We start from the raw sequence: 55091 nt of genomic DNA on the forward strand, positions 1-55091 counted from the left end.
CCCCTTCTTCTGTCTCTAAAGTTTAGAAGTGGAATTCTAGTAATCTTTTTTTTTTTTCCCTAGGGGATTAATTTTGAAATGTTTACAGGCCAAAACATTGAAGCTTGTGGCTGCCTGTCACCTTTCCCAAATCCTGAGTATTTTTAGATGCCTGTCTCTGGAATGTATATCTGATTTAAGTCTCGAATTGATTTTAGTGAACTCTGAGCATAGCAGTCATTGGAGTTAATTTAGCAATAAGCATGTGGGTAAGTGTGGGAAGACCTTGTAGTGCTGCTTTTCTTTTCTAGTTACATCAGTCTAATATCTGCTATTCCCCCTCCTTTCAAGTCTCCTTAAAACATCACCATCTCTAGAGCAGGACACATATCCAAAAGTGACAGTCTCAGGGTATCTGTAACAGTTTAGCGGGAGCCTCTTGGTTTCAGTAGGCGGCTTGTCTCACAAGTTAGGGCATGAACCATGCAGCTTAGTCTTTTGCAGAGGAAGATCTCCATTGCTCCATAGCCTTTAAAATGACAGAGGGGGCTCAGTCTATCTAGACTCTGAGGTGGTCAGGAGGAGGAAGCACCTTTACCCACCTGCACAAGCTGCTCCTTCAGATGCACTGTTGAGATGGATGGTTAATGGTACAGTTTGAATTGGTGGGTTGGAGAGCTAGGGATGGGGGGAAAGTCAGGGTGCTGATCAAGTCCCTGTACTATGTGTGTGAAGTTGTCCAGCCCACCTGTGGAATGACTAATCCAGATGAAATTACAGTGCTGGGGTCCCTGCCATGTTGCATGTCATCACGCCTAAGCCTGAGCTGTGGCTTTGCACTTTCAAAATGCACACTAGGGCAAAGCAACTATGGATCTTCTTTGGCAATGTCTGGAGAAAAAAAAATTATGTCTGACTTTGTTGGGTTGGTGCTTAGCTATGCAGGACATGGACTCACTTCCTTTTCCTACTGCCTGCCTTCACTAGAAATTCTCCTGCACACTGTTTAACAACTCTTTTGCAAGCTTGCAGCTCTGTGGTCTTGTCTTTCTGCTCCTGACAAAGGGAGGTGAGCCCTTCTCAGGACGGGATGGTTCCCGTGTGGCTGAAGACAGGGCTGAGGCATGCTGGGCTTCGCTGATGTAACAGGCTCCCTGCAATTTTCATTCAGATCTGGTTGGCTGTGAGCTGGCAGAGAGCCTCAGCCTCAGATACGCCTCCACCTCAGATGAGGTCATCCCTGGCTTTTTTTTTTTTTTTTTTTTTTTTCCTCACGCTTCAGAAATCTGTTGTGTATGAACGTTTAAGGTCAGAGTGCTTATTTCCACACTGCTGCAAATCTCTGGGAGCAGGAATTCCCTTGTCTCTCTCCCAGCTGCACTCTTTCCCAGCACCATCACAGACTCTGCTCTCCCTTTAAAGAGAGAGGAGGAGCAAAAGGAAGATGAATTTACCGCAGTGCATTTTATAGTTGATTCTCGCATCCAGGTCATAGAGGAGTGTTTGCTGGCAAGACATTGCAGAGCTTCACGGTCCTAACACGAGTGTAAAGTAGCTCCAGGAAGAAACTCCAGACCCTGCTGCTGCCAGAAGTGAAACTACTCGCCCTGCCCAGTCGCTTGGTCCCTTCCCCGCCCTCCCACCGTGTGCCATGCAGCGATGCATCCAGCCAGCAGGGGACGGGGTAGGTTCCCGCGGCTGTCAGTCAGTAGGAGCTGCCCGGTTCGGGACGAGCTGATCGCGAAATAAGGACTGGCCCTACGGAGAGCAGAGCACAGAGAGCTGGAGTGTCCAGCCCTGGCCCCGTACCCTGCCTGGAAGCATCGTCTGCTCGGCATCTTCCTCCCTCCAGCCCCCGTCCGGTCAATCCCGCCGCATCTTCGAACTTCGGTGCCGACGCTAGGTCTGCCTGCGCGTCGTGGGCAGGATGGGGGTTGCGGCATCCCCTCTCTGCCCCGGGGGCAGCCAGCCCCCTCCTCCTCTTTCTCCCACCGCCGAGCCCCGCGCTGGAATCCCTTTGGCACAGCCTCTTCACCATGTCCTGCCAGCGGCGGAGAACCCTCAACCGCGTGCCTGAGCGGGACCGGCCCCAGCACCGCGGACAGAGCCCGGCTCCGGTCGGACCGGCCCCAGCACCGCGGACAGAGCCCGGCTCCGGTCGGACCGGCCCCAGCACCGCGGACAGATCCCGGCTCCGGTCGGACCGGCCCCAGCACCGCGGACAGAGCCCGGCTCCGGTCGGACCGGCCCCAGCACCGCGGACAGAGCCCGGCTCCGGTCGGACCGGCCCCAGCACCGCGGACAGAGCCCGGCTCCGGTCGGACCGGCCCCAGCACCGCGGACAGAGCCCGGCTCCGGTCGGACCGGCCCCAGCACCGCGGACAGAGCCCGGCTCCGGTCGGACCGGCCCCAGCACAGCGGACAGAGCCCGGCTCCGGTCGGACCGGCCCCAGCACAGCGGACAGAGCCCGGCTCCGGTCGGACCGGCCCCAGCACCGCGGACAGAGCCCGGGGTGTCTCCGGGCTCTGCCAGAGGGAGGGAGGGAGAAAGCTCGGCGTCCGCTCCAGCCCCGCTCGGTGCCTTGGTGGTCCGGGTTCCTGCGTACTGCTGGCAGCCCGCTGCGGTAGCGGCACTCAGCTCTGCCGAGAAATTTCCCCGCACGCACTGCCACCCACCTTGCTTCCCACGGCGCCAGAAGAGGGCTTGTATTCGGGCTCAGAATCTGGCTTCTGTGGATAGGGATTTAAGAGCTTGGACGATGCCTGGTTACAGTGGTGTATCAGTCTACAGACCCCGAGGTGCACTACAGAGTTAAAAAGAAACCTTGGATCTGTCGCGGCGTGGAGGGCTAAAATAAACCCTATACAACCAGCAAACCCAATCCAGGCCTTCCTGCCTCACTGCAACCAACTTTACACACACACACCCAGCCGTGAGAATTTCCTCCTTCCTTCAGTGACTGTAGGATGAGGCATTTTTTTCTATCTGGCTCAGGGTAAAAGCATACCCTGGGGGTATCAACACACATCTGGCAGGGACTGAAAGGTTTTAATCCAGCCTCCACTGCAATCAACAATGGCAAATGAACCGGTGATTCTGAATGTTTATGACATGGTGAGTATGAAATACTATTGACTGGGGGGCAGTGGGGCTGGGTGGGAGTTCATGCTTGGAGGGCAGGCACTGTACAAAGAGGAGCCAAGCACAGATCCCTAGAGAGGCTGATTCCCTCCCTCTCCCTCTCTTCCCTGGGCCAAACTCCTTATCCAAGCCTATCATCCTCTCATGTCAGTGTCAGAGATGATGCTAACCCTGCTATTTTTTTTTCCTTAGTGTTTAGCATATTCATCTGATTTACAGGTATTGTGCCAGATTTTCTACAGGTTTTTTCAGGAGCAGCACTGAGTGTGAGGAGAGGACTTTTTAATTTCCAGTGCCCCACTTAAGGAAGAAAATGTGATCACCTCTGTATGTGTTAGAGATAATTTTCCTTTAATTTTAAGTGAACAAGCATTACCAGGCTGTGGGGCTGAGGTCAGGATTTCATCTAAGGAGGAGAAACAGCTGTAGAGTTGCAAGTAAGAACATAATTTCTGATAATCTGGATCAATTCCTCATATGCATAAGATTGTAGTTAATAATGTTCTCTCAAGGTTAATTGCAGCAACAGGAGTAAGAAATTGTCTGGTGAAGTTTCAGCACAGAAAGGGTCATGGGCACATGCTGCTCAGCAATATTTCCTGAAAGTTCACAGGGTAACAAGTGGTTTTCCTTGACCTCTTCTTGCAAGGGGGAATATGAGTGGGTTTTTTCTGTGCTAGCAAATCAAAAGGTCCAAATCTTGGCACAAACCCCCAAAAGAGAAGGTGGCTTGGCACAACCTATTTGCTTGCTGGTCTGACAGAAGCTTAGGAGAATCCTGTTCACATGAGGAGTGTTTTGATGATTATGTATCTCACCTTTGTTTTTTGATTACCAACTAATGATTTTTAAAAAGTAGTTTTCAGATCTTCTACAAATTTAACAAACCTTTCTGGGGAAAATATGGCCTTACAAGTCCCAGGTGCTGACTGAGCTCTAAATATCCAGCTCAGACCTTTACAATTACAGCATACTTTTGCCAGGCAGTGACAACTTTTACCAGGAAGCCCACAGAACAGTGTGGGTTTCCCTGCTGGGGAAATCCAGAAAACAGACACCAAAGAGATTAGGAGTGGGTTGCTGTAAAAGTCAAATGTCTTTTTATCACAAGAATCAAGGGATCTTCTGTGAACTAAAGCAGGTGGGTTGTTTTCTGAGGGAAGAGTGAGTGGTAAAAGGTTATTTAGGTAGGACTGTATCTGCATTGGTGAGCAGTCCAAAAAGCACAAGTACAGTGGACTGAAACTGCCTCTTCCAGAGCTATTATTGGTCAAATTGAGCAAGTCAGTGTAAAATCCTTCCCAAGACTTTGGTCTTGAGTGTTTATTGGTCACTTGCTTAGCAGCTTGAACTGTGAACTCTCTGAAGAAGTTCTTCAACCAACAGGTTTGGTAGCCCAATTAGATGGTAGCTGGTGCCCGATAGCAGGGGACTCACATTGGAAATGCACTTGCAAGAGTTTATCATTAATCCTTTGAGGAAAATAAAGGAGTTGTGTTGTCCTTTTATAATATCCACTGACTTCCTTGCAATTTTTTCAGTTTGTTCTGCAGCAGACTATGGCCTAAGCTTTCCTCTCTCAGCCCCTGTTGATCCATCCCAAACCAGTGAATGTTTCACCACTGAGCTGAAGAGATCCAAATACTGGATGGATATGGTCTTTACCTTTTTATGTTTGATTGATTGTCAACAAAGATGAAGCCTTAAGTAACTAAGGCAGAAGGAGCTTGCTGTTCATGGTCACTGTGTTCTGAGATGGACACCCAGACACAGTGAACAGAATTGAGGTCACCAGTTTACTTCAGACTGAGTAGTTTTTGCTGCTTAGCTAACCATGGAAATCTTCATGTGTAAGTACTAACTCCATGGGTTAACCAGTCTGTACACAGAAACCAATCTATTTTCATACAGCATCTGTTTGACTACCACTGAGTCACCTGTAGCTCAAGTCCTACCTTATGACTATTGCAGCTATATGCTTTTCCATTGCTGCTATGATTTTAACACCATGAAGCCTGGAATGCAGCCATGCAAAATCTGCACTTTGTTACACTGTGGTGGGGAATTGCGGGGGAACTGGGAAATGAGCACATTTGCTTGAATGACTGTTGGAAAACTAGCCTCAGTGGAAAAAACCCAACAACAACAACAACAAAAAGACAGCTGGGAACAACAATTAACTGGATGTGAAGTTCTGCTTTCCTGACAAAGAACAAGACCCCCGTATGGCAACTGGAAGCACTTACGCTGCAGGAAAACTTATCCCTGGGGCAGACAGTTCAATTATGGGCTTTGTGCAGCTATGAATATCCACTCTGTGTAGTCTTGTGTATTCAAAGATTATAGCCATTTATCCTTTTACCCATTGGATATGAAGCAGGCTTCTTTAGGAAAAAAGTGCTGCTATTTAATGAGGTGTTTTGCAGGAATTGCTGAAGCAGGTCAGATCTATTTGTAGGCTTGTTTTCTTCAGCATAAAGTAATGGAGCAAAAATCACTGGCTATTCCATCATCAAAACCAACCTTTCTTCACCCTCAGCACACAGGGTGGTTATACCCCATCTCATGCCAAAGAGCTTGTACATACCTGGACACTTGCAAAACAGACAGGGCAGGTGGACTTTCCTGCTCAAATAGAACAATTTAAAGAGTAGATATGCAGGATACTGAACTCTGATTTAATGTGTAAGTGTGAACACAGAATAACAACATGGATCATGGGTTTGGTTACTGATGAATATCTTTGCCAGTCTGAATTCAGCTCTTGCATCGACTTAATCTAAGCCATCTGCTGGTTGGAGACCTGCAAGAAATAACTAGGTCTATAAAATCTGTGACAGAGTTTGCTCAGATTAGTCAGTTATGACTTTGCCTTCAGAGGACAAATCAAATTTCCTTTCATAACTTGCAGTTCTCTTCCCTCCAGTCTGCCTCAATAAGCTATTTATCATGGAACAGATCTTACTTAGACCACAGGCACAGGGTTGACTTTTTTTAGTCAGAATATTAGCCTGTTCCCTCATCACTTTAAGTTTTTGTGGCTTAAATTGGAATAGTTTATTTAGTTACTGTACATTAATAAATGTTGCCTACTTCAATCAGGCAGAAGAGTAACTGTAATTATTTCCTGAGTTTAAATCTTTAACTAGCTAAACATATTCCACTAAAAATAGTTTGCTTGGAACAGATTCAAGTTTGGGGGCTCTCATATTTTCAGCTTATTTCATAGCACATTCATGCTATCATATTAGAGGCAAAGATACTCATATCACTATTGTTCCTCTTTTATTACAGCTGAGGTTGTCCTGAATTTCCCCTGTCTTTGCAGTTGATAACATACAAAAGTATTTTGATCTACTGGCATTTTTGCTTACTCCTTCTGCTGGGGAAAATGAGTCCCTGAGATGTGCTGCAGAGGAGAATGAAGGGCCTGGTCAGCAGGGAGCCAGGGAGCAGTGATGTAGGGTCTGTTTGAATGAGAGGGGGGCTCTCTTACTCAGCCTTGTCCCACAGTTATTCCATTGATTCCACTGACAATACTTGTCATTCCCTTTGGAGAGGGAAATGCCATTCAGGTCACTGTAGATGGACTGAAGAAAGGAAGATGCTTTGTGCCTCTGTCTTCAGTACATAAGGAGTCTTTGAGTCTATAATAGAAACAGCAACAGGATTGCAAGCAAAGGGCTTCATTCTGTGAAGTGATTGTTTTGAAGCACTGACTAGATTGTGAAGCATATTATCTGTCTGGAGGAAAGAATAAGTCTAGTTAATCAAAAATGTGAATATGTTTTGCTTACTGTAGGTGTAAGTCTCAGATGCTCTTAGCTCACTTAGTCAGAAGAGTGAAAAATCCTAGTGCAGGTGGTGGCCCCATCTCTGCACTGCTTGTTAGTTGTTTGTGAGCTGCTGTGTGTGGAGAAGCACAGCATCACCTGACTCTATTTGGTATTCCAGGAAGCCACAAGGAGAGGAAGGGGAATTTTTTGTCAAGTAAGTTGATAGCTGTGAAATTTCTTGCTGTAATGAACTGAATGATTGCTCTAAATCAATAGTAGAATTTGTGGTCCTGAAAGATTAAGTATTGGACAGTCACTAGGATTTTTTTCCCTCCTCCATATATTGACCACACATTTATTTTTTTGTGTTTAACAAATAAAGAACAAAAAGAAAATATTGCCTTTGGGGGATTTTAATTGAATTTTGGCATCTTCTAATATATATAAAAATATAATTAAATGCTTAGATTTTCCTTCAGATATTGGTGAGTCATCTCTGGTCAAAATTATTAGTCAAATCTGAATCATATCAGTTCTCCAAAACACACTTTTCATCCAAAGGTTTGCCTTGTTCTTGGAAGGCCATGGCAGGTGTACCCTATTCTTATTTGTTCTGTGACCACTCACAAAACTTTTAAGAATTCCCTCTTCTATGAATAAGAAATGCCTAGGAAAAATCTGGGGTGTTGTAATCTTCTTCACAGGCTTGTTGTGGAGGTACGTGTAAAGATTTTGTGTTTAGCATTTTACTCTATCACTGACTCTTCATTTACTCAGTTTTTTATTAATTCTTCTGTCTTCAAACCATATCAAGCACAGGGTACTGGATAACAAAGCAGAATGTTGAGCTAACAGGGACCTGGAAATGGGTACAGCGTATCCCACAGGAGTGCTAAATGCTCTTTTTTTCTAGTAGTCAGACATAGTGCTGCTCAAAGGTGGTAGTGTGAGAGATCAGGCAACCCTCAGGTGCTTGTTTTATGCATCTTCCTGGAGCTTTGAGTTGGCTTTCTGTGCTGGTATTTTGTTTGGTTTGATTGGGTTTGTTTGTTTGGTAGGACTGTGTTTAGATTATTCAACCATGCATAAGGTGCATAATAGGTTCAGGGTTCATAATCACTCTTGTCATACTATGATACTTTCTGTTATGGGCCCAAAAACTCTCTGGGAAGGCTCTTGGTTAAAGGTCAGAGAGCCTAAATAGACCACTGCTGAGAATGAGGGAGGAAAGCAGAAAAAGTTGCTCTCTCGCTGGATAACAGCAGAGTCCTAAGCCCAAGATATGAGAGGTGTGTCCAGACTGCTTCAGTTTTCTTGGCTACAACAATTCCCAGTGCAAATGCTCGTGACTTTGAAAAAAAAAAATTTTAAAAAAGGTGTTATGGCAAATTTGATGGCAGTACATTAGAGGTTTCAAATAAATCAGACTGAGCAGCCTGGCAGTCTGTGCAGGTGAGGAAAACTAGGATTTGGTTCTGCTTCTCTTTTCCTTTTCTCTTTTCCTTGGGCCTGCATAAATTTCATTTGAGTGACAACAGGCTGACCTCAGATAGGGTGGTAGAGTGGGATTGCTCCCTTGCCCTGCCTGAATGCAGGAGCAGAGGGACAAGAAAAGCAGCTTGGTGATGCTGAGCGCTGTGTTGTAGTCAGTGCTTGCTTCAAGCCTGTGAGAAGATGACAAAATGTAACTAGACATCCCTCCCCTCTGGTGTCTTTGGAGAGAGGAAATCAATTGAAGGAAGAAAAGATTAAAAAAAACTATTACACTGAGCTGCAGCTGAGTTCTTTCCTTCAAGAAGAAGGAATCCAAACCTGTTGTCTGATTTAAATAAATTAAGGAGAAAAAAAGGAAGTGGCATGGCCCAAGTTAATAATTCCAGCAATGAAGTGTGCCCATTTATGTATAATAAGTGAATTTTTGTTGTCTTAGCAACAGCCTGGAGATGTGCTATCCATCGGGGGAGCAGTCTGTTTGGATGTTGTCAGGGTGACAAGCTGGCTACCTGTCCCTGTTACTGCAGATCTTCTCCAGCACTGCAGGCCTGTCACTGGCTACTGTATGCTTATGCATGAGGTGCCTGAAGAGCTGTCTCTGACTGCACACAGGGCACTGCTCTCTCCAGCCCCAGCATTTATCCCATCAGCAAGCTCACTGAGCCGGTGCTCTGCTGCCCAGTGGACTGACTTGAACTGACTCATCCAGGGCAACACGGGAGTTGTCACTTCTGCTAGTCCTGCTTGCCTTAGGAAAACTGCTCCACAACATGCTGCCCTTTACATAAGCAAATGTAAGAAACCTAAGGAGAACATAGGAAAGGTAAAAACAGTGTTAAAAAGGGTGTGAACTCTGCTTCTGGAGCAAATGCCTCATGGATCCTGTCATTAGCCCACATCAGTGCTCTTGAGTTGGTTCCTGCAGGTGACAGTCTGACATTGTGTCTCTATAGCACTCATTTCAAGGCAGCCTGAACTCTTGTGGGGTCAGGAGACTCCCGTGCAGGATTTCACGTGTAAGCCCAGGGGCTTTAGGTACGGAAGATGCAGAGTTACTTTTGCTGTTACTGTTAAAGCTGTTCTTTAACCCCATCTACAGGCAAAGTCCCAATCCCCTGGCCTGGCTCTGAGCAGCTCTGAGAGAAATGATTGTTTCCTCTTCAAACCATATGGAAGTTGGTTTCCAGTGATTTTTCTCTGGTGCTTTTTGGGCTTTCCCCTTACAGAAAGGCAGATTCCTTTTAGAACATGACACTTCTGTCAGCAAGATTTAGCTTCTGGCTCGCTAGGCTGTCAAGGTTCCTAATTTTACTTGGCTATTCCTTAAAATAAACAAATAAGCCCCCAAACCAAACAAACCCTTCTCACTATTGATGAAAGCTGGTGTGTTGACAGTACTGGAGACTGTCTTTCTCCTAACTAATAAATTTATGCTAGCAGTAGGAAAGCAGACCCTTCTGGCTCTTGAACCTCATCCCTAGTGTATAGGTTGAACTGCTCTGGTGTCGTGGCTCAGCTGGTCATCCAGCTTCCTACTTGGGCAGCCCACAGGGACTAAGTCATACATGCAGTGGGAGCTTCTGTAGGGGAGAGCTGAGCATTAGTGAGCTACTAAGCTGGAACAGCTGTCAGATCCATTTCCAAGTGTGGTGATCAGCAGGTATAGGGTTGTGCATTAGTGAAATGAACTGAATTTAAATGGGTGTCTGAGGGCTGAAAGCTATGTTAGTGACCTGAGCTGCCCTTATTCTAAATCTCTGTTTGTCTCAGTCCCTCTTGTTCCTGCCAAGATGACGTAGCTGGAGCTTGGGGGGGGGGGGGGGGGGGGGAGGGCAGAGACCAATCAATAGAAAAAAAATCTATATTTCTGCTGGGGAAGAAAAAATCCAAAATTGTCAAGTCTAATGACTCTTTCTTTAACAAGTGAACTCGAACTGTTAGGAAAGAAAAAAATAAATATTTGCTACTATTCTAGGCAAACAGTGGATGTTTTTGACTATGAAGGATTCAGAGCAGAGAAAGCTCCTCACTTCAGAGTTTTATCTGTCAGCATGTGAATCTGTGAGACTTCTCAACTCAGAGGAAAATATGAGGCTGTATCCTAAGATTGGAAAATTATTTTAATTGGTAACTTAATAATCTTTAAATGTCTGGAAAAGCAATGATAAGGGAAGAAGAAAATCTGAGAGAAATAAATGATCTCTGATAGGTGGGAATGCTGATCTACAGAAGCAAGTGTCTGATGCTAGAAATGCTGAAAGCATTTCAGCCTGTTTAGTGCCTTCATTGTGTGTATCAACATATGAGTTGAATGCCATGTGATTCCTGATAGATCCACATCTCTGGGAAAGGGAGGACCTGGCACAATGTAAGCTCTGTTGATTACATGGTTTGCTGAACCTTTAACCTTGGATCTGTTACTTTGCTTTCCATATGGTCATACTTAAACCCACAAGGAACTATCGACCCTTTTGCTGTTCTCTTCAATATCTGCTAGTGAGTGACTTATACAGGATCCTGATGCAAGAAAATAAGCTTCCTAGGTGCTGATTGCTGCCTTGGGGTGCTGATTGCTGCCTTGGGCTTTGGAGTGTATGAGAAGCCCAATGTAGCCTTCCAGAGTGAATTACAGGCTTTGCCATGGGTTAGCTTTCCCTAGGTGCACAGTGTTCTCCTAGACATCTGTTCTTGGCTCATCTGTTTGGGATTACTTGGAGCTGATGAATTTATAATTGCCCTGTATTTGTCATCTCCCCCAGCTCTGGACTAGCCTGGTGAATGTGAGAAGTGACAGAAGGAGAGGAGCAAGAGGGATTAATCTGATAAGTCATAACTTCTGTCATTAATCTCTACTTTTGGACAGCATCTGGGGCAAAAGCCTCAGCTATCTGCTCTAGTTCCATAAGAAGAGGCCTAGGTTGTGGGTATTTTCAGGCAGGGCTTTGTTGCTTTCTTAGCAAATCACTTATCTAGAAAACAGAAGGCTCTACCTTGCAAAGCTTCGATTGGAAGAATGTTTTAGGATATTTGGCTGACCTCTGGATTTCTCTCAGGAAAGGTTTTTTTCCCTCATTGATCCTCTTTCATAGCTATCAACTTTGAAGAGATGTCTTGACTATTTCAGGGCATTTGGGATGGCATGACACACCCAGAGGTTTTGTCATGAGTGCTGCTTATGTGCTGGGGCAGTAACAGTACTAGTACTAGTTCTGCATTTGGCTCCTACCATTTAGTGTGCTGATGCATCTTGGGTGACAGAGACCAGGTTAAAATCCCTGGGGGTCTCAAATACAACTGCCTCTTCACACAGGTCTGCCAGAGAAGCAGAGAGCAGGAAACTCTGGATTTGCTTGTTCTGGGTCTCTTGTGTGAAAATATTTCTTTATTGTTTGAAATGCTTACTTAGCAGAAGAGTGCATATTTCCAGTGAATCCTAGCTCTTCCAGGAGGTTGTCCAGGCTGGAGCCAAGCTATAGTGCTTCTCACACTTGTTCTATGGCCCACTGAGCATGTATTTTATATGAAAGGAATCTCTTCCCTACTTTATACAATTCTAAAACTGTTTCACCACAAAGGAATGAGAAAGCTGGACTCCAGATATGCTATGATAGATCAGCCAGGCTGCTTCTCTCTGAGGCAGGTGGAGAGTCAAATTCCTTCTGCCAGGCTGAGGTTGTTAGAAAGTTGGTTTGTACCCTCCTGGACCAATGTGTGGGCTCCTGGTTATTAGGTACAAGCAGAAAGCACTTGCTCCTCCTAGGAATTAAGAGGTCAACCTTGCTTTTCCCTCATTCTACTGGTTTGTTTTCAATGAGGACATTTTTAGACAGATGTCAGGCTTTGTTGTGCTGAGAGGATCTTTTCTGCCTTTCTTCCTAGCCTGCAGATTCAGTTACTTCGGGAGCTTTTTTTCTGAGTCTGTCCCAGCACTAGGAATTCAAGGGCTCTATACCTTTAGAGCAACCATCTGATGGAGACATTGTGGAAAGGGGGGAAGACAGTGCTGAAGGTTTCCAAATCTTTGGAGGCCAAAGCTAAAAACGTATGTCCCAAACTGAAATCCACCCACCATCTGTCTCTAGCTCTAATATTCATTGTTCTTGATTGCAGTACCATTTGCTGTACTTTTATTCACTCTAATTTTTATGGCTGCTTGTTATCCAAGACAGCTGGCTATCTTCTCTTTGGCAATTCTTTGGACCTATTTTCTATTGCTGGAGCACTGTGCCCTGTGTGCTGGCTATTGCAAGAATACTGGGGGACAGGGCATTGAGGAATTGTACTGGATTGAAACAGAATGGATGAATTGCAGTGTAAGCCAAGGAGAAAGAGGAGCAAATTAAATGGATCCAGTTCAAGCTCAGGTGTTCTTGGGACCAGAAGAAAGGAAATACTATAAATCCTTTTTTTTCTCTTATGTGTCTCATAAACAAGAGCCGTGACTTCTGCAGAGCAAAAGCCTCAGGAAGGATGAAAAAAATGCAAACTGTATGGATCCCTAAAAATTTCAGTTGTTTTTATTGTCTGGGTCAATATTTTGGGTAAAATTCTGTCTCCTCCCCTGGGCAGAGTGCTGCTGACAGGGAGATGCTCTACATCATGGTAGCCAGAGGCCTTGGCAAACAGGCAGGACACCCCTGGGGGGGCAAGGGAGGACAGACAGGAGCTCCTCCCAGCACTGTGTTAATTAGATTGGTTATACATCCCCCTGACTGCAAAACATGTACTCTTCTGTCCCTTTTATTCAGGCAGAGCTAATAGGAAGGAATATGTCACCAGAGGGCTGATTTGGGGGGTAAAAAAGAATGGGCATGGGGAGGAAGAGATTGTTTTGTACACATCTGTTTTTCAATTTTTAACTGCATGGGAACAACTAAAACTTTTTCAATACTCTTTGAAGCACCCTCTACTCTTGAAAGAAAAGCAAGGAAGCAGGAAGCAAGCTGGAGTAAAGGTGATATTCTACAGCTCACACGTCCATCTGTGCCTTTTCAAGTGCTGTTTGTAATAGGGCATGTTATTGAAATGCTTCAAGGATTCCTTTTGTAATGTGTAATTACTCTGGGATATGCAGTTTGGTGCCTATTGCAGCTGCTCTTCTGACTAATTTTAATGAGGTTAAAGCCATTTGTGGATCAAAGAAATTTATGCAGATGAAATTTTAAAGCTAGTGTGAAGAACAATTTAATAGTCTCTAACACATCAGGTACTTAAAAATCCTGTACTTGGTACCTCTGAACTTGGATTTTACCTCTCATACCCAGAGGACTTTGAAGCATGTTTCTAACTGTCTGTTACCTCTCCTGAGATTTCAGAGGTGTCTCATTAAAGCTGGTGTTCAAGCCTATTAAATACATGAATGCTTCTAATGATGCATCTCATTTAGGCGAGCTGACACCAGGAACTGGCAGGAATCATTGCTGCCCTGATCCCCTGGTGCCTGGGAGAGTGAAAGCCACCTGGAGAAGTGCAGGGTAGTACCTTCTGTTGGAAGATACTAGCAAAGTATCTTGAAAAGGCTGCTGACTTCCAGGGGCGCACCAACCTTGTCACCCTACCAGCTCCCCTCCCTCCTGAAAAGTGCAGCCTCTGCTCCAGGAAATTGCAGATGGGAAGCATCTGTCCTTGAGCTCTCAGTCTCTCCAGCCAGTTAATTATTAATCATCACAATATCCCTCGTGTCAAGCATCTGAACTGCCCATGAAGCATGGAGAACTGTTTTATCAGTCAAGTCAGAAAGTTTAAGTGTTCTGCTACTCATTATTGTAAAGCTGTTGTTCTGTCAAAGAATTTAAGCAGCCAGAAGTGATAGTTATCTCATCTGAGCCCACACCAGATGACCTGGAACTAGCAGGGGCAACAAATGTGCAAACTGGGAAAACACAAGAGAAAGTTAAGCTTCTTTCATGGGTCTGGCAACAGAACTGGTGCTGTACCATTGCATGGGATGGGAACTGTAATGCTACTGCAGCTACAGGTATATTGCCCATTATGAACACCTACCTACTAGGAACATACCTCAGTGTTTAGCTCTCTGAAAGATACCTGCTGGGCTGTTAAATCCTGGGTGGCACAACTAATTTTCTGTGACTGTTGGCTGGCTGTTGTGCCTCTCTGTGGTATGCTGCTGCTTGCCATTGCTTAGAATCAGAGAGACACTTGAGGTTGTATGGAGCTCTAGGACTTACCTGTGCTCTGATTCAGCTTCTGTGCTATTCTAAAAGAGAGACTGAGAAGAGACAGACCAAATAATAGGTATGAAAGAAGAAAATCACTGAACTCGTCTCAAGGCACTTCTTACTATTGGGAATATTCAGACATGAGAATCTGACACCCAGCTCCTTCTAGCTGAGACAATTCTAGTGGAAATGGAATGGCACCAGCAGTTCATTTCTGGTTGAGGCAATATTCCACTTTCCTGCTACCATTTAAAATCCTACTGTGGGAAGCCTTGGATGTTGCAGGTAAGTGAACCCATTAAGACAGGATGATACACATGGCTTAAATTGTGCTCTTTAGGATCCCTAGGATATCATTAGCTCCTCAGGTACCTCTGTGTTCTCCTCTGCCCTTCCTTCTATGCCAGGGTGCCTTCATGCAGAGTGAAAGAAATTTTAGTGGATCTGATGGCATGCTTTTTTGTCTGAGTAAATTGATGATAGAGTATCAATAATTAGCACAGCAAGGGTCCAACTCACTATTCCTTCATTCTTTCCTAAGATACTATGTAGAAGACCAACTCTTATTTACATGTAATAATAGATGGTGATTTTTTTTTCTCCTCCTTTCAATTCCAACATAACATTGTGTTCAATGACACCACAATGTTTTGTGGAAAGTACAAGTGCTTTGAACATGAGGGAATCAAAAAGCTCTAAACAGATTGTTTCATGCTGCCAACAAAGCATGTCCTTGGACTCTGGCCGAGAACAACCAAACCTTCATTTTGAATAAAGCACTGGATGTTGAGAGAGAGAAATACCCAAACTTTAGTCCTAGTTCCCATCTCAACTGAATAAAGCACTGGATGTTGAGAGAGAGAAATACCCAAACTTTAGTCCTAGTTCCCATCTCAACTGCATTTCTAGCAAGCCACTTTAATCTCTTTGCCTTGAGTCATCTCACCTGTAAGATACCCTGTTGATGGGATGCTTAGGTGTTTAAAGCTCTGACTGCTTTTTGGCACCTGGGATGTGGCTCTCTGGGGGGGAAATGATTCCCATAGGGATGGGAGGCAGCAGCAGGATTTCTGGGTGGTGAGCTGAGGGGCAGCAGCCCTGCATCCTGCTGGCTGCCTGACCTGTGTCTGGGTGAGCACATGCCCTCCTGCTCCATCCCTCCTGACTGCCCTGGCAACCCTTCCTGGCCTTCCTGTCAGTCAATCCAATCCCTTCTCACCAGAGCCTGCCTGGTGAGGATGGGGGATTTTCTGAAGCAGTCACCCACCACACCTGCTGCTGGTCTTGGCCTTTACTACCCTCTGACCACAGACAGCAGATGAAGTATTTAGAGACAGCTGCTATTTCTGTCATTAGCATCCAGACTTCCTGGGAGAAAACTGCTGAAATCTGTGACAGCTGAAATCTGAGTCAGAGGAAGCTTCTTACTTCAGCATGTACAAAAGCAATGGGAAAGTGGGGGAGGGAAAAACAGAGCTCAATTTGCTATTCATTTAGTTCTGTCAGGAAAGCCCAGGCAAATCAAGATGATGGTGTGCGAATTGCAGTCATGCAGGTTGCTGCATGGTGGATGTTGTTCAAGGGATTGAAGATGCAGAAGAGGTGGGTAAGAAAACAATGCAGCATGAGAGGGCTGTGTGCTGTGCTTTGCGGGATACATTAGCTCCTCCTGAGCAGTTCTGTGCTCTGGACCTTGCTGATGGTACTTGACAATTTCAAGTAAATGTATGCCCCTGCTGTGCTGCTGTTGCAGTGGGTGGAACAGGATACCCCAGGGATCTGCTTAGCCTTTTCCACTCCAGGGCATGATCCTTTCTTAGTCTTCTCCAGGGCACTTGCCATTATTTCCCTGGAGAAGGAAAAGGCTGTTATTCCCCATCTGCAGCTGAGGCACTAGCTTGCAGTGAGGCTGGCCTGTCTGGTGATAGGACATGAGGAAGGGAATGAAGCTGTGTCAGGGGAAGTTCAGACTGGACATTAGGAAAAAGGTTTTCACTGAGAGGATGATTGGCCACTGGAAGAGGCTCCTCAGGGAAGTGGTCACAGCACCAGCCTTGCATGGTTCCAGGAGCATCTAGACAACATTTTTAGTCATTATAGTTTAGTTTTAGATAGTCCTGAGAGAAGCGAGGAGTTGAACTTCATGATCCTTATGGGTTTCCTCCAGTTGGAGATATTCTGTGACTGTGATTGGGTAACTTGTTGCACAGTCCCTTGGATTTTGATGTGCAGTTAGGATTGTGAGACTATTCTTATTCTTTCCAGATGTAGCTGCTGAAAATGGTCTGATTTCTTTTTAAGGACTGTGATAGATATTTCAAAGCAAAGTGTTTTACTGTGGCTTCCCAGTTTACCTGTGCTCTCCTTTGATGGAGTTCAGATAGCTTCCTGCACTGAAGGGAACTGTGGGTCAGAAGCACTCTTCCAGCACTCAGTCTTTTCAAAATGAAAGCGCAGGCCTGTTGTTATCGTGATTTCCCATTTGAAAGAAAACTCCCAGGATTTAATGCCATACTGTGATGCCAACAGGATCAGAGATGGTTCTTTCCAAACCGATTAATTTACAGAGCATCTCTGTATATAATACAATTCAAGAAGCTCTCTGAAAAGGTGTTACTTAGTAAACAGGGGTAAATGAGCCAGAGCATGAGCAATTAGTGCTCCCTGTGACTCTGTGTAAGCTTTGGACTGAGATAGGAGGAGATAAAGCAGAAACAGTCACTCCCAGTTCTGGCCAATGACTTGGCAACAGGATTACATTAATGTTAATCCATCAAAATTTATCCTCTGCCTTAGAAATAAAAACAATTGCTCTAGACAAGCCTGAAGTCTTTATGCTAACCTGATTACACAGGGTATAATTTAATTTCATGGCCAGTAGATTTGAAAATATTCTTGTTGGACTTGGTACTGGACAAAATAAAATGCTACCTAGGATTTTGGGAGGATAAGAACATGGGGGTTACAGGAGGTGATGTGGTTAAGCACTGCATGCACATATGTGCTCTGGGGACAGCTTGACAGGCTGCAGGGTTTTGGAAAGAACTAGTCTAGCAAAGGAGCAAGGGGGGTAGAAAGCATCTGCCAGTAAATAGATGGATAAAGTTGTTTCATGCTGCTTTTAAGGAGCACCAATCATCTTTATAACTTTGACAGGTGGCAGTGGGGCAGGAGGGGAGGAAGCGATTCAGAGAATTGTGTGGGTGGTGAAGAAATTAATCCTAATGAATTGGAAGAGCAAATCCACAGTGGGCAGAAAGCTTTGGATTTCTGCCCTGCTGGATATGAGTAAATAGAAGAGAATCCCTTTTGCACGCAAGAGCTAATTGGGCAATTACAGTGTAATCTCAAAACTTTGCTTAAATTGTATTCTGACTACCAGAGTGTGAGGCAGATTCTCTCCCACAGGTTCACAAGCCTTGCCCAGTCTTTCAGACAGGTGAAAGCCCATCTTTGAAACACTTCCCCTCCTTGTATTTCCAAGATTTCCTTTCCATATTTTTATTCTTATTCACAGAAAAGAGCACACAGACATAAGAATGGCCAGACTGTTTCAGACCAAGGATCCATCTAATGCAATTTCATTATTCTTCCCTCAATGCTTGCTTGTGGCCACAACTGGGAGATGGAGCAGCACAAGCATATATGACACCGCCTTCTAAGACATTCACCTGATTTTAGCTCTGGGGCTTCTCTGAGCTTGACCTCTGCTTCTTTACCAAGCCTCCACAGCTCTCTCTTCCATTCAGTTTTCCAGAGTAGATGTAACCTTCTGTGTCAACAGCCCTTGCTGGTAGCTTGCAGGTGTATTACTTAGTGGTGAAAAGCTAAGTCCTCTTCTGATTTCCTCCCTCCTACTACTTCTACAAAAATAAAAGTGAGACGTTCCAGCATGGGAATCTCACCAGTTTTATTTTGGTGGAAATAAGAAAACTCTGATGGAAAAATTGAATTAATTTTTTCTGCAACTGTGGGTGTCAGGTTTGAGTTCTCCTTTTACAGCTTTGCTATCACTTGGCCCTAAAGACTTCTCTTCTGACCTTCTGAGGAAGGACTGAAGAAATTAATGTTACTGGAGAGGCCATCCTTCTATTTTTTATGTCTGTCTAGAAGCTAGAAGTGAAAATGTTTTCATCTATTCCTGAAAGGACAGGGTCCTGTGACAATTTGAGTGAGGAAAGACCAGTAAGAGTGCTGCCTGCAGCGCTCTCTGCTGGACACTCAGGATCTCCCATCCCTAACCTGGGTGTTCATGATGTCTAAATCTTTATTGTGACTGCACTTGAACTAAGATTTGAGTGCCACAATGCCAAGCAGTTCCACGTGCCAAAGAAACAGAGCACCTGAGTGCTTCCAAAATCTTGGCTATTCTTAAGTCTTTAAAACTCAAGACTGATTCCTGTTTACTTGAAGCATCTTCCAAAGTCTCACTTGTGACATGAACCCTGTTATTCTCCATCCCATCTCTCTGCTGAACCTAGCTGGCATTCTTTCTCTCAGGAGTATTTTTCTTTAGGACTGGCACCAGTGCAGCAATTCAGCACCAGGCTGGTCTTGCTCACATCCATTCTGTAGTGCCATCTGATCAAACAGATGAGGAGCACGTGCCTTGCTAGGATTGAGCTGGAAGGGAAAGCAAAGAAGGTATTTGCAAACATGGGTGCACAAACCCCACGGTATTAGTGCTCAAGTGAGGTAGAAACCATGGCCACACAATTAACACAAAATAGAAATGAAGTTCATGTCAGAGTAGGTGGTCTTTTTTTTACAAAGATGGAGGAAAAAACGTGCATTGCTGGCTATTTTTCTCTATCCAGCACTGTTTTCATACTTGGTTACCTGGACATTGCTGCTGCAGGGTAGCAAACCAAGCAGTGTGTTTATTCTTGTTGTTTAGCACTTACAAATGCACTTTGGAGGATAAAGTAAGTTGGGAGTTAAAAAATTTGCATCTTCTGTAGTTTACTTGCTGAAGGGGGCTGTCTTCTGAGTAGGCTAATTATTGCCACAGAAAGCAAAGGCATTCCTAGGGATTCAGCAGCACACTTGTTCAAGTCACCATGTTCTGAAAGAGGAGGATTAGGAGAAAATTGTTTCTATAAGGAATTTTGCCAAGGACCAATCTGCAGTGCTGCACCTTTGGTGCAATACTGGGTTTGTTTCTAGGCTCGATTACTAAAATAGCATATGTGAAAGGAGACTGAATGTTGGATTTGTGCACAGTCTTGGACATGTTTGCATATTGCTAGCCAGCCACCTGATGGAAAGCAGAGGGTTAAACCACTGCTGTTCTCTAAGGCTTCGTTGTGCACATACAGACTGTATTTCTGTTTGCAGATGTGGTGCATGAGCAAATATGTCCTGTTTGCATGTGAAGTTTTCTCAGTGTTCTCCTGTGGAAGGAGGTAATACTCTCCTGCTTACAATATGCTGGTGTTTGCCTTGTCCTGCTGTTGATGATTCATTTGTGATACCAACAATGAGCCTCAGCCATTAACTGGGATTCCATCCTATTTCACAAAGACACTTTGTAAATAGGAGCCAGAGAAAGAGTTCTGGCTCCAAAGAGATGATGAGCTATTTCCCCTCTAGATCTGATAGGAAGCATGCGAAGAGAGATTGGTTTCTGAACTCCATCTGGTGACACTAGCCCCTCCTGAGATCTCCCAAGCAGTCTTTTGGTCACAAGGCCCAGTTTTATATGATCTTGAGGATTTTATCCCTTTGTGGTCTGTTCCAGTAAGAGAAGCTAAACAAGATTATTGTGGTGTTAAAGGGAATCACAGTAAAATTAATTACAAGAATGCTACTGAACTCATACTTCATAGAACAAATGGAACTTTCACATAAGATGAAATACATCAGGCTGGGCTGCTGATCGTATTTGCTTGATGAATCTGTTTACCTCTCCCATGCATCCATCTAACTTGGGAGAAGGCAAATATATGGAGTGGGAACTGAATGGTCTCAGAGAATCCATTCATCACCTGCATGACTTTCATTGCTAGAGTGTCCAGATCACTTCCCTACTAGATAGGAATAGAAATCTTTTTTTTTCTCTTGGTTTACTGGATAATTAGCTTAATTTATGGCTTTATGACCATTTGTATTCCTTAGCTGGCATGAGTGAACTTATAGAAAAGCAGCTCAAGGGAATAGAAATCCATGTGATACAGAAATGTGCTGTACAATACCCTTAATAACTTATGCAAGTCATGTCTGTATCAAAGCTGAGACCATTTGAATGGGGTTTTGCCCTTGTTCTGCACTATGGATCACTCTGGAAAGAGGGTGATGACTTTTTTAGGTCTCTGGTTCTCTGAGAAGAATTTCTGGGTCAGTATGGAATATGAATTATGTATAGTGTCCTATTATGAGCATGTGCTCTTCTTTTAGACAGTAATCAAAATGGGGGCGTGCTTGGAGTGTGCTCCTTTGCCTCCAGATACAAGTTGCAATCTGCTTTTGAGAAAGTTGACAATGGTCGACCTCCTAAGGCCAAATAAGACTTTGTTTTTCTACAATAGATATCGAGGCATCTAGAAGGGCCCAGATATCTTGGAATACTTTCTTCTTAGAAGGGCCAGTCTATGGATGCAGCTTAATCTGAGGGCAGAGACCTTAGATATTAGAGGATGTTGTGAGCTAGGTGAGGCATCACAGTGCTTTTGTCTTTCTCCTGCATCAGCCTGGCCACAGTTCAGATTAAATGTCCACTCTGCATGCAGGAGAAACATTTGGCAGCTCTCCAAGGGATCTGGCAGACAACACCATTTGCACTCCATGATACAAATATACAACCCTTTCTCTTTTCACTGAAGCAAACAGGAGCCAAGGTGTAGTTGCAGTATCTAATGGATTTTTATAGAAATAAATACTAATGGGGGTGGTGAGGAGGAGACAGAGGGAGGAATATTCCCAGAGAAACTTGTTACATAAGGCAAATTCTCCTCTTTGGTCTTGTTAAAGTATTTCCTTATCTTACCTTTTCTCCTTCAATTCCTGATTTTACTGGGTACATTTCAGATGTGGAGATACTGTAAGAAGCAAGTCTGTGAAGGAAGCAGTCGTCTGAATATCTTGGTTCATATCAGATCTGTTTCTAGATGTATGCAACATACAGCAGACTAGCACAGAAGATTTGCTTTGATAGAAGTGTAAAATCACTATTGTGCCCAGAAGAAAGGGAATATTTAGGGCAGCCTGAATACTAGTCCAACACATGCTGTGCTGTTTATGAGGTGGGGGTAAGGAGGAGAAAGAAAGGACAACCTAATGTTTTCCAAAGAAGCTTCACTGTCAGGTTTGTGCCTCTCCCTGTGCAATGGTGTGTGTGAGTTGGGAGAAGCAAGTTCAGAGGCTGTCCCTTTGAAGGGACAAACACCTGCATTTTAACCTGAAGTGGTTTGCACACAAAACAGTATCTTCATAGTGCCAGATGCTGTTGCCTCATTGCCACACAGCGCTGCTAGCAGCCATTTCTGTCTTTCAGCAAGGGATGTCTTTTAAATGCATTTGGAGCTGCACATCCGGGGCTGCTCATTAAATAAAGACAGGGGGAATTCTTGGGGGGGGGGGGAACCCCACAAAACCCAAATCTCCTGTAGCCCCCACCCAAACCAAAGCAGAGCACATTACATCAGAGTTGTTAAGACACTCCCACAGCTTTTTAATTTGTTCCCAGCCACAGTGGCATGCTGCACATATTAATCATTCTGTCGTATCCTCATATGGGGAGAGCAAAAGCATCCCTAAAACACTTTGTCAGCATCCAATAGGTAAATGCCAACAATAAGAAATTTCCTCATTTCCTAAGCTATTCATGTTTACTATCTCCGGTAATTTTAAATAGTGTTGCAATCACTCAGCATAGAAGCCCTTGGGTCACGGGTTATATATTAGTTCAGACCATTTTCTGTCTGAACTTCCCTGATTGGTGTTTCTGTATCAGTTTTGTGCCTTGCAGACAATAATTATTCCAACAACCTATTTTGGCACTGAGCTAGACTGTACAGTTACCCCTTCTTGAGACAGTTCCCTTCTCAATGGAATGTTCCTTGCTTTACTGTTTTATTTTTTTTTTTCCTTCTTCAGACCAGCAGGAATGGATTTTGAGGGAAGATGTGTTTGAATTTCCATAGCACAGCAGCATTTTATCATTGCTATATTCAGGTTCCTTGTTTTCTGTTTTATCTCTTAAATTCTAATCTGGAGCTATCACTGCAATGCGATTCCTCAGTAGCTGTGCTGGAAGAGCAGAGAGAGAGAGTATACAATTATGGCAAAAATGCACATCTATCCATTTACTTGTATGAAGTGCAGAGAGATGAGACACTGTGTGACATTGGCACTGTATTTGAAGAGTTGTATCCAAGGCAGGACAAACACTGCAGGGTAAAAGGACAGGTTGTTAGCTGCAGGAATCTGAATTTCCCAGTATTTTTCTAAGCTAAGCTGGTTAGGCACTCTGCCAGACAGGCAAGGGCCCTGGAACTTCTCCAGGAAAAAACCTCAGCTCACATTGTAAAAGGGTTTCCCCTATCTATGGTGCAGAACAGATTCTCTTCTCAGAAGCTTGGAGACAAATATTGATTTTTTTCTTTTGCAATAGCAAACTATTGTTAGTGGCACGCAGTCAATTTCTCTCATGGACACTATGAGGTATTTTGAATGTGTGCCACCAAAGCCAGCATGGAGTATAGATTGCTTAGTGCAAGCAGGCCCTACCCTGCTCTTTTCTGATCTGCTCTTGGCTCACAGGAAAGGCACAACTGGTTTTGGCAAGTGATTGGGAAGGAGACCGAGTGAGAATTTACATGTCTATACAACATATAATTTTTGATTCTACACAATCCTTGCACTAAGAGAAAATCTGAGGAATCTTACATTCTTTTTTTCACTTTCTTGTAAGGATTCAGATTCACCTGTGGGTAGGTTTAACTCCTGGATATGAGGTGCTAATGCTGCCATGAGGAATCCCCAGGGTGAGTTCTACTTTGTGGATCGTCATCCTTACTGGGGATTCTCTTTACCTGAGTATGGAGCTCCCACTGTAGTGGAATGGGAAGGTCTTCCATTCAGATTGCTGATAATGATGGTGTTAAACACGTCAGGGTAAATGGGAACTGGAAGAAGTTTTGAATGTCAATGTAGTATCATACTGATGAAATTTCAGTTCTGACCTGGTCCATAGTAAATCTGTGGTATGTCCATAGCAGAGCTGGCAATCCCTCTCAAATTCTTGTTTAGCATCCTAGCTATGGAAACAGCATGGTGAAGGGTCTTTGAAACTATACTGTAGCTTGAAAGAGATTAGTGTTTTGCATGTTCTCATTAGAAACCCAAGAAGAGATTGCAAGAAATCTGCCTCAGGTGGTCAGGCATGGACTATTGGTGTGCCTGGGTTAACCAAAAAGTAGATATTTGTGTTTGCCCAGGCAGGGACACTCCAAAGGAGGGCAAGTTAGTAAGGAAAAATCAGTGCCATATTAGCATTTTGCTATCATGGAAGAGAAATTCAGGAACCGGAGCAGAGATCTAGACAAGCCTTTGGAAGAAAAGTCTTCGCTGCTGGTTTATTTGGTGGCATGAGTCTCTCACTCTTCTGCTGGGCAGTTTACATGTGCATGCATCACTTTGATGGAGAAGCTATGGCCGGTGATTAGGGGGTTCATCTTGGATTTGAAAGACTGAAGTTCAAATTTCTGCTAATAATCTGTCAGAGCAGATATGAACTGTGGTTTTCAGCACAGTTTTTGAGGGATCTGCTACAGCTCTTTTCAATCAGCTGTTCTGTGGGGTCCCAGGGTGCATGGTACCTGCAGCCCAATACTCCTAACAAAGCAGATGCTTTGGCCTGGGCAGGACTGATGAGTCAGCTGGAGTGTGTTTGCAAAGGATGCACTGAATGTCTGTTTTCTCTCTCAGGATGGGATTAGCTTCTTCTTTGGAGAGAAACACTGCTATGGGTCCACAGAAGACAGCAAAGGATCCTCACCAACAAAGAAATAGAGATGTTAACGTTTCTTGGTCTGAGCAAGGCCACAGCATTACTCCACATCTGAAAAATCATTTACCAGCCCTATTTGTTATTCCAGTTCTCAGTTACATCCTTTCTGCAAGAGGAAGGACAGAGAGCCCTAAGGCTGTACCTACCAGATATGTCAGGGTCAGTCCAGTTCCAGAGCCAAACATCTGCACTGTGCTTCTGACAGCTCCTGATGAGCTCCTGTCCAAGCTGTTGGGTATTTATCTCCCCTGCATTTTTTTCCAGCTCATCTGAATCCTCTTTGATGGGAACTCTATTTATTGACAGTCTGGGCTGAGGGCTCACAATGCAGATAGGTGTGTTGTGTCTGAAATACACTAGGCCAAGAATGTTAGCAGCCTTCTTGACATTAGCAGAGCAAAACAGTTCAGACCATTCAATACTCTGTCTTGCACAGGCACACTAAGGCTTTCTCAGTATCTGGTTTTGAGTCATACAAATGTTTTCTTGTTTTTTTTTTTGCTGCCAGGAATCTTCTAAGCACTTAGTCAAAGTCTCTCTTTTTTTAAAAAAAAACTAAGTATGTTGCTCCTACTTGAATCTTTTGTATCATTCTTAAGCAGTATTCTCCCATAATTCATGTCAGCCTTTCAAATGTTTGAAGACTTGTCATTTGCAGTCAGTGCTTTGCCAAGCTATTAGTGCTTCTAAATTAATTCTTATATGTCAGTCTTGCCACTTCCCTGATCATTTTGCTGCTGTTCTTTTCCAATACCTCTCAATTTGTCATTGTGAATGCATCTAAGGCAAAGGTATTATTAAGTTTCTAACACGTGTGAATTTCTCAGGCACATTACATGAGTGAATATATTTCAGTGTAATCCTGCCAGTGGACATGCTTTTTTTCTGGCTTCATATGCTTGAGATGAAGAGTTTCATAAAAGTTGTCCAAACTAAGGGGATACAGCCTGTAAAGGGGTGTGCAATAGCATGGACAATCCTTCTTGAGGGCTGCTTATAAGATTACTGTGTGGGACAGGCTCTTGGAACTGGCACATGCTCCAGAAACCCCCCCTGAGTGACTTCTGCTTGAAGTCCCCAGTCCCACCCTGGTTCACTGAGCTGACTCCTTCAGGCACAGTCAGTAATGAAGTTTAGGGAAACAGGTGGAGGTTGGAAAAATGGCATTTTGCTTCTTGTATGCTGTAAACAGGCTGCTATAAATACCATGTTTGCTACACAGACAGCCGAGATGGGCCATTAGTGTGACTGGTGTGACAAACCCTTGACCTGCTGGGCTGGCTTTGTGTGAATCTACAAACAGAAGAGACAGGGATGGTCATTCTGCAGGGACAGAAAATAGTTGTTTATTTTAGCCAGCAAGTTGCCCTATGTCTGTTTATGAGGCAGGTTCTCACTCAAGCACTGAAGCATGAGTTGGATGAGTGCTGGCTCTCCTCAACAAGAGAGCTGTATTTTTTGCAGAGCACATGGGGTGAGCTGCCTCGGAATAGCAGCTTCAGATGTGCATGCCTTGAGGCCAAGGATGCACAGCAGCCAACTTGTAAACACCTCACAGATGTAGCTGCAGGAAGGAAGCTCTACTTAGGACAACACCTGCCAGCAGCGTAACAGGGTAGAAAGTCTAAACAGTAATGGAGAAAGCAGAAAATTGTAAGAGACTTCAAGTAATACCAGTATACTGAGCTAGAACTGTGCCTACCATTTATAGGATGAGGCTGTAAGTGGAAATGCTGGAGGTATCCCATTGTCACAGCTAAATCTTGCTTGTGACTTTTAATTAAAATATTCTGAATACACACAAAAGTTAACTTGTGAAACGCTTACTGTTTCATTTCCACAGCATGACTAATATTTTCTGTCCTCATATTCTTCCCCTAAAATTGCATTGCGTCACAACATTGAAGCATAAGTAGATTTCCAATCTCTCTCAGCAGCAGCATCAGTTTTTAATCCACACACAGCATTTTAGAAGCCTCTGAAATAAGCTCTTTATGCTTCTTGATTGTAAAGGTTTTATTGTTGGCTCATGCATCAGGCAATTCAGATACATATTATAATAATGTCTGAAAAGCCACAGTAAACGCTGAAGAAATTCTTCCTGAGGAGACAGCCAAGGAATGTATTTAGCCCAACCTGAGAAGAAAAGTTCCTTTGCAGAGCAGAACTTGGCTGAAATAGAAGACCTGCTGAGACAGAGCTGGCTGCTGCAGACCCACAGAGGCTTGTCCTCCTATTCCTCACAGGGCTGCAGTTGAGCATCCTGCCTTGGGTCTCCTCTCCTAGGATCTGTGGGTTTGCATGAGGGAATGTATTTAGCAGTATCAGGTTTAAGTATCAGGCTGTTGTTTCCCAGGAAATTCCTGTTCTATTGGAGTGTATTAACCTGAAGGGCGGAGAAGTATCTTTAGCAGAAGCTTCTTTCATTCCAAATGCAGCAGAGCAGAGGCAGTTGCATGCCAAAGGATGCCTTGTCTTTTTCTTTTTTCTGTGACTCTGCTCCTCAGATGTCTGTTCTTCAGCCAATCCAAGTATGAAGTGGGGTTCTTGAGTGGGGTCCTTGTGTATCCCTGCCTTATCAGATCTACAACAAGCTCTCTTCCTGCACTGAAGCTGCAGAGTTCTCAGTATTTGAGAATGCTCTCCTGGAAGAAAATCTGTAGTTCCTGAGCTTTAATCAGTTCTGCCAGTCGGGTTATTTGCAAGCAGGGCAGTGGCTACACCCTGGGAATTGTTTTTCGTGATCCTTGAAAGTAATTGCTTATTGCAACAGGAGGCTGTGCCTGTTTGTAAACACAGACCTCCTCACTGCAGCATTTTGTTTGTTTAACACTGTCTGGAATTGTAGCTGAAAGTTAACAAACCTGACTAAAGCAGGTGCTTTTGGCTGATTGGATTTGGAGTGACCTCATGGGCTTTCACACCCATGTCCATGACATGCAGATTGATGGCTTTTCCAACAGTGAGGAGGACCTGACACAGGAGATGATTCTCCAGCTGGAAGAGCCATGTTCTGTGTGTGCTGGAGGGAGGACCCACCCAGGCAGCTTTTCCCAGGTGTGAAGTAGCAAAGACAGGTCTGTGTCATCACTCCTCAATACTCTGTTAAGCTTTATTTAGTTGCTGTTCTGCCCACATGTATTTAAACCTTTTTCGATTTAATCTGTATTCACAGTAGTATTAGGAAAATAGCATTTTAGACTTGATGAATACACAAGCCTTGGACTCCTGGAGAATGGAGTTTAAGAGACATGGGTCACACTGAAATGAGTTTGAGTCTCACCCAATTGCAAAAGAAAACTTGCTAAAGTAGCCATGCTGTAAAATTTGACGTCATCCCACGATAGTGAGTTTTTATCACTAGAGTTCCAGGGCAGAAGGGGTGAACAGCAGAAAGACTGGGACATACTGCAGGACCGTGTGTGTGCCTGGGGCCGTGGAACAGAAGTGAGCACTGCTGCAATATGACTCAAGAGCCCTGGATCTGCAGGAAGCCCCCTGTTCTGCATGTCTGTAGTTGAAGTAAAGCTTCCTTCACCCCTGCAAGCATTACATGGGGAATAATCCATGATCTTTTATGGACTATTTCCTTCCACCTCTGTGGGCCCAAGATTCTGGATCTTGATTTAGAGAGATGAATTGAGGAAACAAACTCTTCTAAAGCTGCTGGCTGGATGCTGTAAACAGCTGGGATTTTACTGGCTGGTTTCCTGTAATGCTGTTCTCTAGCTTTCCCCTCCAGTTTTATCTTTTGTGCTCTCAAATTTCTGGATCAATGCATCTCAGGACATAATGCTGAGGTATTACTTTGATGTTCCCTAGCTGGTCTCCTGCATCAATCTGATGTTGCTTTTAAAAGACTGCCTTTTGTGCTGAGATTTAACATTGCAGAACATTCTCTTGGTGTTTGAGATACAGCTGAGCAGTGTATTTGTTAGTGCAGTCCTTTTATGAGGCTGCTTAGGTAACTTGACTGCAACAGCAACCACTGCCCTGGGTGTTCTCCACTTGGATTTGTTGAGCCAAGGGTCTCTTCAGCAAGCCAGATCCCCCATCCTATAAAGAGGAGACATCCCTGTAAAGGGCCAAGTACAGCATGTGACTTGGCCCTCAAGAAGGAAAGGATTAAAATCAAGCTTAGGTGGTAGGGCTGCCAGTCTCTTATGGGACCTGTGTTGACACGAGTCCCTTAACATGCTCCTTGCTCCCTAGCAATGTCCAAATATGATCTTTAACTGTATTTTTTCTTTTCTCCTAGAAGCAAAGCTCTGCCAGTGAACTCATAGGGAAAAGAAAGTAATCCTTCTGAATTATATTGCAGATGATGCTTTGAGAAGAGGTAGGGACGAGTTAGTTACTTTTTCATCATCTGCACCCATCCCTGGTAAAGGCATCTCAGTCACAGTAGTGAGTGCTCATACCTGGACATCAAAACACCAGATGAAGTCAGAGGCAAGCTCTCTCTAGCCTGGAATGCTGGCTTAGACATTGCTTGTGTGTGACACCTGGTGAGGAGTAGAGCTCTTGGCAGGGATCTCTGACACTGGGTACTCTGAGTTTGCAGCTATTTATTGAAATCAGAACTGATTAACAACTGGTGGGTTTCTTTCCTATATGTTCATACAGGTCATAATGAAGGAAGGCTTAGCATTTTTTCAGCAGTGGATGGATCTGGTGGAGTGGAATATCCAGTCAGTGTTGTGGTGATAAATGGAATACTGTGTGTTGGCTGCTCAGAGAAAGTATCGAGTGCTCAGAATATCCATGATACTCATGGAAGAGGTCTTGTCTCCAGCATCTGGGGAGCTGTTTAGGTAAATTGCTGAGCACATTGATGCAGGAAAGATTTTGGTGACAGACCATAGAAAGTAATTAAGTAGGTTTGAAGTAGGGAAGAGAAAGTAAGTGACAGAAACTTCAATGTTATAGTTCAGTATTAGTTGATGGTGCAAGTCAGTGGTAACATGGATGGGCCACTTCCATCTGGACACTCATGCTTCTGGCACGAGTTCCTAGGAACTCCTGATCTGAAAATCCCCCAGGATAATATAATCTGCCAGTTTCACATCATCTGCTTCTCTATTCTAGACCTAAAAGATGCATGTCAATATAATGAAGCTTTTTAGTTTCTTGCTTTTCTTGAAAGTTAGGGCATGGTTCACTGTTCGGGTAAGACTTTTACTTCTACCTCTGTGAGATGGATAAATGAAGGGAATAACACAAGAACTGACTCAGAGTATCCCCCAGAATCTAAACTATCTTACTTGTTATTACTGACCTCTGAACCAAACCAACAGAAAATCAGGGAAAATCTGAACAAAACCTGAAATTTTTAAAGTTCTACTTCATCAGAGACCTTCATTAAAAGCTGGGTTTGAATTTTGAGTTTTGGGCTATCTGCTGCTATTGTGAAGTGATTATAGCCTGGTTAGCCTTCCTCCTTGCCTCTCAAATCATCTGAGCTGTTCTCTGTTGAAGATGGAAATGAGACAGAATGCTCTAAATCCTTCTGTGTATGGTTTAGGGCACAATTTTCCAGGCAGTGTGCAATACAAGTATGAATCACAACTCCCTTTAAGATACTGCTGTATTCAGTTCCCTGGCTCTTCATCTGACTGAACAGGCTGCCGATTTTTGTTTTTAATCTAAGCAATAGCCACTTTACTCCAGAGATGAGTATTTGCTGACTGTTGCTGCTGTTCTTATGCTCAGAATTGCAAACCCCTTGGAAAACAAGGCCAGCTCGTGCATGCGTGTACAAACCTGGTTTCAAATCTGGCTTGGATTCTCTTTTCCAGCTCAGCAAGTGACTGACATGTTCACTTTAGCACAGCTTCCTCCGAGACAAGGCAGGGGCTGTGCCAAAGTGCTGTGAGGCTTTCACTGTGAGTTCAGTCACACACTGGAGGCAGATTCTACAGCACCCTGGAGACAGGGGTGAGATGAGGACAGCACAGTCGTGATTCAGAGCTGCCTTGCACTTTGGTCTTGCTAGTAGGTCATATCAGTATTGTATCTATTGAACCAGGATGTAAATCAGACCCCACTTCAATAACACCCTTGTGTGATTTAAATTATTTGAAAGAAAGTACCACATGAGGATAGCTTCTGTTCAGTTCAAATATGGTTGAGGTTGTTGCACTTCAGTCCATAATAGCTCATTTAAAGGAATTAATACTGAAAAATACACCATTTAAGTACAGAAATGTCCATGTGATGGTCATAATCTTGCAACACCTGGTATCAGCCAGAGAAACACTTTTGCTCCTCTCTTTATGTCTGGAGAAGCCTTCCCTCCCTTGTGCTTTCAGAGATGTCCTGAGGCCTGTCTGCTTCTGGAGTTGGGCAGGACGTGTTGCAGGGGCTGAAATTCTGTACTGTGAAGAGGAGTACAGAATATCAGCCCCTGCTGTACTCCAAGAGGAGTGCTTGGGACACAGGGCAGGCTTGTGATCTGAGAGTGCTCTGTATGTATGAGGTGGTCAAGAATTGGAATATTACTCTAACAAGTAGTCAATAAGAGGTTTTTTTGTTTGCTTGTTGTTTGGATTCAACATAACCTTTAATATGGAGGAAGAAAAAGCTACAGCTGCAAGTGGCTTTTGGTGTAACTTCCTTGTTTGAAATACAAAGCCTGATGCAGATGAGGCTCTGCAGATAGCCCTGATTTTGATAACTGGCAAAAGTATTTCTGATTTAAAAAGTCTCCTTTCTCTTCCTATTAGTTACTTCTAAGCAAAGCAGCTGGCATGACCTGGGCATGTTTTGGTTGTATTGTTGCCACAAGACAATAGCTCAGCCTGAGGGAAGAAGACAACCTACTTCCCATGTCATGTGGGACTTGTTTCAGTAGGACTTGAGAAACCAGTGTTTCTCTGAAGCTCACTGAGACTACCTGGGACTATCTGAGGAGTTAACCCATGAGTGCCCCTTCAGACATTTTGCAGACAAGGCTAAGTTGGACAGGAATGTCGATCTGCTTGAGGTAGGAAGGTTCTGCAGAGGGATCTAGACAGGCTGGATCAATGAGCTGTGACAAATCATATGAAGGGCAGTCAGGTGAAATGTCAGGTCCTGCACTTGAGTCACAACAAACCCAGGCAGTGCTTTAGGCTGGGGGATGAGTGACTGGAAAGCTGCCTGGAAGAAAAGGACCTGAGAGAGCTGGTCTACAGCAGCTGAACATGAGCCAGTGTGTGCCCAGGTGGCCAAGAAGGCCAATGGCATCCTGGTCTCTATCAGCAATAGGTTGGCCAGCAGGACCAGGACAGTGATTGTGCCTCTGTACTCGGCACTGGTGCAGCCCTTCAAATCTTGTATCCAGTTCTGGGCCCCTCACTACAAGAAAGGCATTGGGGTGCTGGAGCAGGTCCAGAGAAGGGCAACAGAGCTGGTGAAGGATCTGGAACACAAGTCTGAGGAGCAGCTGAGGGAGCTGGGAGTGTTTAACCTGGAGGAAGTGAGGCTCAGGGGAGACCTGATGGCTCTCTACAACCACGTGTCAGGAGGCTGTAGTGAGGTGAGGTTTGGTCTCTTCTCCCAGGCAACAAGTGACAGGATGGAAATGATCTCAAGTTGTGTAAGGGGAGGTTCAGAATAGATATTAGAAAAAATATCCTTACAGAAAGGGTTGTCAAGCCTTGGAACAGGCTCTACAAGGAAGTGGTAGAGTCACCATCCTTGGAAGTATTTAAAAAATGAGGGGATATGGCATGGAGGACATGGTTTAATGGTGAACATAGTGGTGGTGCTAGGTTGATGGCTGGATTTGATGATTTAGAGGTATTGTGCAACCTTAAAGATTCTACGATTCTCTGAGGTGTGGAACATTCGGGAACTGAATGGAGGGTTTTGTGTCCAGGGGAGACAGACTTCTGTCCCATGGTGTCATATGTGGCCTCCACCTCTATCTTCTTCCCCAGTCAGAGTAGGGAGGCAACAGAGAACTGTGGGGAAGGGCAGCAGAAGGCAAGGGCACCTAAATCCCAGGCATGGTGTTCAGCCAAGGGTTCACTGCTAATGTGCTGTCCCAACTGGTAGAGGCTGAGAGCTACCTGACCCTAAAAACAAGAGTTTGCATAATTCAAGTGAAGAAGTAAATGGAGGTTACATAAGGTCTGCAGAGAGCAGTGGGCAGAAGTCTACCTGGGGTCAGGCAGTTTGCTGCCCTCCTGCAACAATACATCATTTGTGATTAAAAAAACCACAAAGAACAAGAAGCATTGCAGCCTTTTCTGGAGGGAAATGGAACTGCTGTATTCCCAGAGGCAAGCATTTTTGGGGACATGGTTTAAGATAACAAGATTAGCCATACATTAAGTCAGGATTGGGTCTATGGCTTTTATATCAAAGCAACTGTGTTTTTTCACAGTAGCAGTGGTTTTGCAGAAAGCATTTTCAGATGATTTACAGAGATACTGTAGTCATCGTAAATATGTAAGCAAATAGTGCAAACCCAGTAGTTGGAGTATGCCAGACCTCTGGCTGCCTGACAGCAGAGGGGCTCTTACTCATGCCATGGCAGCTCAGTGACACCAGACACAGGGAAGGTGCACACAAGGAGCTGCTGCCAGACCCAGAAGAGAATTTTAGTTTAATGAACCTGTCATGTCCTTGTACAGGAGCAAGTGAGCAGCACTCATTTTCCTCACAGTGGTAGATTAAACCAGAATTTAGTTGCTCTAAGTTACTAGAAGATGTATCTTCATTGCACAACAGCTGTAAATGAACTGCAAATATACCAGGCATGGGCAGTTTCCTCAGTGCCTGAAAACATCATTTCTGTAGCAGTGCAGCTCTGCAGCTGACCTAATAAACACTGACGCTGAGCAGGGCTAATTATCTCCAATGCAGCATTGCCCTGGCATGGCTGTACAGCTTCTTGCTCTGGAATTAGCTTAGCTGGGACTTGTTTGGGTGTCTGCACTGTCCTTCACGGTGTGGTGGAAACAGGCCCTGCGCAGCGCTTGGCGGAGGAGCATCACACGCATGCACTGGACTGCAGCACTTCTCTGCTCTAAATGTAACGGGGGAACGCTGGGCTCCAGACAAAGGAGTCACTGAACAGCCCTTCTTGAAAATTTCTCTGACCTATTGGGGCAACAAACCTCCAGCTCTATGATCTCTTTGCCTAAAAACAAAGTAATAATAAGTAGGGGTGCTGGGAGGTGATGTTACAAGGTATGCGAGAAATAATTTGGGATTCTCTTACTGAAGATTTTGAAGGTTAAATAAGGCAAGTGAATTGATAAAACTGACTCAGTGTCAGGTACCAGGTGAGAAGATAGATAAATAATCACACATCCTGTAGCAGCTGGGTTTATGCCGGTTCAGGTCCAGCTGTATCTTAATACAGGTTAGTATCTTAGCTGGAAACGGGTAAGATGAGCATTTTTTTGTGGGCTAATCCAGTCCAGCTGAATAAACACAGTGCCCACTTCTGTTGGTCTGTAAGAGTCTCAATTTGTTTGTCTCAAGATAATTTCAAAATCTCTCTTCTCCTTAAGAGGAGCTGGGGATATTCCCTAGATCAAGATCATGTGTTTCTTTTCCACTAATGCTTCCCAATGTGGCTTTTCTCCTACTGTAGTACTGGATAAACGAATACACCTCCACCTTGGGGATTGGTGTCTTCCACTCTGGCATCGAGATCTACGGCAGAGGTATGAAGTATTTCCCTTTTACTGCCTGCAGAACATGGGGACAACTGTATGGCTAGTCTGATATGGAAAAGCACCCCAAACTTACAGCTTTTGGCAAGGAATGTTTTGAGGGATAAAAGCTGAAAAACTCAGCCAATTCTCTTTTCAGAGTCCATTGTGGAGTCTAGGAGGAACTCGTGCAGTTCTGACCCACACAGTCCTTCTTATTCAGCCTGTATAACTTGTGCAGGGGTGTAGCAGGATGGCAGATGGGAGGAGCAATGCTGGAAAGGCATGCTGTAGTGAAGGAGGGGGATAGAGAATGGGAGAAATGAGGGAGGGGGAAGAGAGGTGGATCAGGGGGTGTCTTAAGGCCTGCAGATGTGTTTGTGCTAATTCCCTGTCAGGAAAAATCTTTTCTTCAGTTATTCTTTATGAATTTGGTCTAGAAATCTTGGAATCTGGGTTTCCAGATACTGGAAATTGTTGATTTGAAACAGTAGGGTTACAAAGAAAGGAAAATGTCACGGAAGACTTTTGAAATTGTCTGGGTGGGGTACAAGCTGATTAGAGCCACCCATTTAAAAAGTCAAGGGATCTGGAAAACATCTGTAGTGTGGGGAAGGATAACTAGCAACACTAGGACTTTGTTCCCTCTTTCAGCATTAAACAGGAATGACTTGGCTACTCACTCATGGTATTTTCATGCAGTGCCTTGCAGTAGCCAGAACCCCAGTTGGTGCTGTTTCCATCTTGAGCAGACAGGCTTTCACAGGCCCTGTGAGATGGCTGGTGTGGCACCACGAGGATCACAGGCTGTGTTTCACAGGCCCTGCAAGGTGGCCTGTTTGACATGGAGCGACTCCCTGGCCTGACCTGTGTGCTGAGGCAGCAGAGTACAATCAGCCTGGTTTTCTGCAAAGACTTCCCACTCACTGCCTGTAAATCCCTCTGGAAGATTTGATTTCTCCCTGCTCTAGAAATGGCTTCTTCCAGCTTCGTAGCACCACTGGAAACCTCTCATAGTTTAGCCAGATTTTTTCCATGCAGTACTTTCCACTGAGAGAAAGCCACCTGGATGAGGACAGACTCAGAGTGTTTTCCTGGTGCTGTGGGAAAGCAGTAGTGCTAGCATGGAGGGAGGCTGTGAGGGCATCCTCAGTCCAAAAGGTAACCAGGCACTGAAAATGGCTTTCAGACTCTGGCTGAAACAGATTTTGGCAACGGCCCAGCCCCTGGTGCTGATGTTGAGCCATGCAGACAGCTGCCATAGACTTTTTCCTGACATGGCGTTCATTCAATTACTCACAGTCTGTTTCTCTTTTGTCAGAGTTTGCCTATGGAGGGCATCCCTACCCTTTCAGTGGGATTTTCGAGATCACACCCGGCAGTGCGGTAGAACTTGGCGAGACCTTTAAATTCAAGTAAGGGCCCTTTTCTACATCTTCCCTTCTGCCCCTGGTAGCCATCAGTGTAGGGGGAGTAGGGAAGTCCTGTCCTCTGGGTCCTCCTTTCACTCTCCTCATAAGTGCCCTTACTGCCATCCTTTCCATGATCCTGATTCAAAGGCAACCCTGCAGGGATTTTGGAGGTGGATAAAAGAGTGCATACAGGGAAGAGTGATGAACTGTGTTTGTCAGGGATAAAAAGGACACTTATGAATGAGTGCAGTTCTCTTTTCCCATTTTATTCATCTTCTGTGCTCCCAATTTTGACTGTTACACAGAGCAAATGCACAGGGGGAAAAAATAAGACTTGTCTTTTAGTGGGTACCCCCTATCTGTGGATACTGCACAAAGTCATCACGTGTGTTTTTTGCTGCTCTGTTACAAGGGACAGACTGGCTGTTAGAGGAGCCTGAGAAGATGCTGAAATCTTGTGGTGTTCGAGATGCTCAGACTGTGGGACTGTGGGGCAAGGGGAGCTTGACCTTGCCAGACCACCAGTTTGTGTTGAGGGCCATTTTAGAGCAAGTGCTACTGAGTGAATATTGGGAGAAGAAATAGGTTTCTGCATAAAGTCTTCAGTCTGCTCCCTCCTGGCCCAGGGGACCCTCTCAATTGTGGAAAAAACATCTCGTCTCTTGTAATAGAAGTTTCTCTTCTGGGATGATGGGCAGAGTAGGAGCAGATGCCCAGAGCTGAGACTTCCCTGGTGGTGAGCAAGAAGATCTCAGGACTGTTGCCTGTGTGATACCTTGCTTTGTGGGTATTACTGTGCCATTCTGTTAGTCAGAGTCTCTGACAGCCTCAAGTATGCACGTCCATAACATTTTAAGCCTGTCCTTCTTGCCAATACCTGATCGTTTCCTTCTCCCTTGGTATGTATCACACTTTTCACTGTATCTTTCTGTTCTTCCTGTTGTATGTTTTGATTTTAACTAGAGAATCCATTGCCTTGGGCACTACAGACTTCACAGAAGAGGACGTGGATAAGATTATGGAAGAGCTGGGCAAAGAATACAAAGGAAACGCGTACCACTTGATGCACAAGAACTGTAATCACTTTTCTTCTGCTCTGGCTGAGGTGGGCACAAAAGGGGTTTATTTTTTCATTTTTTACTGCTTCAGATCTGTAGTAATATTCACAGAAAGGGCCCTGGGGTCAGCACACCCTGCCAGGTCAGAGCCCATAGCCAAATATTCTCTCTTTGCCCTTAATATTTTTGGAAGCCCTTTGCTGTTGAAAGGGATGGGATCAGTAGGAAGAGATGTGGAGGTTTTATCATGTGTTTGGTCCAAACTCTGTGGGAAAATAGGAGTGCTTGTAATTTGGGTCACTGAACAGGTGCTGAGCAGGAATTGAAAGGACAGACCTGGTTAGCATGCAAATGTGCATCATTGTTATAACAAACATAAATAACAGTGTATGATCTGCAAAGGCATAAAAATGGTTTATCAGTCTTCTGGAAACAAAAATTTGCAGTATTCAGAGAGTGGGTGTTCTTTTTCTTTATTTAATATGCACCATCCAAATCTATTAAAAAAAAGAATTAATTATCTTATGGACATCTTCTGTGCTTATTCCATGTTCTCAAAACCATTGTGAGTTTTGAGAAATTATTATAACAGAGCTGTTATTTCTATTCAGAGACAACTGAAGCACAGAGAAACATAAATTTTATTCCATCTATCTGCTGATTTTGGGGTATCTGATTTTTGATTCCCAAAGACGTGATTATTTTGGGGGGAAGTTGCCTTCCTCCTCAACTCCCAGATGAGCTGGTTAAAGTGTGTTTCAATTAAGGTGTGAATATTCAATGTTTGCGTAAATCTGATTTCCAGATTATCCCAGTGTCAGAAAAAGATGGGAAAAACACAAAATGGAAGTGACTTTCCATAAAAACTCTTTCTGTGCTTTCCATATTTGCTTTATGGCAAACTCAAGGAGAGACTATAATTTTTCATGATAGGGTAGGATTGCTGTATCAGTGAAACTAATTTCTTCTTCTGGAATCCCCTCATTCTAATTAATTACACATATCTTGTCTTTCTTCATCATATGGGGCAAGGGTCCTATGCCAATAATCTCTTTTGTCACTAGTGTTCATTCATCCCCAAACAAGCCCATCACAGATCCCAAGTGAGATGTGTGGAAAAAGTAGTGTACGATTTTGTAAGAAAATACTGAGTGAATCTGAGAACCAGCAAGTGATTTACAAGGGACCTGCTTAGGCTCTTAGGAACACGAATCCTCTATTGCTTCCATCCTTATTAATTATATATAGAGTCCTTTCTGCAAATGTTAGCAAATTAAAACAAACAGGAAGGAATTTAATTGGTGGAAACAGAGAATGAAGTTCCAAGCAGTACAGTGAGCAAATCAACATTAGCCACACTACTAATTTGGAATCAAATATCAAATTACTAAAACAGAAAATAGGAGCTTTAAAAATTATGAAGGAGACTCAGGAGAAAGCTGTGGGATTATTAGGAAAAGATAACAAAATCCTTTACCTGCAGCAGTGAAATAAAGTCACTGCTTACTATGTACTTTGAAAGGTAAAATATGTCTTGTCTCTAAGCTATAAACTCAAAGCCATTCTTCCTTGGTTCTACTGCTACACATCAGTGTACCCTCACTGCCCCTCCCTTGTCCAGCCTTCCTAACACAAGTCAAGTAAAAGATCTTATAGAAAAACTAGTAGTATATTTTGAGTTTCGTTTTCAATATGCTTTCAGTGGGCATCTTTATAGGAGTGGAATTTAGGGTTAAGTTTTCCTGCAAGAGCTTTCTTGGTGAATTTAGAGCGCTCATTCATTGCCCCACAACCTGTCTAGATTGTAAAGCAAAAGCCTGAATGGCTGGTTCTGACACTTCTGCTCCCAGGAGCAGAATTTTCTTGAGATTTACGTCTGTTTAAATAAGCCCTTTATAGGCAAGCAGGACTTCTTGTTGCTGTTGCTCTTCACATATGCCTGTGTTTATCAACCCTCTCTAATGCATTACAAATGCAAACCCAGAGGAGCTGGACAGTAGGCCCAGGAGCAGAATGTCCTGGATGGTCTCTAGCACAGGGATACAGAAAATGGGAGCTGAAATTCTCATAAAAATAGCTGGTGGTATGACACTGAGCAAAAGTCCCTGCCATTCAATAAGCCTCAGTCAGCAACATGAGAAATATGTGTGGCTGCCTTACAATAGGTAGCCCTATCCATTCTGGTAAGAACAGTCATTTTGGCAATCTGGAGCTGGGTGAGAAGTAGCGTAGCTTATCTTGGGATACTTCTGGCATTTTGAAAAAAGTCTGCTTGAAATCTATTGAGACAGAACGGAAAGTTTATATTCTCAACATCTGAATGCTTTCTTTACTTCTCAGCCTACATGATTTTTTTCTCTTCTTTTTCCTATAGTTCTGATTAAAACTAAACAAACCAAAAATCACCCCATTGGGAAGCTCCAGTCCCTTCCACACAGAGCCACAAGATGCATCCTCACAGTGCACAGAACATGCTGACTACATGATGACTGGCTCACAAGCCTGTGTCACCATATTGGCCAGAAAACAGAAATTATATTTGCACCCGAAAATAAATTCTGAGATGTCTCTTTAGTGTTTGTATTGCTCTTTTCTTCAGACTTGTCATCTGCAAAGGAACAATAATAACAACAACAGCAAAACTATTTAGCACCTATTAAAGGATACTCATATTATGTGACAGTTAGGGCCAGTAAAGTGGAAAAATAATTCAAAGAATTAAAAGAAATTATGTAGAAATTTTGCTCAACATAATGAAGCACTGGAACCTGGAGTTTCATTCCACCCACAAAAGCAAAGATGCCAAGGGTTTTGTGTGCAAATTCTCTCTGTGGGCTGTAGCCCATCTGAAAGGTGATGCTATAGGTACCACAATGTCCTTTCACCCCAGAGAGGGCTTGGGGTGGAGGATGCTTTTTAGCATGAAAGAGGGAATGCCCAGCTCTGCTCCCAACAGCCCTTTAGGCTTTTCTGCTTACAGGCATAAACCATTGTGTGCACAGTTAAGGAGATGGTTGTTCTGAGCCTTCTGGGTAATGCCAGGCAAGTCACATCCCTCTGCTGGGCCAAAGTATCCCCCTCCTCGCATACTGGGTTATTTGCTTCCTTAAAAAGGGGCCCTGAAATCTTTTGATGACAGCTCTCTCATCTGCCAGTGTTAGTTGCCTGGTTTTGTGCTTGTATTGTTTTGTTTCAGCATGCAAAACCAGAGACAGAGCTTTATAGCTGAGTGGTGATGTCTGAGTTAATGAGTGTTTACACAGACCTGGCTGGCAGGCCAACCTTGAGGGTTGTAGGTCCTGTGCTAGGGAGCTGTGTTCAGGCACCCTAATTTCCTCAGCTGGCTGTGGGATTGCTAGTTAGTATCCATACACAGCTTGTCCCTATGGCAGGGCCATGGGCTGGGAGGATAATGCAATCTGGTTTTATAGACTGAGGGTAAATGTATCCAGATGTGCTGCTGGCTGGGGTCACAATTCTGCAGAGAGAAAGGAAAGGAGGTGCAAGATTTGCCCTCCTTCCAGATCAGCTTACTTAGAATCATATTGTGAGAAAACAGTCACAGATCCAATTGCCAGGACTTGTAGGACAGGTTCCACATGCTGAGAAGGACTGTTGAAACCACACTTTATTTTCAGATTTTTTTGTTTTCTTTTCCTTTACCTGTGTTTTCTCGACAAAGAGAACATCCATTCAGAAATCTTCCATCTACATCTGTGTAGGAAACATTTTTTTCTGTCAAATTTGCATTTAATATGATGATGTCTTGGGTTTCCCCATAATAACTGGTGATAGTCTTTAAGAGCTACATGCAGGCTGACTGCTGATGGTTAGGGACATGTCTGGACCTGTGACTGCCACTCTGCCATTTGGCCATGCACCTTGAAAAATCCCTGGACTACAGAAGTCCAGCACCGGCAGCTGAGCTGTACTTAACCACTGGGCATGCCTTTGATCTACTATCTACCTCTGAAAAAACTCACTTTGCAGTGCAATTGCAGCCTCATTGTGTGCTGCTGTGGCATTGAGCCTCTCCCCGAATCCAAACATCTCTTCAGAGTCTTCTGAACTTCCTGCCCACATCACTTGTAAGCTGCAAGGGGCTTTCTTTGTTACTCTCTCGTTGCCACTCAGCTCTGAAGTTTCCTGACTCCCTCCTGCACACTGTTGAGCATATTTAAATTGCTCAAGACTCGGCTCTCTCCCTGCTTTGCAGTTCCCTATGGACTTATAACAAGCAGCTATTGGAACAAAGAGGCATGGCTTGGTGTACTCACAAAGCAGCTTCTCTGGAAACAAAGAATGCTGCAGTTTTAGCTGCAGCAGTTCAGACTTCATTGTCTCTAATGCCTTTTTATGGCAGCCTTCTCAGTAAGTGAACATGCTGCATGATCAGGAGTCTCTTCCTGTGGACTCGTCTTCACCAGGAACTTTGGGTTATTCAAGAAGGGAACAACTACCTGAAAGCATAAGTGTCTGCACAGCATATTAATTAGTTTTGAAGGAAGTTCTGACATGAAGCGGGGCATAATTTCCTGATGGATAATCATAAGAAAGAAATGTGATGCACTCCCTGTGCATCTGCCCAGCTCCAGTTTAAGGTCACTCTATACACACCACTTTGTACCCCTCTGCAGCCTCCCTTTACCCTCACCATCTATGTCAGTGTGAAAATGTGAGAGGCCCTTGAGTCAAGCAGTCAAAATCCAGTCAAGGTGGCCTCAGCCACTTGATTCCTGCAACATGATGTCATGATACCTGCATTTATAAGCCTCTTAAGCAAATTGTTTGTGGGTTAAAATGAAGAGGTCCATCAACTGGGATTCACAACTTGCCTGCAAGTAGCTTTCTACTTTCACATTGCTTATGCTGACAGTCCCCAAAATCAAGTAGTATCATACTCTCTGAAGAAACTGTCCAAGAGGATGGGCAATCCATTTGGAGGACTTATGCTTACAATTTATGCAAAGAAAGTGAAGCCATCATCATCAGATCTCAAACTTCACATCCTGTTCTCAGTTTATGTACTATTCTGTGCTTTAGTACTCCAGTGGCGTTTCATTCTGATTAAGTTATGTATGTGGGGGGAATTCAGTTAGGACTATGTCAAGATTGGAAAAAGCCCTTCTGTTTGATCATCTGTTTTAAGTTACTTTGTCCCTAACAATCCCCTGCAATCCTCCCCAATGTATACCTACAGCAATACGTTCAAAGGGCCCTTCAAGTTATTGCAAAATATTTATGTTCTTTATGAGTTTTCCTGGCTGATGAAAAAGACTGTTTAAATTCTGCCAGATGGTAAAAAATACTGGCTTTTGAACATTAGAAAAACATTTTAAAACAAAAAAAAGGCTAAAACAATTAGTTCTTTCCATAATGTGAACTGTTGAATTTTCTGATTCTTTTAGAACACGGAGATGTGAGATAGAAAAATAACAGAAGTTACAAATTGCTCTAAAGAGGACATAAAGGCATAGAAAAGGCAAACCCAAATTCCTGTACTGTAAGTTCCCCTGTAAGGATCTGAAGGTCTTAGGTCCTATCCTTGCAACTGCTTTGCAGAAGCACTGGTCAGAAGCTATGATGTGACGTGCCAAGAAGAACTTTCAGTTATACACTTTGTCACCAAGTCTGTTCTTTGGGTTTGAGTTAGAGCCTGCAGACACAGGGAATTGTGAAATTGCTGCCAGAAGGCTCTTTTCAGTGCAAGGCCATGGCTCATGGTTTCCCTGCAAGCCTGCAACAGAATTTGTACTTGTGGAAGGCAGCTCCTGGGTGAGGCACAGCTTGTACTTCCAAACTCCTGCAAAGATGGAAGGTTGACAGACAGGGTTCGAGTTTGGGAATATAAGAATCTGAGCCCTTTGGATGGGTGGGCATATGCTGAGTGTACAGTGCCTGAGGACAGCTTCTGCCCAGGAGATAGCAGCAACTAGAGGATCAGAGGGAGGATGAAGGTTTACTGCTTTGAGGTTTTTCTCCAGTCTGGTGATATTCCTCAGTGCTGAGTGTAAGGATCACACATGTCACAGGATCTTAAAGACTCTGAAAAAGCTTTTGCTTCTAAGCCCATTCACAAACAGAAGACAACTCATTTGACTTCTCACCAGCAATTTTCTATGCTTCTGCAGCTTTCTAAATAAGCTGTGGAGCTGTGTTCTTACTAGAGTGACGACAGTTGCTAAAACACGTCTCAGAAAAGGACAAACCGCCATGGAAAGAGAGAAAAACACCTCTGAATCAGCACCATAACTGGAAGATACGTGAAATGACTCAAGAAACCCCCTCCTTCTCCTTTCATTAATGTGATTACTGCCAAGCAACTATCCCTATTTAAGGAAACCCTCCAGTACCTTGCTACAGGACATTGAGCACATCATTATCAAAGAAGTGTGGTTTCTGAGCATCAGCGAAGGCAGCCCCTTTTAGTCCCCAAAAGCCTCACTAGTGGTGGGAAAGCAATGAAGTCAGTGGGTCTTATGGGGCCTTTTGATAACATAAGAAGTTGATGCTCATTATAATTAGGAAATTATTTGAGAGGCAGTGGTTTGGCTCAGAAATTGCTGATGCTGGAGCTTTACCTGAGGATGGCAGTGGCAAAAGATTTTATTCTTGTATGACTGATCTTCTTGAAAGAGGAATGATCTCTTTTTGATTTGTGTGAGTAATTTATCTTAAGTACTGAAAAAGATCAAAACTCTCTGTATACCTTGAGAAACACCTGAATGGTCTGGTATGAATTACCTCAGAGTTTATGAAAGCAGAATCTCACTACATCACTGAGGGGTGATGAAGCACTGTCAAAAATCCCTATTTGCTTCCCAAATTACCCTGTCGTTCTCTTAAACCCAGAGAAACCTTTTAAAAAATATCAGACCCAGCTGTGAAGTTAGTGCCCACATCTGATCATTCTTCAGAAGGCCTTTTAAGGTCATTTGGATTTCAGGAATTAAAAACTCTTTGGGAAAACATATTGGTATCTCATTAGCCAGCTTCCTTTTGTACCCACTGATCCTTTTCACCCCTTTACTGCTTTAAATACTAAATGTTTCCTTATTGCTCAGCATTTCTTGATGCAAATAATTGGATTTGAGCCCTAAAGGACAGGGCTCAAAGATGCCATCTGGACAAATGGTAAAAATTTGAACTCTATTAGAGTTGAACTAGGATTTTTGGAGTAAACCAGGTATTCAAAAGCACAGCCTTTTAGAAGGATTTGATAGTTTTAATAAAACTATTGCTAGGATGTTTTGTGGGTTCAAATAGAACTTCTAACTGATGAGACATACTCATTCACAAGTAACTGAAAGAGAGAAGATTGCTGAGGTGCAGGAGAGCAAGTTGGAGTAAGGATTTATTTTCCTTTTGTCACACATTTCAGGAAAATATATCAGCCTGAATATCAGCCACAAGATGTTCTGAAGTAAGGAATCCCTCAGCCTCTCCTGTGGGAACTGTCCTACCTTAATAATTTACATAAACAGGGAGATAACCCATTTCAGCAGGAGAAGAGAGGTCTAAATTGGAATTTTTGTCCTTGTTGTTTTAGAAGCTCATTTGAAGATGTAGAATTTTCAGAAGTTTCTATAAAGAGATTATTTTTGAGAACTGGTGATCTTGTCCTTGGGCTGAAGTGGCCTTGGAAAATACATCTGGAGGTTAACAAAGTGAGCTGGGGCTATGTGTTGACAAAGGAGAGAAAGAGAGTCTTCTCAGTATTTGAGGTGGCTGAGATCAGCCTTGGAAAATTCTTTAGCATCCTAGATGAGGCTGGATCCTAGAAGGCAGGGATTATGAACCCTGTCCCAATCAAATAGTTTGCAGCTAGAGCTGCAGCACTACAATGCTCAGCCTGGGAAGTAAATAGGTTCCAGTCTCCTGAAGTCACCTGGACTCTCTCAATTCAGCCTAAAAGGATGGTCTCCAACAGGAAACACCCTGAAGATTACCAGATGGAGTCTGCACAGTGCATCCTGGTGGTTACTGAGGACTGCAGCAGGCATCTAGCATACCCATGATTGATGTCAGCACTACAGGGATATTGTTAAACCTGCATGCCAGATGGAAGTGCTTAGTAAAGCCACACACCTGAATATCCCTGAGAGACAGGGGATGTCCTGGTCTGATCAAGTTTGCTTGCAGGCAGATCACTGGGTCTAGGTTGTGTGCTAGGGCTTCTTTACCTCTGCCTTTGTATTATTGGTAGAGATCTGTTCTATTGATAATAGCAGAGGGAGGCATTGTCATTGCATGTCAGTGTGATAGCAGAAAATATGCATCTCTTGTAACTGCAGTGCAGCAGGAGACATCTCTGTGACTGGCTGTACAGCTGTGTCTGGTGTATACTTCCCTGATGGTGTGGCTGTCCCAGCTGTCCTCTGTCAATGTGGCTGGAGTTTTGGTGGAACAGAGGGATTGTATTTTACTTGAGGAGTTGTGCTGAAGTGACAGGAGATGCTAGTCAGTACTTATTATTTTCTCTTTGAGTATTCTCCCATCCTTTTTCAGCCACAGCAAAACTGACAGCACATAACAAACCTCCATCAGAATCCTGCTTTCTTCAGAGAAGTTTGACTTTCAGCAAATTCTCTGAAATAAGGCAGGTTTGCTGAATCAAGGATCAAATGAGAGCAGTTTTTAAATCATCTGTGAATAATTCAAGACTAAAGCTTTTCAGGTCCATCCCCAGGCACATGTGACTTCTTATCATAAAATTATTCAACTCTAGGAAGCTCTCCTTAGCCTGAAAGCTATCACAGAGAAAGGATTAAACACCAGAGAAAGGGAAATTCAGGTGCCATTCGAGTCACAGTCAAAAGCAGCAAAAGCTTTTATAAACCAATCTTTAGCAAATCCTAAGTAGACAAATAATGCTGATGTCTTCCTTAGTCAACAACTGCTTTTCAGTTGCCTCTGTTGCAGAGGAGGTAGGTGTTTTTTTGAGTGAAAATCTGTGTGCAATTCTGTTAATGGCAGGGGAGACAATGCTCCAAACAGACATAAAAGACAGAAGAAAATGAAGAAACAAACAAACAGCCACAGGACATGAAAGAACATTAGGAAAGCTTTATTTTCTGGTGCCTGAGCCAGTCCTCAGTGAAGCTGATGGAAAGGCTTGCTTCATTGCAGCAGCCTTGGCATGTTGTTAGCTCCATGGAGAACAGGCTGTGTTTGTTTTCTGGTTTTTAGCTGCCACATATGTTTAAAAGAAGCTTATTTATAAAGATGCCCTGCACCCATAAATTTATGCTCATGGTTTCAGATGGATGTGATTTTTCATCTTGCTTCTGCCTGTATGCATGCACAGTTTTGACTGCATGCAGTTAATAAATTGCTGTATTGCATTCCTGAGGTGTCTCTGCAGGCAGTAAAACAACATTTCTAGGTGTATGTTGTGTATAAGTTGAAATTTATGAAGTCTTTGGGAATTCATTAGAATGAAGGTTTCTATAAAAATATTTTTCCCCCACTGTTAACCTCTCTAGCCTTGCTATCCTGAATAGGCCAACAAAAATTACTACTGGGATAACTTTTTATATGCACTTTTCAGCTCTCAGTCCATCTTCTTTCCCCATTTATCTATTTGTGCAGGAGCATAATATGAGTTGGCAGGTAATTTGATACTGAAATCAACTCCCCAAATGGCAAGATTTTAGCGCATCGTTCCAATATTTTTTAAAAAGGTCTGATTCTGTTGCAATATATACCTCTGCAGCAGATTTTGGTTTTCCCTATAATGTGATCCATAAAAGCAACGATACTTTAGGAGGAAATTTAACAAAAGAAAAATATCTCTCTGGGGCTGGTGTAAATGTGGTGGGTTTATCCACCTATTTTATTTTATCTGCTTTTTGCATCTGTCTTACCAAATGCAAACCCCTGCTTCCTAATTTGTTATAAATGAGCATGATACCTTGGGGCTAAGTTTGTTCACACTGTCTGGGGAGTTCATTACTAGTCACACTCTCATGGAGCCTTTCAGTCTGTGTGTGTGCAAATGCCTGAGAACAGTGCCTCCTTTTCACAAATGAAGATGGCAAAAAATATCCCTGTCCTTTTGACCACTGCCCGATAAATGAAAAGTGTGAGGAGTAATGAGCTATTTGAATATGTTAAAAGGCTTTTGAGACTGGAACCTTTTGCTTAGGAGTCCTGCCAACAGTCATACAGAAGAAGTTTCTCCATTTCTCCGAGTTCCTGTATTCTCCCTCCTCATTGTATCTCCATCTGCAGCAACCTGCTTCTCGCTAATGTTAGGAAACAAGGCTTGAGACTGAAACACAAGATTTTTCTGGTTAGCTATGCAGGAAAAATAGGCACTCTTAATGTCTGTCCCTCTGTGTGTATGGGTTGGCCTGGTCATGCTCAGCATGTCCACAACACTTGAAAGGATGACCTTGTTAAGCAACAGCTGTTCTCAGCCAGTCATCTTGAAACAGCATCTGCTATGAGAAGGCACTTCCTCTTCATGCCATCATGATCATAGGAATGAATTGCAGTTGTTCATTCATTTGGTGGGAGATTCTTTATTTTAAATGCCATTAACAAGCCCAGATCCAATTGTACTCAGTTTTCCCCAAATAGTCATCTGTTATGAGGCCACTTGCTACCTACCCTATCACCCTACAGCTGTTGGCTGTACTTACAAGTGCTCGTTACAAAGACCTTCACGCTCAAGAAGGCACTGCCATGCTCCAGTGTTGGTACATGACTAATCAGTGATGTCACTCAGAAATCAGCTCTGAATGTGGTTCAACAAGATGTCACAATTGCAGCCACTGTGTCTCTCCACTGGTGGCCTGGCCAGTGAAACAATGGTGTGAGTGCTGAGGTGCTATGAGCCAGCTGTCTCATTTGACCCAGAGCCACCTACTCCATCATCTGGGCATACACACTGCTGCAGAAAGGCAACTCTGCCCTTCTTCCACATGTTCACTGAGGTGATTGACATGCTTCCAACTAGCTTCACAAGGGGAGCAAGGCTGTGGGCCTTGCTGTTAGTCCCTCCTTTCAATGCTTTCCTTTTTTCCTCGCTCCTGGCTAGTCTCAGATAGATGTTGCGGATGCTACCTCTACTTTACAACACCCACAGCCCTGGAGAAGATCTGTAGGAGTTGCAGAACAAAAAAGGATTGCATAGGAGAATGGGGGCATTTCAGGCAGTTGCTTAAAATAATTTAAAATTCCTTTGACTTGGCTGCTATCTTCCTGACTTTGACTCTGGTTGCTACCTCCCAGAACACAGCTTCATTACTGAGCTCATTTATCCTCGTCTAAAGTTTCTCAGCTATCGCCTTTGCTCTGTAAGTCACAGGCCATTCCTGGCTCTACTGAACATGTGCTGCAGGCAGCTTTACAGCCCAGTGGCACTTCATCAATTCTGGTGATTCCCAAAGGCCACTTAAATTCCCCAGAGTAGAAACTAATTTTTACACAGTAAGTATACTATTCATTGGTTTCAAGCAATTGATCCTAGCATGCCAAGTCCACCAAGGTGAGACTGTACCTTCAGGTGTGTTTGAAGGTGGTTTTGTCTATTCTCTCTCAGAAATTTTATTTTCAGTATACACTATGTGCAGCAGCTGACTGGGGTGCAGAGCTATAGGTATGTTCCTTGTTGATACACTCAAAATCCCTCAGCTCTGCCAGCACTGGGAAGTTATGCTGCCAGGTTAGTTTTTGTGAGGTGGCAAAAAAGATGTCACTGTGCATTGGGTTACTGGTTTATTCTGGATGTGTCAAAGAACTACATGGATTGAATTGCCATTTTCTCTTTCTATATGTGTGTTCTGGCTGCTCTAGCATAGCCTGCAGGTCTTGCCTGGGCAGATATGCTGGTTGGTATCTAATGCCCTTATTCTGAAATTCTGATGAGGATAACCTATGCTGTATTGTGTAGTCCCTGTAGGAGCCATTTTATGCAAATCCTGTAATGATTCCCCTGAAGTATTAAAACCTTTGCTCTTAAATTGCTCTGAGGTGTGTGTTAGACTCCTCAGGTGCCAATAAAACCCCTCTGCATTCTTTAGGAGACACCAAGGGGAATTCTGTAGAGTAGCTCAAATGGATACATGCCCCGCGTGGACTCCACCTCATCTTTAGCAAGGCTGCTAAGTGAAAGAGGCAGTGGATGGTTCAACAGATGTTCAGCACTGAACTCTCCAAGCCTGTTTGAAGACAAGAATTGAAGTAGTTAGCTTGTATTTTTTGAGGAATGTTATGTTGCCTCTGTTCATCTTGATTTTCATGGTGCCCCTAAGAGGGCTCACTTATAAAAAATATTCTCAGTGCCTTGAGTTACACTTCTATGCATGGTTTGAATCACCCCAGTTGCATCATCCAGCACAGCACAGAACCTATTACATTTGAGAGCTTTCTCTTAGGATCATCTGATCAGCTCTTGTCTATATTTTGAAAGGCGCTCATCCTGTTAGACTATCTCGGATAATGTCTAGCATGTGCCCATAGAACCAAAGCCCTCTCAAAATGCAGCACATTGATAACATTGTCTTCTAAAAGGCAGGAGGCTCAGGAAATCTTCCATTGCTGGATGGCATTTCAGCCCATGTTGCCCAGCTTCTAGGCTGTTCCCCTGCCCCCTGCAAAGCTTTACAGGGAAGTGTTAAAGCCTTGCCCAGCAGGGACAGGTAGCTCCTAGGACACTTAAGGGAGGAGAGAGGGTGCAGAGCAGTTTGTACATTTTAACCAGTTTGTACATTTGACTGTTTAGTGCAAAATGATACAGCTTAAGATATTTGGAGGATATTTCCATATCCCAAATTAGTTGTTTCTTGATGAGTTGAAATCCTGGTATGGATTTGACAGTTGCTTAGAAAAAGCACCCAAACTATCAGGTCCCATTTCTCCTGCCCATTTGCTTCAGCCATGGATGGCTGAATGGCTGTTTCCACTTGACTCTGCAGGTACCAGCTGGGTCACTCACAGTTCTTACACTGAGTCCTCAGAAGAAGCTGCAGCTATGGGAGACTTGGCGTTCTGTCAGCAGGTGCTGCTCAGTGGAAGCTGCAAGTACGTGCAGCCTTCACCCAAGTGCCTGAAGCAAGAACTGGTCTGCAATCAGAAGTTGTGCTTGCTGCAATTTCTGACCTGTAACAGTTTATTATTTATTTACATCTCCTGTCAGAGTTAGTACATGACATAGCAAAGAGAAGTTCATCCCCTTCAGAAGAGAAAACACCACTTTTTTGATAAAAAAACCCCATGTGAAATCTTCAACTCTAAAAACATCTGAAAAAGGGTTCTGCTGATGGAAACAATGGGTGGTAACAGCATTCAGTGAATTTATTGTTCCAGTGAGTGGTTTTCAGTGCAGAATTTCTCAGAAGAGCTGCAGTAGGTAGTTTTTTCTGTGACTTCATATGCATTGGAAAACACCCACTTCGTCTTGCTTGTGGTGTTTTATTTAAACTCAATTGGCTTAATCCCATGGCAGCCAGGTTCATTTGATATTTCTCCATTAGCTAAGCACTGCTGGATGCTCCAGCACAATATGTTTTACGTCAAGGAATGAAAAACACAGAAGAAGATTGTAGCGTTGGTAGCATTCCCTGCCATTGCCCTTTTGTTCCTATTGAACATTGTGTTCTGCCATGGAATAGTAATGAGGCTACACTGACAAGAGGTGACATGACAAGCAAGACTGAGGTAAGGGAAACCACTTGGACTGCATCATTATCCTTGAGCTCCACAAAATGCCCTTTGTTGGTTGGTGGCCCAATGCCCACACATCTTCATTCTTTTTCTGGATCTTCCTTGCCTTATTGATTCATTCTGGGTGAAGAAGCTCCTATAAAAAAAGGCAAACACCTCATCATTGCTTCTACATTGGGAAGTGCTATTTCAGTTGCTAGTGGATGTGCTTAGAAAATAAACCAAACTCTTAAAAACAGTATTTCCATTTCAGGCCATCTTACCTTATGCTGTTCTTGTTTCAGCTAATTTTCCAAAGAATCATACCTTGGTTTAATTGTTCTGTCTATTAATATCTTTGAGGAAGTTTTAAATAAGACTTTAAGCTGCTTGAGAGCTAAACTCACATGCATGCATATATCACAAGTAGCATAAACTGAGTCACTTTCTATGGCAATATGTTGCCTAAGTTCCTAAAGAGGAATAAAGAGGAATGCTACAAAATCTGAGGGAAATAGAAGTGCAGCTTGTGATTGGCTCAGGTCAAAGTAGTGTAGTGTAGGTAAAAATGTTCGAATAGAACATCAAATAGAGTCTTAAACTTCAACAGTATTCTTACGAGAATTGTCTGATATGTCTGGTAAGAAAATCAAATGGGTCAGCAGATTTTCTATGAAGGAGTCTCAAGCATATTGTGGAGAGGTTATACACCTATAGGTTCAGGCAATAGCTCTAGCAATGGAAATCAGGGAATCTAGATGGAGATAAAAAAATATTAATTAAATAAGTGTCCCCAGATTAAAAATTTCAAAAATACTGATTCATACAGATGTATCTAAGGTTAAGTGGAATGCAGCATTGGTAAGAACTGAAACAGAAGTCCTTGGAGTGCATTAGGTAAAGAACAGTCTATGCTTGCAAGTAATTTTAGCAGCTAAATGGCTCTGCTCATTCTCTAATACCTAATGATAATGTCTCCAATTTCATACATTGATTTTTAAACAATGCGTGTCAAAATAAAGTGAGTCCTGTAGTCAAATTAGCACAGTCACAGGTTTGCTGCCTTCTCCACAGCTCATTGGAAATACCACACTGTTAGAGCAAGCTAATTCCCCTATGCTCAAGGTCACTGCTGGAGTGGAGCTTGGAGCGTTCTGCCCAGGCCATGTGCAGGAAGAATCAGATGCTCGTCAGCGGTAACAGCTGTAACACAGCATAGCCCATCCTCTGGAAATGTTTCATTCTCCCTGAAAACTTCTTGAAACCTCTAAGCTCTACGTTACCTTGCCAATAAGGGAGTTCTCACCAAATCATCTTCTTAGTGGACTCCAGACAAACACCCTTGGAGTTTTTGCAGCACTTGGTATTAAATTAAATGTGGTTTTAGTCAGAAGGTGGGTGGGAGGAAGAGCAGAGGAATTTAGTATTGACAAAAGGTACAGTATGGACAACCCTGGAACAACTAATTAATGTAAATTGTAGGACAAGGTCTGTGGGGTGGAATTTCCTCTCTGTCTCTCTTGCTCCTTGGGAAACAACACAGGGAGGGAGAATTCAGGTGTTATGACTCCTGAACCTGCTATGGACTTTAGGCTCTAGTATGCCGGCGTAGGGCCCTACAGACAGGCAGTAAATGTACTGAAGACAGGCTCTAGAGGCACGCCTGCTGATCAGTTCCCACACATCAGTTCTGATGTGTTTCTTCTGTGCCTGCTAAGGGATATAGTAAAATGTAAAGGGAAACATATTTTATGTGGTCTAAGCCAGATACAGCTATTAAAATCTGGCACCTCTATGTCTAAATGCTACAGAAGAAAGAGTCTGCAGTGTGAAGCAAGTTGTTTCATTGTACTGAATTTGATATGACCTTGGAAAACAGTATCTGTGCTAGCAGTGTAATCCAAGTCAGTGCCAGGAGCATCTAGGATGCAACAGATACACTTACAACTGTGGCTGGGGATTTTTTTGTTGCTTTCCCCCCATATAAGGGGGGAAATACCTCATTCTACTCATACCATATGAGGAGAAATTAAAGGGTGGTATGATAGAATAGGAAAAGGACCCCCAGATACTTGGGGGTACCAATTACCCCCAGGTAATTGGACTGAACCACTGTGTCAGCCCAAGGAAGAAAAGGGAGGAACAAAAACAGTTTCTCAGGCATCTCCATCTACCTAGTCATACTCAGCTTCTGGGCTCCTCAAGGTCTCACCAGCAACAGCTTAAATATTTTTCCTAGACTTTTTGAGCTACTGCTAAAGGAATGTCATTGTCTTGGTTGAGAAGCCTCAGCAGGCCTGATCTTTTACCCATGGACTGCCTGGAGAACAGAGTCACCAAAGCCATTGAGCGCCATGAACTGTTTTTCCTGGTTTCTGTTTTGATGCTGACAAGACCTACAGGTGGCAGGGATCCCTGTGCATGTCAGTGTGGAAGTTGGCAGTTACTGCTGTTTCTGACTGCAGGAGATGCTCCTTTCTGTTCTGAGCAACAGAGAATTCACCCTGTTGAGGTGGTGGTGTGGATGGGGATGACATTACCTCTACACTTGCTTTGGTACTATTAACCATGCTCCTTTTCGGTTTATTCCACAGATATTATGTGGGAAAGAGATCCCCCGCTGGGTGAATCGCCTGGCCTACTTCAGCTCCTGCATCCCCTTCCTCCAGAGCTGCCTCCCCAAGGAATGGCTGACCCCAGCAGCCCTGCAGAGCCACATCAGCCTTGGTCTCCACAAGGAGGAACAAGGGGACACAACGGATGAGGAGTCCCCCTCCACCTCTGCAGCCCCCTCAGCCTCAGGCACATCACGAACCTGTAGACATACACGGGTCTAAACTGCCCAGTTTGCCCCCAAATAACATCCCTGCTCTCTTGTTCTATTTATTTCCCAAACCTTTTGCACACACTGGCTTCTCTCTTCAACAGACAAACAGGAGAGGGATGACGCTTTCTGCTTCAGTCCCTTTTCCAAGGACTGCCACTACAGTTGCTCAGCAAAATGACTGTGAACCCCAACACAGAACAGAGGATTGTGGTGACTAAACTGTATTCTCCTCCAGGGGCCTCCATGATCCTTGATCTACAGAGAACTGCTGACTCTCTCAGGCATGAGAGCATGTGTATGGGCAGAGTGCACATACTGTGATGTTCCTTCTCTGGAACTGTTTTAACTTTTTATCTCTCCCTCTACCCATTTAAGACCAGCAGTCTCTTCTCTATTTTGGCTGGGCTTTCCCTTCCCCAATGACAAATCACCTGCCCACGCCCAGTGAAGGAACCAGAGCCAGAACTCAACCTTCTCATCTCAGACCAGCAACAAACTCCACTCAGATCCATCCCTTTTGTAATTATCAGGTTTCTAACTCATGTGAAGGACAAATGAAAGGTGCTCCTGTTCTACAACCACCTGTTTTCAGTACTCAAATTTAAGAGCTTAAATGATTGTCCTGCTCTTGAAAATAATAACAAAGAACCTAGAAAATGAATGTTTACTGTGGCTTTTCTTTGGGGTCATAAAGAGCATGGGGCTGTGGTGATTAGAGGCAGCTACTAAGTAGATGCAGAGATGATTTGACCATATTGGTGCTTTTTGGCACAAAACCCTCTCAGTTTTCCTAATCCTAGGCAGTGTTCCCAGTTTCCTTCCGCCCCACCCCCCCCTTTTCCTGGGGAATCTCTCTCCTAGCTGACATTTGCTGGCTGTATTTAGGGAAATGGCCTTCCCGAGCACAAGGAAGAGGAGAGTGAATCTGATTGGAAGGTCAGTATCTCCTTCAGATTTTCCTCCTGCACTCACAGACATAAAACATGGCTTCAGAGCCATCCTTCCCTGGCCTATTTTTGAGCCAACCTAAGAAGGTAAAAAACAAATGGTGAACCCAAAGAATGTCAACCTGTTCCTTTCTCCTCTCTCTTTGGAGGTAGAGGGGAAAACTTAGGGCCACATCTGGAAAACACAAATGACTCTTCCAATGCATGGGTCACCATGGTGCCTTCCGCTGTGTGCACTATGTCAGTGGAATGAAAAATGGGCCGAGCTGGCTCACTGGCCTCTCCAAGCTGGCTCCTGACAAGAATCTGGTCCTTGGATGTATTTATGCTAATTCTGACAGCTGATGAGAAAGCACAAAATGAGGAAAGGACAAGTACACTAACTCTTCTACTCAATTACCTCACTAGGAATTCTAGTCAGAAGGTGTAGGAAAGAATGAAAGGGGAAATCCGTCCCCTCCCTCCCTTGCAATTTCTCTTGGCTGCATGAAGGAGAAAGAAAAAGGAACAGGCAGTCTGTTGAGGGGGAGTTGCCATTTTAGAAATGGTGTTCTCAATAGCTACTACCAAGTCAGGACTTCCATCCTGGACCCAGAGGGAGCTACAAGCCCTTAAAATGCCAGTTGTTTCCTTTATTTGGTCACAAATGCATGCTAAATCCAACCAGCTGCTTCTTTAGCTCAGGTATACAGGAGTGTGTGCTTTCAGGGCTGAAGGTCTCAGCTATGATGTACAACATGTCTGCACAAACAACATTTAGTGGTTTGTTATATGTGCATGCCCTTAGTGAAGCAGGAGGCTCTGGAGAGATCTACTGGATGGAAATGTAACTCACAGGATGGCCTTGCTCCATTGCCTCCTGAAGTGATGCGTGTTTAGGCAACAAAACCTTTACAACATGCCTCTTTTCCATCCTCTGTGCAAACTGCTGCAAGTTCTGTACTGAACTAAAGTCATGTTCCTTATTA

The 55091-nt window shown here is 43.8% G+C and overlaps 1 protein-coding gene across 1 annotated transcript; it reads left to right on the forward strand.

The window, feature by feature from the left end:
- Positions 1-2015: 2015 nt before the first annotated feature.
- On the forward strand, positions 2016-53765 carry LOC103826619 (deubiquitinase DESI2-like). Its single transcript, XM_050974919.1, has 5 exons — positions 2016-2456; positions 34169-34241; positions 35551-35644; positions 36605-36746; positions 52944-53765. Exons 1-5 carry the CDS (start codon positions 2016-2018, stop codon positions 53184-53186), a joined length of 993 nt encoding a protein of 330 aa, XP_050830876.1. The 3' UTR covers positions 53187-53765.
- Positions 53766-55091: the final 1326 nt, after the last annotated feature.

Source organism: Serinus canaria, chromosome 5, assembly GCF_022539315.1.
Source record: "Serinus canaria isolate serCan28SL12 chromosome 5, serCan2020, whole genome shotgun sequence".
Taxonomy (NCBI): Eukaryota; Metazoa; Chordata; class Aves; order Passeriformes; family Fringillidae; genus Serinus; species Serinus canaria.

Excerpts from the sequence above, each read along its gene's own strand:
- LOC103826619 (XM_050974919.1), top strand. The coding sequence starts at position 2,016 with ATGTCCTGCCAGCGGCGGAGAACCCTCAACCGCGTGCCTGAGCGGGAC. Across the intron at positions 2,457-34,168 it reads GCGGACAGAGCCCGGCTCCG|TACTGGATAAACGAATACAC; the intron begins GTCGGACCGGCC and ends CTCCTACTGTAG. Across the intron at positions 34,242-35,550 it reads CATCGAGATCTACGGCAGAG|AGTTTGCCTATGGAGGGCAT; the intron begins GTATGAAGTATT and ends CTCTTTTGTCAG.